Source organism: Silene latifolia, unplaced genomic scaffold, assembly GCF_048544455.1.
Source record: "Silene latifolia isolate original U9 population unplaced genomic scaffold, ASM4854445v1 chrun_scaffold_16, whole genome shotgun sequence".
Taxonomy (NCBI): domain Eukaryota; kingdom Viridiplantae; phylum Streptophyta; class Magnoliopsida; order Caryophyllales; family Caryophyllaceae; genus Silene; species Silene latifolia.
In genome coordinates, this window is record NW_027413123.1 from 7,340,889 (window position 1) to 7,412,977 (window position 72,089).

At 37.1% G+C, this 72,089-nt stretch overlaps 2 long non-coding RNA genes and 1 other non-coding gene across 3 annotated transcripts; 1 reads left to right on the forward strand and 2 right to left on the reverse strand.

Annotated features, from left to right (window-relative positions):
- Positions 1-1,003: 1,003 nt before the first annotated feature.
- LOC141637362 (small nucleolar RNA R71) lies at positions 1,004-1,110 on the reverse strand. The gene has a single exon (XR_012541746.1). It is a non-coding gene; the product is annotated as a small nucleolar RNA R71 (small nucleolar RNA).
- An 11,226-nt stretch (positions 1,111-12,336) lies between these two features.
- Positions 12,337-14,393, reverse strand: LOC141637283 (uncharacterized). The gene is made up of 3 exons (XR_012541707.1): positions 14,174-14,393; positions 13,966-14,073; positions 12,337-12,434 (listed from the first exon to the last, which is right to left on the reverse strand). It is a non-coding gene; the product is annotated as an uncharacterized LOC141637283 (long non-coding RNA).
- Positions 14,394-42,839: 28,446 nt separating this feature from the next.
- Positions 42,840-51,014, forward strand: LOC141637262 (uncharacterized). Its single transcript, XR_012541701.1, has 4 exons — positions 42,840-42,935; positions 43,181-43,246; positions 49,815-50,122; positions 50,709-51,014. It is a non-coding gene; the product is annotated as an uncharacterized LOC141637262 (long non-coding RNA).
- The last annotated feature ends 21,075 nt before the right edge of the window (positions 51,015-72,089 follow it).

A 72,089-nucleotide genomic window follows, 5' to 3' on the forward strand; every position in this document is an offset into this window, starting at 1 on the left:
TGACACCCTAGTGCTTTTAATCAATTGTTTACACCCTTATTTTATTCATCTTGCTAGTTTATTTTCATTGCTAATTTAGTTTAGTAACCTTCTACATCAACCCAATTTGTGACACCCCCTAGACACTACTAGTTACAATAGAATTCTCATTTCAATACCCGTCCCTTGGGATCCGACCTTTACTTGCCTCTTTACTAATTGTAGAGTTGTTTGTGAAGTATAAATTGTGTTTTGTATCGACCATTGACCAACGACCACATATGCTTAATTGTGAACACGAAATGGCCTCGATCAAAAATGGCGCTGTTGCCGGGGACGGTGATTAATTGATTTAAGATTTCTTTTATTGTTTTTAGTTGTGTCTTTTTCACCTTGGGGAAGTAAAACTCCTCAAGGTTTGTTCTAATTGTTTTTGAGTTGTTTGATATTTTGCATGTCTAGAAGGTTACAAAGAGATTTGTTACCTTTTGACCGTGAAATCGAAAGAACCTTGACGAATAATAGGAGACTTGTTAGGAGGAATTTGGGAGGTGTTGGTGAAGTTGTTCAACCCACTAGTGAGTTTGTCAATCCTTTCGCAATAGAAGGAGAAGAAAACCCATTAAACAATACCACACAAAATCCACCTACAATGCCTAAATTCTCGTCACACTCTATACCCACCGAGGAGGATTTACCAAATGGTACTCCTACACCACAACATCTTACCGGAAACTTTATTGCCAAGTCCGCCTTCATCCAACTAGTTGAGAGGAGCCAATTCGGGGGAATGCCTAGTGAGGACCCTCATTCTCATATGGAAACCTTTTGCGATTATTGTGAAGCTATCTCTCAAACGGGCGTGACTCAAGACCAAATAAGATGGGTCTTATTTCCTTTTTCGTTAATCGGCACCGCAAAGCAATGGTTGAAGGGCCTTGATAAGGCCACCCTTGGAATAGATTCTTGGAAGAAGCTAGCTCTAGCTTTCTACAAAAAATTCTACCCACCGGAAAAGACTAACATGCTAAGAGCTCAAATCACGGGTTTTAAGCAAAGGGATGAAGAATCTTTGTATGAAGCTTGGGAGCGGTTCAAAGGTATTTGTCGCTCATGTCCTCACCATGGACTTAGCGAATGGTTTTTAGTGCAATAATTTTGGAATGGTTTATATGAAGATTCAAGAAACATTCTCAATATGGGATCAAATGGAATGTTCACCGAAGTTGATGACAATCAAACATGGAACAAGATTGAGGAAATGGCGGTCCATAATTCACAATATAGTAGGCCTCGCAAGGCTACTAGAGGAGGAAAGTATGAAGTGGACTCCGTTACTCAATTGGGTGCTCAACTTAGTGCTCACATTGACACAATCAACTTGAAGTTTGAACAAGCTATGGCTAGACTTGAGGAAAACTCAAAATCATCAAAGCATCATGTCAATGCCATGACGGCATACTCATCAATCCCAAGCGGGATATGTGAGAATTGTGGAACCTTGGGTCATGACTCAAGTGAATGTAGGGGAACAACCGAACAAGTTAATGCTTTCCAAGCTTACAAAAGTGGTACCCCTTATTCAAATTTTTACAATGAAAACACCAAGTTCCATCCAAATCTCTCATACAAAAGCCAAAATGTTCAAAACCCTCAAACAACATACACTCCACCACCCATGAGAAATCAAAATCAAAGACCCTTTTACAATCAAAACCAAGGCTACCAAAATCAAAATCCATACAATCACCAAAATGACCAAGGTTTTGATGTCCAAAAAGCGGTCCTCCAAATGCAAAAGAATCAACAAGAATTTTTCACCCAAATGCAAAAAGATAGCCAAGCAAAAGATACCACCATCAACAACATTCTAGCTCACACCAAGATGTTGGAAACACAATTGACCCAACTAGCATCTTCAAGCTCACAAAGACAAAAGGGGCAATTACCACCTCAAAGTAATCCCCCTAGACATGAAACGGTTAGTGCCATTCACTTGAGAAGTGGTACAAGATATGAAGCACCGAAGAAGCAAGTTGAGGATGAAGTTGTGAAAGCTAGTGAGAATGAAGTTGTTGTGCAAAGTCCCAAAGAAGGGGAATCATCAAAAGAAGAAAGTTCAAAGAAAAATGAAGACAAGGCCAAAGAGAAGGAGCCCATTGTGATTAGACTTCCTTTTCCAAGTCGTCATGCCAAGCCCAAATTTGATGATCAACTTGGAAAGTTCATGGAGATTGTGAAGAACTTAGAAGTCTCAATTCCTTTCACGGAATTAATCAATCACGTTCCGGCCTATGCAAAGTACATGAAAGATATCGTCACAAAGAAGAAGTCGATCCGGAAACTTGAGACTATCGCCTTCACTAAGGTGAGTAGTGCAATACTTCAAGGGAGTTCACCTCCAAAGTTAAAGGATCCGGGAAGCTTCTCAATACCATGTACCATTGGCGACACAACGATCAACAAAGCCTTATGTGATCTAGGGGCTAGTGTGAGTGTCATGCCGTACTCGGTAAGTAAAAGGTTGGGAATGGGAGAGCTTAAATGCACCAATATCACTCTTCAAATGGCCGATAGATCGACGAAGACACCATTAGGGATATGGGAAGATGTCCCCGTGCGAATTGGGAAGTTTTTCATCCCGGTAGACTTTGTCATTGTTGATATGGAGGAAGATTCCAACATTCCAATCATCTTAGGAAGACCTTTCCTACACACCGCGGGTGCGGTGATTGATGTGAAACATGGAGAGCTCACTCTAGAAGTGGGAGATGAAAGCATAACTTTTAATCTTAACAAAACCATGAGAGCTCCTCGTTTGCATGAGCCATGTTTCATGATTGATCATTATAGCCGGAAAGATGAAAGGAAGAAATCGGAACTCCAATGGAAGAAGAAAATTGAAGATGCTCCATTCAAAGAGCAAGTGAATTGTGACAAGGAGAGCTTGCAAAGCTCATCAAAATCAACCAAGGAAGAAGAAGATGGCCTCATTGGCCAAGAGAAGAAATTGGGAGAGTTGTCTCCATCTAAGCAAGAGATTTTCAATGATCAACTCAATGAAGTTTGTGGTCTTTGGGACGACGAATTTGAAGGGATCTTTAATCCCTACATTGGGCATGCCATCGATCATGATCAACAACAAGGGCCACGGTCTATTGAGGACCTCTACCATAACTATGAACAAGCTTTTGATTACTTCTTCAAGGTGTTGAGCAACATCAACAACACCTTGAACATGCCCCCTTGACATCTCATCAAGAATGAGAGTTTGGTGGAGTCCTCCCTAAACCACCACTTATAAATATTTCTAACTCCCTAACTTACATTTCAATTTTTGTATTGCATTTTTTGTCATTTTTGGATTTTTATTTACTTTGATCAAAATAATTGTCATGAAAAGAGAGAAGTGAGGGAGGGACTAATGATTTCAATTGATGTGTAGTGCTTTACCTTAGTGTGGGGATGGCAATTGCCTAGGCTATTCATGCCTTAGTAGTGCCACCACAATGAAGAACACAAGATTTGAAAGAAAGAAAGAAAGAATGATAAGGGAATGCGTTTGTGCACGGATGGAACTGAATCCGTGTACACAAGTACCAATCCGAGCGGATTCCTGAGAATCCGCCCGTCTGAAGCAAATCCGAGCGTCCTGCTGAGAAGACGCCCGTCCTGGGCTAAGCTGAAATTGAAGAATTCTTGACTGTTGAAGAATCCGAGCGGATTACTGGAAAGACGCCCGTCTCACAGAATCCGTCCGTCTTTCGAAGAAGACGCCCGTCTTGCAACTGAAGAAAAACAAGGAAAAATCTCTGGACTAGAATCCGTCCGTCCTGCACGAAATCCGCCCGTCCCATCACAGAATAATCCGAGCGGATTCCCCAGAATCCGCCCGTCTCTAGGCGGGATTTTGAAAATTTTGAAGCTGTAGAATCCGCACGGATTGCGCCCAATCCGCACGGATTGTCCCTGCGTCTTGAAAAATCTCGACTTCTTTAAATACCACCGCACCTTCATTCATTCATTCATTCATTCATAAACACTACCCACAACATCAAAACCCTCATCCTCTCCATCTCAAAAACAAAAACCCTCAACAAAACTCACCAAAATCAAATCAAACCATCTTTATGGCTCCATGTAGATAGTGGGAAGAAGGGTCAAACCGTTATTGTTAATGGCGGCCTTGTCACGGTCCTAGCCAAGCACTTTGATCCTAATTTCAATAAGGATAGCAAGTACAAGGCAAAGGAAGGTGGCCATCTTATTGATATGTCCATCTTGATTAACAAGTTCAAGTGGGTTGCCCACAATCCCCTTGACACCAAGTATGGGTGGCTTACTAGTGAGGCTCGATCATTCACTTTACCCGCGAAGATTTGTCGTCTTAGTGTCCACCGGACCAATTATTTACTTCCCCTATCCAAGGAAGCCGAGTACATCATTCAACAACAAAAGGGTGATCATGAAACCCCCTCCTCTTCCATTGTTATACCGCCTTACCCCTTTGTGTATGAAGAGTTCAAACCGCAAGGAGTTGAAATTGGGAAAGACTATGTCACTCTTCTTATGCAAGCCATGCACAAGCAAGCTTATGAAGATCGGAAGAATGCATATTTGGCTCAATATCCTCCCCTCTTACATCTAGCTAAGCAAGGACTCCTTGATCCATCTTGTCCTTTGCCTAGTTGGGCGGATAAAGAAGCCTTGTTTCCGGGTGCATCTAGGGACGTGGTGGAAGACAATGAGGTTGTTGGAAATGGTGAAGAAATTGATGATAATATTGAGGAAGAAGCAAGTGGAGATGAAGAAAGGAATGGTGAAGATGGTGAAGATGATGATGAGCAAGTTAATGAAGAAAGTGCCAAGGAAAGTGGCAATGTGACCACTTCTCATGAGGGAAGTGATGATGATAATAGCATGATGGAAGACTAGCCTTGGAGACTCCTACTCTCCCACGGTTTGTCTATATCTCTTTGTATTCTATTTCATTTTGATCATTGTTGGTTTAGTCCTAGCAAAATCAAAGGACTCACACCTCGGTTCCATTGAGGTGTTCTTACTTTATTGTTCCCATTTTTGAAAATCCAAAATGACAATCTAGTTTCATGCATAGCATAGTGTGTGCATGAACTCCCCCATGCTTTGACATTAGCAATAGTGTCTTATTTGGTTTGGGGAAGTTAATGCATACACAACGGGAGGTAATCTAAATTATCCTCTCCATCATAACAAAACAACATGCATCATGTAGTATAGCTTAGTGTAGAATTGCATTTAGTATAGAAATCATGCATCATTTTTGCATAATTTCCATCATTTTGGCCATTGAGGACAATGCCCATATTAGTGTGGGGATGGGAATTCTAACACTTAACTTTTATTCAAAAACCATAAAAATTTAAAAATTTCATAAAAATCATAAAAATTTAAAAAAAAAAAAAAATTAAAAATCCAAAAACAAGTTCATTTCCTTTGTAGTGTAGTCATGTATATATTATTGTATATATTGTGTTTGTTCATCCTTATTCACATTGATTGACTACGCCACATCCGAGACATGAGGATATTGAAGACCGCATGGTATGATCTTTCCAATCTCCTTTTTCCTCTTTATGTTAATGACTATGTGGCTTTATTTTGATTGATGCGGTATAACAATGTGAACTTAGGATTGCATTTAGTTTATATGTCATATTAGTTGGTAAAATCATTTGCATTAGGATGTTTATATGTTAGTTGCATCATGGCATGTAGTTTGCATGTTAGAAAAATTTTGCAAAACCGCCTATTTGGGAAGCTTGACAAGTGTATATAGGCCCTAGTAGATGCTTTTTATTCTTAAGACTTTGCTTGTTAGAATACTTGTAAAACACCCTAGGATGTGTCATGCTAGTATCCTTTGACCCATGGTTTAAGGCCTAGTCAAGAGTACCTTGTGGTGTGATAACTCCTTGGCTACCGTTTATTCCAAGGTGACCCTTGAAACCATGCATACTTCTATCATTCATCCATGATTTACCACATTTTTGTCATCAAAGGGAATGGGCACAAAAAGAAATCAATTTGAGTTCAATGAAATGAAAAGTGAAAGAAAGTTTGCAAAATGCATCAATTGAAAAGAGGAGCAAAATAGAACTCCTAAAGCTTCAAATACAAGGCACCCTCGTTACTAATTGGGGTGACTTTGAAAATGTTCAAAAAGAAATGCAAAAAGTTGTCAAGTATTGAAATGCCAAAAATCAAAAGAAATGGCAAGAAAGTGTTCTCAAATGTCAAATGCCAATGAAATTGGGGGGAAAACAAAAACAAAGCAAACTCCCAAAGTGAAACTCGAATATCTATCGATCCCTTTATCCATCATATCCATTTTTGTGCATGGTAGAGAGGGGACGACCCTTCTTCTTGTCTAGGCAAGAGGGGGAATTCCGCGATCCTCCAGTGTTTCTAACACCATAGGGAGTCTACTCTTGACAAAAGCATTTAACGATTGAGGACAAAGGTACCCTAGCTTGACACCTTTTGGAGGTGATTTATTGGTATCCTTCTAGGCTTAGTAGTTTGAACAAATTGCATCTATGAAGGATTGTGTACCCTTGAATTGCTTCCCTTGTAGATAATTTCCGCCACTTAGATGAGGAAAGTGGCTATTCTTTTTGTATATGCATCCATTATGTGATTTTGTGTGCTTAATGTTTGGATGTGTCGCCATTTTGGCAAGACCCACCTTGCCTTGCAAAAAGACATCCTACCTCATGGTTGTCTTGTTGTGAGTTGAAGGGGCGGAGTGAGACCCGCTAATTGTCTCATATCGGCTATTATTATTAGGTTAGGTTAGTTTTGGTCCTAGTCTTTGTCACCTCTTTACTCGGGACGAGCAAAGGTTCGGTTTGGGGATATTTGATGTGACCATAATTGGCGCATATTTAGCCCCCGAATTACCATTGTTTCCATGCTTTTTAGTGCCTATTTGGGTCATTTCTTATCTTTAGTTCTTTGTTTTGCATATTCTTTGAGATTTTGATCCCTTGGTAGGAAAGGAGTAAGAATCTTGCATTTTCATGGCAAAACGAGGCTAAATTGATCGTATTCAATGACCAAGCATCAAGGAGAGACAAGACTAGAAGGCCTTTGTACATAGCATAGTAGAAGAGCATTGTTGAGAAAGGATCCTTGAGTCCCCAAGGAAATCCCCAAGGAATTCATGAAGAAAAGGGAAGAAAAGAAGAAGAAATAACGCTGCCATACAATCCGAACGGATTGTACACAATCCGTCCGTCCGTCCAAGCCCAATCCGAGCGTCCCTCAAAGGAATCCGCTCGGATTCCCCCTCGCCAATCCGAGCGTCTTGCCCAAGGATCCGCTCGGATTCCTCAGCCCAGATCCGGCCGTCCCGACTCCCATCCGCACGGATTTCAAGACAAAGACGTTTTCATTCTTCAAGCTACGATAAGAGAAGCCCTTCTCTCGGAGAATACCGGAGTCTCCTTGCTCAACTTAAAAAGTGTAATTACTAGTTTAGCCCTTAGTTAACCCTAATGCATCCTCCCTAATTTTCACTATAAATACCCCATTAGTCTAATTAGAGGAGCATGTTCTTCTTATCAATAATTAGTGTAGTTAATATCAATCAAATCTCTCTTCAATATTGTAATCAAGTATTAATCAAGTTTTAATCCAAGTTTTAGTTCTTTAATCTCTCTCTTGTTCTTCCTTTATTTTGGGTAATTGAAGATTATTTGGGTTATTATTGGGAGATTGACAACCTCTCAATCTAGGATTCAAGTACTTCTATTATTCTTGCTTTATTATTGGAATCATTAGTAGGTATAATCTCTTAATCCCTTTTTAATTATTGCTAATTACTTTCATTTATTCATCATGTTTCATTATGTTAGTATGATTGACAACCTTTCTAGCATGATCAATATGATAATGAGTGAGTAGTCTCTTAGCTAGGGTTTAATGGGTGATTAGGGAAACCAACATGGGGAATGATTCATGCTTAAATCAATATGCTTTCATATCTTATTTGCTTGCTTGTTTTGATCTTAATACATGCACATGTTATATTTGATGAAATGCTAAGCCTATGAATCCTTGCATTTACTATCATCTTCTATCCTTTCAACTTGACTTGTAAGACATAACCCAACTCGAGTCTTGTTAGACCATGCATGTGTTGAGTAGGAAAGATTAAGTCGACTTGTAGGTGTTGTACAATCTAATCGATTCGGCTCCGGGACCCAAACTTTCCTAGGATTGTAAGATATAACCCAACTCAATCCATCACAACAATAATTGCTTGCTTATAAATTGAGAACATGTTTGTATGATCATATCCCATGATTCCCCTATGAACCCATGACACCCTAGTGCTTTTAATCAATTGTTTACACCCTTATTTTATTCATCTTGCTAGTTTATTTTCATTGCTATTTTAGTTTAGTAACCTTCTACATCAACCCAATTTGTGACACCCCCTAGACACTACTAGTTACAATAGAATTCTCATTTCAATACCCGTCCCTTGGGATCCGACCTTTACTTGCCTCTTTACTAATTGTAGAGTTGTTTGTGAAGTATAAATTGTGTTTTGTATCGACCATTGACCAACGACCACATATGCTTAATTGTGAACACGAAATGGCCTCGATCACTTTCAATGAGACCGAGAGGAGACTTGATAGATGCTTAACTTTGACCATCCCGTAGATCGAGAGATAGGAATGGACAATAATTAACGAATTAAAACGACTAAGTTGCTAAGATCGTGAGATAACGTGATTTAGTTTGCATTAGGAATCATTAATCAAGAACGAGAGTTAGTATTAATGACACTTAGGGATTAGTAGCATTAGGCCGAGAGGTAGTTACTATTTGACATGGACCGAGAGGACTTGTTTTACCCATCCTACACGACTGTATTTCGAACTTACCAAGGATTATGTGCCATCGTAGCTATAGTGAACCGACCGTCTTGGCATTTCTTTTATCATTGTTTACCGTTCTTATTTACCTTTATTTGTTTATTTATTCTATGTTTTTAGACTTAGTTATAATTCATATCATAACTCCCCTCACTGTTACAGTTGGACTGAAATAAAAGCAACTATAATCTCCCTACCTCCCTGCGGATCGACCCTGTTACCACTAGCTTCTGTTAGTTTTAATAGGTTTTATAAATATTATTTTTGGTGCACACAACGACAGGCATCAGCTACCGCAAAGACTTGGGAGACGTCACGAAGTCGCATTAAGGCCCTTACAATCTCAAGCCGGTCACATGGGGGAAACTATGGTATGTTTGAGTCATGTGTGTTTAATGCCTATAACGTGAATCTTGTGAAGTTGTTGGAGGAATGGTGAAAGTGTTGGAACATGGTAGTATATGAAAGGTGAATTGTGAAATTGTATATGATAGATCTTGAGCTTGAAGTATGTTGAGCATGTTATATGTTTAATACATGGTTTTTAAAAAAAAGGGTAGTTGTGCACGTGTATATTTTAATAGAAAAGCATGTGTAGGATACGAATGTCGTGTATAATTTTCATGTGGGTATGATATAAGTGCATCTATGTACTGGTTTCTTGAAATATTGAGTTGTTGTTGTTGCCTTATGCATGTTCAAATTGTTTTGGTTTAGAAAATTTGATTTGTATGAAGACCGATTATGGAAGGGCTGTCGTAAAACTATCATAAGTCGAGTTCTAGGAATGATATAGCTGTAATTTCAATTGCAGGTGATAGCTTGTCTTCTTACGATTCTAAAGATAGGTCACACGCCCAGATTGACCAAGTAACGAGTGAGATATGCCTGTTTTACGAAAACTGGACGTTGCTGAGAACTGAGCCTATGCTCGACCGAGTAGTCCCTACCCGGCCGAGTATCTTTCTTACTTGACCGAGTATTCCATATTAGGCCGAGTAATATGTTTGTGATAAGTCTGTTCACCTTCTGGAGTCGTGAACTCGGCCGAGTGGTCTCATTACTCGGCCGAGCATCGTATACTCGGCCTAGTATGTCATTTACTCGACCGAGTTTGTTTTATGTGACCGAATCTTATGACCAATTCTACTACGTGATGTTAAGTTTTTTTTTACTTTGTGTTTCATAAATGCTTGGTTAAGTACCTGGGGAAGACAAGTACAGTAGCATAAAGAACTGCAAGGAATAAAGATTGAAAGATGGTTTATTTCTCAGATTCTGCCTCTTAATTGTTTTGGCTGTTATTTTATATATGGTTAAGATTTGTTAGCTAAATTTTTTTATATGTGTTAGTCTGTGTGTTAGCTTTAAATTGTCAGTGGTCTCATGCCTATACGAGTTACGGATTAAGAGAAATAAATATTTCAGTAAACATTGGTAAGAATTTTACTGCACAATGCTAATTTCGACCAACCAATTTGTAAAATTTGCCATTTTTTATGTATACATGATTTTTGAGTGATTCCAACTCTCCTAATTAGTAAACTCGTAGAAGTTTCCATATTGATAAACCTCACCTGATATGGATATGTCATTAATGGATTATGATTTTTGCAAGTTGACCTTGAAACGTGACAAATTGCTGATAACAATCTGTTTTGACCCGTCGGTTTGGGAAAATCCTTATAAATTGATTATTTGTGCATTGGACCTAATTTCAACTCTCCCTATTCCATGACTCTCTGTATTTTCTAAAAAGTCTAAAAACTCGTGTATTCGTTAAGTTGTTATTTATTGGTGATTCTGGAAGTTATAGCATGCTTTATAGTGCCTGTGAACGTGTGTCTGATGACAAGTTTCTATAAAGGTTATACTATGAATTTCGAAGTCTTAGTTTCTATGTTTTGGCAACATGTTTATGTGACATTATAAGTAGCTTAACCTATAAGCCTATGTGGAATAAGTGATGTCATTGAAAGATTGGGGGTGTCGTGTCTTATATGTCACTTATTACATAACAATGTCTGCAAATAGCATGAACATGAAACATAGTTATGATTAATTAAGTGGATTGATTGTTGCACATATTATAAATAGTAACAAGTGTGATTACGTGCAAGTAAATTGTGGTTACCTAAGCTAACGAGTTTGATTGAATCATATGTGTCACATGGTGGTTGAGTATATTATCGGCATGAATATGAGATAGAACATAATTTGTGTTGAATGAATAGTTGTAGGATGAGGTAAGCCGTATAATAGTCCAAGAATAATGTATGATGACTTTATGATGTTATTAATTATAATGTAAACTGGAATAAATATACAAATAAAAAGCTAATATGTTGAAAAGGAAGCATTGAGTTATTTATTTGCATGAAATTAGTATAGCATGTCTAGTGATATGACAATATATGGTTGACGGTACAAATAGGTGGCTTGTGTGATGACGTGAGTAGCTAAATGATAGTTAATTGATGGTATATATTGGTGTTGAAGTGTGCACATTTTTTTTTATGATCCACATGAGTTGACATGCAACATGTTATTAATCACGATGAAAATGATGATTGTCCTAGTATGTACTGTGCTTGTAAACAAGTGTGTAGTAATCCTTCGGAGATGTGTGGGTACCGAGTTTGAGCATGATGTGGAATTACGGGTTATACATGTATAATTGATTCATGTGCATATTTTAATTTATTTGCCAAGTCGTACTAATGTGGATACAAATTGTGCGTAATACCGAGAATTAACAATTTATACTATGTATGTACATCATATTGAAAGTAATAAGCATGAGTAACGATGAGATGGCTTTTGTTGTTTACATCCCTTGTGCATTCTTGATAATTGCGATGAAATTGGTAACTCTATCGGAAAGCATGATTAGTAACATGATAATAAAGTCAAGCATGTTCGGTTATTTGAACTAGTCTAACATTGATATGTAATTAAAGGATGTGTTATTGCATGTGTTTATTGTTTGAGTATATATGCATAAACAGTGATTTAGTCTCGTTCTTTTGGTATTAGTTAGCTAAGTGAGCTTTGGTTTGCATTAGGGCTTCACGAGTTGTTACTGAAATGTGATGATTTGATGATTTTCAATCTCCTAGGAACGGTTAAATATGACAGATGAGCACAAATATTGACCCTATATTGTGACACCCTCATTTTTAGCGATAAATAAACACGTAAATTCTACAGAAAAACTGACAGGATATGTTTGTAATTGGTTCAACCAGATAAAACCTGTAATTTTCAAAACTTTTCTAAACCATTCACAAACATTTCCAAAAGAAGAGTGCCAAAACCTGCAAATACTAACAAACTAATTTACATAACCATGCTAAAGTCGCGAGAGTAAAGTGATACAACCCAAAGTAAAAGAGGGAGACATATGTCCCTCCAAAATATAAACACAACCATATGTTTAAAGGTTTACTACAAAATATAACCAAACTAAGTCCAAGGTTCTTTTGCTCACTAGCTCGTCTGTGACCCCATCTAATCATCATCAACCTGTCAATCGCATTTTATACAAACACGAAAGCCACAATTCAGTGGGGAGTAACTTCGAGTCCTCCCAGCCACGAAATGTCATATTTAATGTAACATGTAATGTAACATGTAAACAACATCACAAATAATCCAGATATCAAGTATTCTAACATATGAACACTAAACTGACCAAATTAAACTATCATGTGAAACATATAACAAGCAGTAATCCAAACTTTATCAGTTGTAACCGGCTTGCATCTCACCTATTACAACTCATAAAATCACCCTAAAAGAAAGGACAATATATCAAAGACAGGCATAAGTTCTTAGTACGGTCAATAGTCACTCTGTAACTCGAGTCTATACCACGAGGTAGGGAAGGTAATCGAACCGGTATCCTGGCTCAGAGGTTCTATCAAAACATGGCCAGGACACAACACAACCCTAGCCTAAAATGCACTTGAGACCTAGACATGCGGATACACACCACCGCACCCAAGACTCACAATTTTTCTAAAACAAAGTGAGTACCCTAAGGAATCCACCAAAGGGTTGGCTAGTACTTAAGCTGACCACTTACTATCAAAATAAGTAACGAGGTCATGCCCCAACTTGGATATAATCCCACCAAGTCAGGAACACAAAGGCTATTAAGCAGTGAACATATACTTGTCAAAGACTATAAAGGCCTATCTATGACAAACACAACAACCTGCAAGAAGTATTTAATACCAATTCCATTTCCAGCAATATTAACAATATTAAAGGTTTCGGGGAATCCAAGGCCGTTTCTACAATATAAGAACCCATTCAAATCAACCAACAACACATGTGAACTAAAAACATAATAAATGGCCTAAAACAAGAATAAGGCCAATTATCCATTTTTCACAATAATTTACATCCAACCGAATTTTTACCCGCAACCCCGATCCTCCAGTGCACGGGTTAAATCGCTGGCCGACCAATCACACGATTGATCGACATCGATTGATCAAAGGGACCAAGGCTCGATTTTCGGCTTAATCACCAAAACATTGCAATTATCACTATAAAATTCATTTTAAGCTTATTCTTTACAATTTCATATCATAACCTATCCTAACATGTGCAACTACCAATATAAACATAATTATACCATCAACATTATATTTACTACTAATATGATTCATTTCAAAAGATTACCCATTTGTTACTTATACTAAATATAACATTAATAAACCCGTAACGACAAATAATGCATGAAAAACCGCGAAACAAGCAACGGGCCAACCCGGGCCAACCCAGGGCCTGCCGTGGGCCTGCCTGGGCCTGCTGGCCGCCATCCCAAACCCTCCATTTTTCCATTTTTGTTCAGTTTAAGATCGTCTGAAGCATCAATTAATCATTCCCATTTCATTTCCATACTAATAAGTGAACTTAACATACAAAAGACATGAATTTAACCTATATTTTCATGTGAAATAAACTACTCAAATAACCTTCACAAAAATCATACAAAAAGCAAAGAATGTGACATTTATTCGTCGAGTAACTCGAAATATGTTACCTTAAGCTAGAAAAAGGCAAAATAACCCTTGAGAAAACCCTAAAAACAGTAGCTACCCATCATCCTCTACTATATAGGAGTCCCCTATATCATCCTCATAATCTTCACCTATTAAAAACAACAAAAACACAATAATAATCACTAAAACCGAAATTTTGCCCAAAAATCATCTTAAATCGACATAATGAAAACTGAAATTAAAATATACTAGGATGTAGATCTTGAAAAGAGGATTCCGAAAATATAAATTTTGCGAAAATCGGACTAGAAACGAAGAAATTATGCTGAAATTACGATTGTAAGCTTATTTGTTTTTTTTTTCTTTTGTGGATTTCGGTAGAACAAAGCTCAAGAGCAAAATGAAAAAAATGAAACACTATGAAGAAAGGGGGAGGCTGGATGCCTCATGGAGGGGGTTAGGTCTATTTTTTTTTACTCGGTTTTGATTCGTTTTGACGGGAATTCAAATTATTCGTCAAACGCGATTTCCGAAAACGCTAAAGTTTTTAAACACGAGTTTACTAGAAAATTAAGTACCCCTATGCCCTATATCCTAACTCATTTACCCAACGACCGTAAGAAATAGAAAATCCCATGTTTACGACTTTTCATCGAAATAACCTTTTATTAAAGAAAATGTTCAAATATAGTTTAAATTACTTTTAAACATTTCCAAACTATCAAAAATAATTATATTACTTCAAAATAAAATAAAATTATATTTTATCGAATTATTATTATTTCAAATAAATTAATATTAAATTAAAGTTGATTTAAAATATTACTTTTGCAATAAAATAACGGTCCGAAATTACGGGGTGTTACATATATGGTGGATTGTGGTTTGTTATATCATTAAAGATGTTGGTGGTGCATCACGAAACCCCGGGGTCTGTAGTTATATGGGATGAATAAGAAACTTCGGGACGAAGTTTGTTTTTAGGGAGATGTAAGGTGATACTATGTTTTCTATGTGGTTATTTGGATTTCCATTAGTAATTACTAATTCAAACATTGCGGTAACATGTTTATTATATTGAATGATAGCTTCTGTGTGTGGTCGAACTATAGTTGTATATGTTGTTTATATGTTTTATTTAGAATTGTATAGTTGCATATGTTGTTTATGTTTTATTATGAATTGTATTATAAGGAAAGACTGTGATAATGCGTGGTTTGTGGGGTTTTATATGAGTTAGGTTACGGGGACGTAACCTTCTTTTATGAGGGATAAAATGTGACAACCCGAGCTTACTCAAGTCTATATCAGTTAGCATAGATTTTACTAGTTATGCATATGAGTTATATTATGAGTATGAGTTATATTGTGTTAATATATGTGATGTTAGGTGTGGTTGGTTGTAGTTGGTGCGAACTTCGAGGATGAAGTTCTTTTTAAGAAGGGAAGACTGTAATACTCCGTATTTTACTTGGAGTACTTGGTCGAGTACTTGGTTGGTACTAGGTCGAGTGTGTGTTACTCGGCCGAGTGCACTTGACCGAGTAAACCGGTTCAACGAGTGTGACGGTTTTCATTATGTTGTGACCAAGGGTTTTGTTTATAACTCTTAAGTCATTTCTAAAATCATTTGAACATCTCTAAAACTATTTCTAAACCTAGAGAGAGGGAGAGGAATAGGATTTGTCGAGCCCTTCATTTGATTGAAGATTTTTCACCGATTTCAACCTAATTCGATTTCCCTGTTTGTTAGTCGATCTCATTCAATTGTTTATACTGTTTTAAATTCTTCGTCTTCGAAACGTTTGAAAAGAGAGTCCTGTTTATTTGAAGTCTAGTTTATGCATATCAAGTTTCGTAGTTAAATTCCTTATGGTTTGTCCTAGGTGATTTATTTATGAACATGTCGCTGAAAAGTCCGCGAATCTGATTTGGTTGTGGAAAATAATTTGAAACCCTAATTTATATGTCGATTCAGTTTTGGGGCTTCTTCATACATCATCTTTGTAGAGTCTAGATGACAATAGGATTTGGAATTACTTAAAAATAATGTCTTAAACTCGTTTTATGAATCAATACTTTTTGTGCGACGGTTTCCGTTAGTTTTTGGAAATCAGTCTGGAAACCCCTGATAAATTTGGAATTTGAGAAAACTACGTTAGATATAATTTGTAGCTAAGACTCATGGGGTTCCAATCCAATTGGCCTTGCATCAATTAGATCTATAAGGAATTAGTTATGCATTTTATACCGAGTCTGCCATGTGCTGGAAAATCAGAAAAAGTCGTGTTTGTTCTTTAAGTTGATATTCCTATTAAGTTATGATGAGTCTATGGTATGTGCATGATTAATTGTTTGAGTAGGTGGTAATTATACATAATTATGTTATGTAAGTGATGGATATATGAAGGATCATAATTGATGGCTTGTGTGTGCTTGGATTGCGAAAAGATAGGGTTTCCCTACTCAGTTACTGTTAATTGATTTAAGACTGTGTTTTTTTGTAATTGTTGTCATCTGCTGATCATCGGAGTATGGGAGTTGTGGTGACGGTGGTGATGTGGTTGTGTTGTGAAGGTTGTGGTGTTGTGACAGCTGTGATGTTTGTGTTTGTGGTGGAGTCACTTGCGGGAGTGGCATCACACCCTAGTTCGCCCTCCGTGGAACCCGTCACGGGAGGGGATGTGCACATTAAGGGACATGGATTGTTATTTGCTCGTTGATGAGCTGGACTAGGTGGGGATGGGCTGCGGTCACCCACTGGCGGCGAAGATTACCTGTTGCGATGGGTTATCTGGCAGGGCTACACACTTTGGTGTGTAGTCGGTTGCTGTGTGAGAACGGGAGACCGGGGATGGAGGATGATCAGCCGGTTACATTGTTTGTTTTTCTTACTTTAATTATTCAGTAACTGACCTCGTGTTGTTGTTTGTAAAACCTGCGGTGATCCATTCGGGGATGGTGAGCAGATTATGACAGGTAATGCAGATGTTTAGCTATGGGACAGTCATGGGGAGTCATTACGTCAAGTCTAGTTTCCGCTATTATGAGTTTAGATGTCTTAGATTTCATTTGTTCTGAGACCTTGTACTTTTATTTTGAGTTGGTCTGAGATAATGTAATCGCTAACTCTTTATACTTTAATAGATGTGTTTGTGGATTTTTGCTTTTGATATATACTTACCTCGGGCAACCGAGATGGTAACATCCTTTCATGCTAGGGTAGCCCTTGGTAAGGTACCTTGGTATGAGGGGGTGTTACAAAGTGGTATCAGAGATGACGATTCCGGCACCTGAAACAAATGAACCCAATGAACTTAGGGAGTCTAAATAAAATGAACCCGGAGAGAGTTGTTTGGAGCTACCGCAAAGACTTGGGAGACGTCCCGAAGTCGCATTAAGACCCTTACGATCTCAAGCCGGTCACATGGGGGAAACTATTGTATGTTTGAGTCATGTGTGTTTAATGCCTATAACGTGAATCTTGTGAAGTTGTTGGAGGAATGGTGAAAGTGTTGGAACATGGTAGTATATGAAAGGTGAATTGTGAAATTGTATATGATAGATCTTGAGCTTGAAGTATGTTGAGCATGTTATATGTTTAATACATGGTTTTTTAAAAAAAAGGTAGTTGTGCACGTGTATATTTTAATAAAAAAGCATGTGTAGGATGCAAATGTCGTGTATAATTTTCATGTGGGTATGATAAAAGTGCATCTATGTACTGGTTTCTTGAAATATTGAGTTGTTGTTGTTGCCTTATGCATGTTCAAATTGTTTTGGTTTAGAAAATTTGATTTGTATGAAGACCGATTATGGAAGGGCTGTCGTAAAACTATCATAAGTCGAGTTCTAGGAATGATATAGCTGTAATTTCAATTGGAGGTAATAGCTTGTCTTCTTACGATTCTAAAGATAGGTCACACGCCCAGATTGACCAAGTAACGAGTGAGATATGACTGTTTTACGAAAACTTGACGTTGCTGAGAACTGAGCCTATACTCGACCGAGTAGTCCCTACCCGGCCGAGTATCTTTTTTACTTGACCGAGTATTCCATATTCAGCCGAGTAATATGTCTGTGATAAGTCTGTTCACCTTCTGGAGTCGTGAACTCGGCCGAGTGGTCTCATTACTCGGCCGAGCATCGTGTACTCGGCCTAGTATGTCATTTACTCGACCGAGTTTGTTTTATGTGACCGAATCTTATGACCAATTATACTACGTAATGTTAAGTTTTTTTTACTTTGTGTTTCATAAATGCTTGGTTAAGTACCTGGGAAAGACAAGTACAGTAGCATAAAGAACTGCAAGGAATAAAGATTGAAAGATGGTTTATTTCTCAGATTCTGCCTCTTAATTGTTTTGGCTGTTATTTTATATATGGTTAAGATTTGTTAACTAAATTTTTTTTATATGTGTTAGTCTGTGTGTTAGCTTTCAATTGTCAGTGGTCTCATGCCTATACGAGTTACGGATTAAGAGAAATAAATATTTTAGTAAACAGTGGTCAGAATTTTACTGCACAATGCTAATTTCGACCAATCAATTTGTAAAATTTGCCATTTTTTATGTATACATGATTTTTGAGTGATTCCAACTCTCCTAATTAGTAAACTCGTAGAAGTTTCCAGATTGATAAACCTCACCTGATATTGATATGTCATTAATGGATTATGATTTTTGCAATTTGACCTTGAAACGTGACAAATTGCTGATAACAATCTGTTTTGACCCGTCGGTTTGGGAAAATCCTTATAAATTGATTATTTGTGAATTGGATCTAATTTCAACTCTTCCTATTCCATGACTCTATGTATTTTCTAAAAAGTCTAAAAACTCGTGTATTCGTTAAGTTGTTATTTATTGGTGATTCTGGAAGTTATAGCATGCTTTATAGTGCCTGTGAACGTGTGTCTGATGACAAGTTTCTATAAAGGTTATACTATGAATTTCGAAGTCTTAGTTTCTATGTTTTGGCAACATGTTTATGTGACATTATAAGTAGTTTAACCTATAAGCCTATGTGGAACAAGTGATGACATTGAAAGATTGGGGGTGTCGTGTCTTATATGTCACTTATTACATAACAATGTCTGCAAATAGCATGAACATGAAACATAGCTATGATTAATTAAGTGGATTGATTGTTGCACATATTATAAATAGTAACAAGTGTGATTACGTGCAAGTAAATTGTGGTTACCTAAGCTAACGAGTTTGATTGAATCATATATGTCACATGGTGGTTGAGTATATTATCGGCATGAATATGAGATAGAACATAATTTGTGTTGAATGAATCGTTGTAGGATGAGGTAAGCCGTATAATAGTCCAAGAATAATGTATGATGACTTTATGATGTTATTAATTATAATGTAAACTGGAATAAATATACAAATAAAAAGCTAATATGTTGAAAAGGAAGCATTGAGTTATTTATTTGCATGAAATTAGTATAGCATGTCTAGTGATATGACAATATATGGTTGACGGTACAAATAGGTGGCTTGTGTGATGATGTGAGTAGCTAAATGATAGTTAATTGATGGTGTATATTGGTGTTGAAGTGTGCACATTTTTTTTATGATCCACATGAGTTGACATGGAACATAATATTTATCACGATGAAAATGATGATTGTCCTAGTATGTACTGTGCTTGTAAACAAGTGTGTAGTAATCCTTCGGACATGTGTGGGTACCGAGTTTGAGCATGATGTGGAATTACGGGTTATACATGTATAATTGATTCATGTGCATATTTTAATTTATTTGCCAAGTCGTACTAATGTGGATACAAATTGTGCGTAATACCGAGAATTAACAACTTATACTATGTATGTACATCATAATGAAAGTAATAAGCATGAGTAACGATAAGATGGCTTTTGTTGTTTACATTCCTTGTGTATTCTTGATAATTGCGATGAAATTGGTAACATTATCGGAAAGCATGATTAGTAACATGATAATTAAGTCAAGCATGTTCGGTTATTTGAACTAGTCTAACATTGATATGTAATTAAAGGATGTGTTATTGTATGTGTTTATTGTTTGAGTATATATGCATAAACACTGATTTAGTCCCGTTCTTGTGGTATTAGTTAGCTAAGTGAGCTTTGGTTTGCATTAGGGCTTCACGAGTTGTGACTGAAATGTGATGATTTGAAGATTTGCAATCTCCTACAAACGGTTAAATATGACAGATGAGCACAAATATTGACCCTATGTGGTGGATTGTGGTTTGTTATATCATTAAAGATGTTGGTGGTGCATCACGAAACCCCGGGGTCTGTAGTTATATGGGATGAATAAGAAACTTCGGGACGAAGTTTGTTTTTAGGGAGATGTATGGTGATACTATGTTTTCTATGTGGTAATTTGGATTTCCATTAGTAATTACTAATTCAAACATTGCGGTAACATGTTTATTATATTGAATGATAGCTTCTGTGTGTGGTCGAACTATAGTTGTATATGCTGTTTATATGTTTTATTTAGAATTGTATAGTTGCATATGTTGTTTATGTTTTATTATGAATTGTATTATAAGGAAAGACCGTGATGATGCGTGGCTTGTGGGGTTTTATATGAGTTAGGTTACGGGGACTGATGTGACCATAATTAGCGCATATTTAGCCCCCGAATTAGCCTTGTTCCCATGCTTTTTAGTGCATATTTGGGTCATTTATTGTCTTTAGTTCTTTGTTTTGCATATTCTTTGAGGTTTTGTGTCCTTGGTAGGAAAGGAGTGCAAACCTTGCATTTTCATGGCAAAATGAGACTAAATTGATTGAATTCAATGACCAAGAATCAAGGAGAGACAAGATTAGAAGGCCTTTGTACATATTTTAGGAGATGAGCAATGTTAAGGAAAGATCCTTGCATCCCCAAGGAAATCCCCAAGGATTTTACGAAGAAAAGGGAAGAAAAGAAGAAGAAGCAAAACTGAGGAGCAATCCGTGCGGATTGTCCTGAATCCGGCCGTCCCCAGCACGACAATCCGTGCGTCTTCCTTCAAAGACGCCCGGGCAGCAAGCCCAGAAGACGCCCGGATTCCCTTGAAGACGCTCGTGCCCAGCCTCACAAATCCGGCCGTCCCGTGCCTAGGACGCACGGATTCCAGTCCAGCACAAATTCGTTTCTTCAAGCTTCAAAGAAAGAAGCCCTTCCTTCGAAAAATACCGGCGTCTCCCTGCTCAATCTAAAAAGTGTAATTACTAGTTTAGCCCTTAGTTAACCCTAATGCATCCACCTAATTTCCACAATAAATACCCCATTAGTCTAATTAGAAGAGCATGTTCTTCTTATCAATTATTAGAGTAGTTAATACCCCCTCTTTAGTATTGTAATCAACAATTAATCAAGTTTTAATACAAGTTTTATTTCCTTAATCTCTCTTTTGTTCATCCTTTATTTTGGGTAATTGAAGATTATTTGAGTTATTATTAGGAGATTGACAACCTCTCAATCAAGCATCAAGTACTTCTTTTATTCTTTGCTTTATTATTGGAATCATTAATACGTATAATTCTCTTAATCCCTTTTCAATTATTGTTAATTACTTTCCTTTGTTCATCATGTTTCATTTTGTTGGTATGATTGACAACCTTGCTAGCATGATCAACATGATAATGCGTGAGTAGTGGCCTAGCTAGGGTTAATGGGTAATTAGGGGAAACCAACATGGGGAATGATTCATGCTTAAATTAATATGCTTTCATGGTTTATTTGCTTGCTTGTTTTGATATCAACTCATGCACATGTTATGTTTGACGAAATGTGAGCCTATGAATCCTTGCATTTTTTACCCATCTCCTATCTTTTCAGTGAGACTTGTAAGACATAAACCAACTCGAGTCTCATTAGACCATGCATGTTGTTGAGTAGGGAAGATTAAGTCGACTTGTAGGTGTTGTACAATCTAATCGATTCGGCTCCGGGACCCAAACTTTCCTAGGATTGTAAGATATAACCCAACTCAATCCATCACAACAATAATTGCTTGCTTATAATTTGAGAACATGTTTGTATGATCAATTCCCATGAAACCCCTATGACCCCATGACACCCTAGTGCTTTTTATCAATTGTTTACAACCCTTTCAATTCATCTTGCTTATTTACTTACATTGCTATTTAGTTTAGTGACCTTCTACATCAACCCAAATTGTGACACCCCTAAGACACCACTAGTTTCAATAGAAATCTCATCTCAATTCCCGTCCCTTGGGATCCGACCTTTACTTGCCTCTTTACTAATTGTAGAGTTGTTTGTGAAGTTATAAATTGTGTTTTGGTCTAGGTGCTTCCAACGACAATTGTTCCGAAAAATAGAATATAGCATCCGAAAATAACCGACCAGGGACGTAACCTTATTTTATGGGGGATAAAATGTGACAACCCGAGTTTACTCAAGTCTATATGAGTTAGCATAGATTTTACTAGTTATGCATATGAGTTATATTATGAGTATGAGTTATATTGTGTTAATATATGTGATGTTAGGTGTGGTTGGTTATAGTTGGTGCGAACTTCGTGGACGAAGTTCTTTTTAAGAAGGGAAGACTGTAATACTCCGTATTTTAGTTGGAGTACTCGGTCGAGTACTTGGTTGGTACTAGGTCGAGTGTGTATTACTCGGCCGAGTGCACTTGACCGAGTAAACCGGTTCAGCGAGTGTGATGGTTTTCATTATGTTGTGACCAAGAATTTTGTTTATAACTCTTAAGTCATTTCTAAAATCATTTGAACATCTATAAAACTATTTCTAAACCTAGAGAGAGGGAGAGGAATAGGATTTGTCGAGCCCTTCATTTGATTGTAGATTTTTCCCCGATTTCAACCTAATTCGATTTCCCCGTTTGTAAGTTGATCTCATTCAGTTGTTTATACTGTTTTAAATTCTTCGTCTTCGAAAAGTTTGAAAAGCGATCCTTTTTATTTGAATTCTAGTTTATGCATATCATGTTTCGTAGTTAAATTCCTTATGGTTTGTCCTAGGTGATTTATTTATGAACATGTCGCTGAAAAGTCCGCGAATCTGATTTGGTTGTGGAAAATAATTTGAAACCCTAATTTATATGTCGATTCAGTTTTGGGGTTTTTCATACATCATCTTTGTAGAGTCTAGATAACAATAGAATTTGGCATTACTTAAAAATAATGAATTAAACTCGTTTTATGAATCAATACTTTTTGTGCGACGGTTTCTGTCAGTTTTTGGAAATCAGTCTAGAAACCCTTGATAAGTTTGGAATTTGAGAAAACTACGTTAGATATAATTTGTAGCTAAGACTCATGGGGTTCCAATCCAATTGGCCTTGCATCAATTCGATCTTTAAGGAATTAGTTATGCATTTTATACCGAGTCTGCCATGTGCTGGAAAATCTGGAAAAGTCGTGTTTGTTCTTTAAGTTGATATTCCTATTAAGTTATGATGAGTCTATGGTATGTGCATGATTAATTGTTTGAGTAGGTGGTAATTATACATAATTATGTTATGTAGGTGATGGATATATGAAGGATCATAATTGATTGCTTGTGTGTGCTTGGATTGCGAAAAGGTAGGGTTTCCCTACTCAGTTACTGTTAATTGATTTAAGATTGTGTTTGTTTGTAATTGTTGTCATCTGCTGATCATCGGAGTATGGGAGTTGTGGTGACGGTGGTGATGTGGTTGTTTTTTTACGGTTGTGGTGGTGTGACAGCTGTGATGTGTGTGTTTGTGGTGGAGTCACTTGCGGGAGTGGCTTCACACCCTAGTTCGCCCTCCGTGGAACCCGTCAAGGGAGGGGACGTGCACATTAAGGGACAAGGATTGTTATTCGCTCGTTGATGAGCTGGACTAGGTGGGGATGGGCTGCGGTCACCCACTGGCGGCGAAGATTACCTGTTGCGATAGGTAATCTGGCAGGGCTATACACTTCGGTTTGTAGTCGTTTACTGTGTGAGATCGGGAGACCGGGGATGGAGGATGATCAGCCGGTTACATTGTTTGTTTGTCTTACTTTAATTATTCAGTAACTGACCCCGTGTTGTTGTTTGTAAAACTTGCGGTGATCCATTCGGGGAAGATAAGCAGATTATGACAGGTAATGCAGATGTTTAGCTATGGGACAGTCATGGGGAGTCATCACGTCAAGTCTAGTTTCCGCTGTTATGAGTTTAGATGTCTTAGATTTCATTTGTTCTGAGACCTTGTACTTTTATTTTGAGTTGGTCTAAGATAATGTAATCGCTAACTCGTTATACTTTAATAGATGTGTTTGTGGATTTTTGCTTTTGATATATACTTACCTCGCGCAACCGAAATGGTAACAGCCTTTCATGCTAGGGTAGTCCTTGGTAAGGTACCTTGGTATGAGGGGGTGTTACAGTCGCCATATTTGTCAGACCGTGTATTATTACGTGGGGTTCGAGGAAACAAAATTCGGTTGCTCTCTCAACTGCTGAAGCCGAATATATTGCTGCAGGACTGGTATGTACTCAATTATTATGGCTTAAGCAACAATTACGTGATTATGGTGTTGACGTAGGATGTATTCCTATTTTATGTGATACTACTAGTGCAATTATTATTTCAAAAAATCTGGCACAACATTCACGTACTAAACACGTTGAAATAAGACACCATTTTATTCGACACCATGTTGAGAAGAGGAACATAAAACTTGAATTTTGTAGTACGGAAAAACAATGGGCCGACATTTTGACAAAATCATTAGCTCGAGAATGATTTGAGACTTTACGGTTGGAAACTGGTTTAATCGGTGGTACCTAAGCTTTTGTACACGTTCAATTTCTTTATGACTGACTAGTTTAAGTTAAGATTGCATGACTGTGTCCGTAAATTGCGTTGCATGAATAATTTCGTTAATAGGAAAATATTTATCATAAATTCTATTTGTTATTTAGAATTTAATTATCATACAAACTTTATCTTTTATCAAGATACACCATATTTTGTTTTTTTCCTATTTGCAAAAAATTCTCACAAAAATAGTCTTACAAAATTGCACGTATTATGCTTCTTATTCCTAATATATTCAAATAATCATATTTCCATATCTTATCTTTTACCATATTCAATTGATCACCTAACATCCTATTCATACCTTAACTCTTATCACTTACCAAAATTGATTAATACTTACCTAAGACCTAGACCTAGACTCCTATATTACTCCCTCCTTGCCGTGTAAACATAATCACACCCCCACTTGCATACTTTTTCTCTTTTCAAAATATTTACCATCATCTCACCATCACCTCCTTTACTCAACCATCAACATCACAATGAATCCCAACCATGCAAGAACCCGATCATCAACCCGCCATCAACAAAGCCGCCACTTTCATAAACCATCATCACCACTACCATCTCATGATCTTAACTCTACTAGTTTCCCTTTACCTCAACCAAACCCAACTACGCCCCTGTTTTGTGGTCGGGACGACTCGATGTTCGAGGAAAAAAGACACCGCCTTTTTAAAGGGAAAAATAAGGTAGTTGTTGATGAAGGTGAAGATATTGAGGAACCCGAGGTTGTTGTAAGAAACAGTGTTGCACGAACTTTGCTCCGGGATATTTCGAAAACCGCCACAAAAGAAGGATTAAATCGTGTTCGGTTAACTCATGACGAAAGCATCCTTGTTTCTCGTGTTTTGAGGTATTCTATCCATGGAGGAAGGTATTATCCCAAATCTTGGTTGATTAATGTTCCCGCTCTTAAGTTCTTTGTCGATTTTCTTCATTTTCAAGGGTGGAGTCACATTAGTCAATTTTTGAGTCCTATTTATCCAGTTGAAGTTGTTCAATTCTTTGCTAGTGTGTCGGTTAAGAAAGGGGTCTTGCATGCGACGGTTAATGGTGTTGATGTGACGGTCTCTGCTTCGGATTTTTGCTCTGTTTTTCGGTTCTCGATGACGGAATTGAAATTATTCCGAGTCTTGGATGGTCCAATGTGGTTAGTGAAAAAGAGATGTTGGTTAAAAAGTACTTTGAAGAGGTTGGGACGGACGGTGGAAACATTGTTATTCGTCCTCTCTCGGTAAAAATTAAGTTCCTCTTGAACTTTCTTTGGAACACGGTTGTGCCGAGACGGGGAGGACGAGATAAAGTTTCGAGTTATGAGGCTGTCATTATTTACTCGTGGTTAGAGGGACAAAATGTGAATTTAGCGAGTGTTGTGTTACATCGTATCATCCAAACAAGTCTCACGGTTACCAAGGAAAAATTAAGTACAACAATCGATCTTCCACATGGGATGTGGGTGTCTCAGTTGTTAGAAGTGAGACAAGTGGTGGGACGGGATAGTTACGGTGTAAGTGCATGGGATTGGATGTGTGATCGTTTGATTAAGCTTATGGGTCTTGTCGTTGATGGACCCGAGTTACTTCTTGTCAAGGATGTTGAGAAACGTCTGAGTGATTCGCGTTTTGGGGCTATGGAGGCAAAATTGGGAAGTTTTATGACTACTTTAATGGAGAAGTTTGAGGAGCAATCCACTCACTTGGCTACGGTTTTATTACATGTTGGACCATCATGGTCTTTAGAGTCGGGTTTGGATGCTTCTCGGGTTTATGCTTGGATGGATGAGGTGGATAAAAGGTTAATGGGTTTTGAACGGGAATTGAAGGCAATTCGTGGGGAAGTGTTCCCACATGGAGATCGTCTCACTTTTCTCACGAGTCAAGGTGGAGCGTTGGTTATGCACGGAAAGGCCATGGCAAATGATCAATCGCTTACATTGGAGGCCACTAAAGCTTTGTCCTTGAAGGTGCTCAAATTTGAAAGAAGTATTCAAAGTATGTCCTAACTTATGTGGCGCTCATTTGATCGTCTTGATGCCTTGGAGCATCGTACTCGGCCCGACTACGTGAACCCATATAAAACCCGCAACATTTGATCTACCCTTGCCTTACCTTTATTAGCTCTTTCTATTTTTAGCCCTTCTTTTTCATTTTCTAGTGGTGTGTTTTGCAAACTTATAATTCGGCCCATTTTGGCATACGCTTGTGGATTATGGCCCAAGTGTCTCTTTAAACATGTGTTTCATTCGGCTCATCTGCTTTAAACATGTTTTCTTAAGTTTGTTTGTTAATTAATTCTCTAGATGCTTATAGTTATGCGTGCTAATATTATTTTCTATGACGTTTTATCTCTTGTCTCGTCTTATATTATTCTACTCATTTTTTATTTGCTCTTAACTTTTCGATGATGTCAAGAGGGGGAAAGAACGTCTATGGTAAGCATCTACCTAAGCTTGCTCCTTGTCAAGACCAATTTTCTCTTAAAGTCCTTAAAGTTTTGATTTATGTTAATCATCTTGATCTTGCGTTGATCTTTATTATTAAGATGACGGTATTGTATTGAGGGCGAACTCTTTACTTAGTCACAAATTTAGGAGGCTTGCCATCATCAAAAAGGGGGAATTTGTTGAACCATATAGTATATATGTTTATGTTTTGATGATGTCAAGGTGCTTTATAATTTATATACTTGTTGCGCGTAATCGTTTGTCTAAGTCTTTTAGATTCGATTTGTCTAATACAAATAACAAAGGAAGTTGTGATGAAAAAGTATATAAGAATCAAGCCTCAATTCAAGATCAAACGATGTGAAGATTCATTCAAGATTTATGTGAAGACGAAGATCGTCTTAAGATTATTCAAGCTTGGATGATGACGTAGCCTATACTCGTAGATCTCCTTGAAGATTAGAATAGTATAGGTGATTATCTCGTAATGATAACTAAGAATGAGTTTCTTGAATTAGTAAAGTTTTAGCTTTGCAGCTATAACATTACTAGTAAAAGAACTCAATGCTATAGCTCTCCTACTATAACATTGAGATGCCGAGTTTATTATACATGACAAATAATTTTTCAAAATTGTTTTGAAAATTGTTTAAAAGTTATTTTAAATGTTTCTATAAAAGTATTTATTTAATAAAGTCCGGTTTAGTGCAGAGTTCGGTTTTATGTTGAACGTTGACTAGTAGTCGTGTTGGGTCAACTTATGAGTTGGACCATGCTACTAATTAGGCCGGTTTCAACAAAGCCTCTCTTAAAACCTAAATTCTAACCCATATATTGAGCTAGGGTTTGCACGAGTCACGAGGCTTATGAGCCGTGACATCTCGTGTTACCTAAGGTGTATTTGGTAAAGATTTTATTCTATAATAATATCTTTACATATCTTGTATATCTTACTTAATATATTTGTTTATGATAAAAGATATTATTGATTTAGGAAATCTTATCATATCTTAGAATTTATAGTAAAGATAATATTTGAATAGATTATATTCTATATTTTGGAATATTCTTTATTATCGTTTAGGCTTTTAGGAAAGAAATAATAGAAGATATGATTTGTTAACATATCTCCTATTATTCGGCCATTAGGGTTTCTTTAAACCGAATTGCCTTGCTCTTTCCTTGCTATATATACTTTGCTCTTTACAACATTTAAAGTAGAGACCTTAAGCATAAATATTGATCTTATTTTTACAAAGCAAATCGTGTGTTTCAAATCAGAAAACCGTTTTTGTTATTTTTGAAAGGTCATGTGTTTTAAACTCGTTTACTTGTTCTTATTGTTATCGTTATAATATAATAGTGCTTAATTGATTTCTTACTCGTTCATTAACGTGAACTTTTTAGTAGAATCATTAGTGCTTTCTTATTAGCGTAAGTTAGTCACTCGAGTATTTAACGGTACTGATTGAATTACAGCTAGAGTTAGTTGTACGAGTTGGGTTAGTAAATTTGTAATCCGTAGAAAGGTGCTAAATTTATTAATCGAGAATAGTGGAAGTAGGTTTCGACTTGTGAAACTGAACCACTTCAAAAATCGTGTGTCTCCTCTCTTTCGTTCGCTTGTTTATTTCGTTTTACATTCATTAGTTGATTAGTTAAAGTTTAATCAATAAACTTTAAATAATCAATTACAATCATACAATCGATAAAGCTTTAGAAAAGTTTTAAATCCTCAATTCACCCCCCCCCCTCTTGAGTATTTCGGATCGATAGACTCTTCAAGTATAAATTGGTTATTTTATATCATCTGTGGTTTTCGAGGTGCGTCCTCGGCTGAGTGGAGTCACTTGCGGGAGTATATTCACACCCTTGATTCGCCTTCTGTGGAACCCGCCGCAGAAGGGATGCGCACATTTAGGGACATGGGTTTATCGCTCGGATGAGATGAGCGGGGCTTAGGTGGGAACGGCTACGGTCCCCCACTGGCGGTGTGGAATACTTGTTGCGATGAGTATTCTGACAGGACTACACACTTTAGTGTGTAGTCAGGTGTGTGGTGATGTGACGGAGTTTGGTTGATTGGAATAGATTGTAATGTTGTTTTATTGCGGCTGTCTATTTTGTGTAATCAGTACTGACCCTGTTTAATTGTTTTAAAAACTATGGTGATCCATTCGGGGATGGTGAGCAGTTATTGAGCAGGTATGAGTTAATGCGCATGGGATAGCTGGGTTGAGTCATCACGAGCTGTCTTAGAAGTCTTCCGCTGTGTTGAACGTTCTTTTATTTTGATTAGTTGGTTTGACATTTTGAGAACGGTTGTATTTTACATTATCAGTTTTGTTTGAACTTGTATCACGTTAAACTATTTATTAAAGTATGTTTCTTTATGGTCTAATTGATATTTATTGCCTCGGGTAACCGAGATGGTAGCACTTCCATGCCTTAAGTGGTCCTGGTAAGGCACTTGGAGTATGGGGGTGTTACATACACGGGTTGTTTGGGGTGTTTGTAACGGGTTTTTCACGGGGTAAAGGGGGGAGTTGTTCGTGGGATTACATGGGTTGGTTTTTGAGTTTTATTTAATTATTAAGACGGGTTTTACGTAATAATTCGTTTAGGAAATAATTAAATTATAATTGAATAAATTAATATAATTAATTAATTAATTAATTAATAATAATATTTATGTTGGGTCACGATTTGTGAAGAAATTATAATCGGGTTCGGATTGCTTTAATTATTTGGATCACTTGAACTGCTTATTTGGAATCGCTTGCCAGGTAGGGTTCATATGTGAATTGTGTTGGTTGATGTTATCGTAATTGTTGGAAGGGATAATTATATTGCATTGTGTTTGTTGATATTATCGTAATTGTTGGAAGGGAGAATTATATTGCGTTGTGTTGGTTGGTTGTATTTAATAATTGTGATGAGGTGATTTAACTATTATCGTTGATTGTGAATGTGCATGTGGAAATTGTGATAAGTTGTGCGATAGTCAGATGTACGTTGTTCAGGGTGTTTTTACTCAAGGGTGATGATAACATGTACGTTGTGAGGGATGGGTACTATTACATAATGGTGGTATGTTGTTAAGGGAGGGGTACCAAAGTAATGTGAGCACGTTGTTAAGGGAGGTGTGCTAAGTTATGAGAAGGAGCACGTTGTTCAGGGAGTTGTGCAATGTGAATGAAATTGAATTGCCTTTCGTATGTTGTTGTCGTTAGTATTTATTCCTACTCAACCTCGTGGTTTACCCTGTATTCGTGAACATCTGTGATGAACCATAATGGGCAGCAGATTTCACATGTACTAAAGATTAGCTGACTTGGGAGATTATGGGAATGCGTGAGGACTTGACAAGTCTACCTAGAAGTCTAGACCACATAGATTATTTAGTCACTTTATTTATTTCCGCTGCTAGTTGTATCTTATTTTATATAAAGTTTAATTTGGTGAGTTGGATACATGTAATCGCTAAGTTTTAGTTTAAAGTACTTTGGTGAGTTGGATTTTGTTATTCACTACCTCGGGAAACCGCGGTGGTAACGCTCTCATTTACTTGGGATCTCTAGCTAAAGGCTCCTGAATAAATGGGGGTGTTACAGTTGCTCTTATTTCGTTGTGTTAGTGACTCCCGCTTGTTAAACTTTAACTTGTAATAAGAAGTTTTAAAAATTTCATAATTTCCGCTTAAATTTATTAGTTATATTTTCCGTATTATCGTGGGGTGTCACATGGAATGGATAAGATTATTGTGAGGATAAGGCGAGGGGTATATAATGGTGGTTAGTATGGTATGAGTATATGTATACATGTATAGTATATCGTATTACATATTATTATTATTATTATTATTATTATTATTATTATTATTATTATTATTATTATTATTATTATTATTATTATTATTATTATTATTATTATTATTATTATTATTATTATTATTATTATTATTATTATTACAACTTATTATTATTACTATTATTATTACTATTATTATTATTATTACTATTATTATTATTATTATTATTATTATTATTATTATTATTATTATTATTATTATTATTATTATTATTATTATTATCATCATCATCATTACCATCTTATAATAATAATAATAATAATAATAATAATAATAATAATAATAATTATTATTATTATTTCATTATTCCGTCTCATTCATAACTCGTATGAATACAATATAATATTATTATTATTATTATTATTATTATTATTATATAATTATTAAATACGGAGTATTACATTTATTAAAAAAAGGTGAACATTCTTTATCTAATTAAAGGGTTTCTTCTATTGTTCTTCATTTACTTGCTTAATTAGTTGGTATATTTCCAAATCTCTATTTAATCTTTTGTAATCCATTATTGAGTTTACTAATTATTTGTCTTAATCATCATGATTAGTTTAGTTATGTGATCGCTCGTGTTATGTGTTATTGATGATGATTAGTGAGTAGTAACTTAGCAAGGATTAATGGAGGATTAAGATGTTGATTAAGAAGATAATATATGATTGTTGAGGTTAATGGTTGATTAAAGGTTCTTGTCTTAACTAGTGTACATCACATGTTTGATGAATTATGTAGGTGATTATTTGCAAGATTTGTAACTTGTTTATACACTTCTATAAGATCGAAAGCATTAGGATGTGTTAGAACTTGCACTATGTTGGTGGGTTGAACAGGTTTACGGGAGAGCTAACTCAACTTTACCGAGGTAGGGCCGTTATACTAAGTGACTCGACCCAGAATCCGACAAGAACCCAAACTTGACTAAGACACACATTTATTGATTTTCTTGGTCATTGTAACACTTCTGACCAAACCCACGGTCAAGAGAGGTCACTCACGGTAGCTCGCCAGGATGTGTACACGGCCCACAGATCAACACGAGTCCTTTCTAATGCATTTTGTCCTAACTCATGCGCATCCCGGGAACCTTCCCAAGAGGTCAGCCATCTTAAGACTACTCTCAGTCAAGCACGTTTGACTGTGTAATTCTTTTACATGGATAACAACAAAAGAATGTGCACTTTGTTGATATGAGTAGTACTTTAAATCCCTTTAAACACTGCTCATTTAAGTCTATCACTGGACCTTTTCAAGGGGGTAGTACCCCACCCGAATAACATCTTCCTTTAACATGGATTATTATACATCCCCACTTAAAGAGCGCATCGTCCTCGTTGCGCCTGGTAGCATCTGACCGTAGCCAGCCTAGAATCCTCTAGAGAAGACTTAACGGAGACCATCGTCGGATGCCCTATGAACAAACTGTCCCTCAAGTAGTGAAACATAGACTATAGCCGATGCACCACTTTCTCAAAGATCTTGCCCATCGAGCTAAGACTAGGCAACCATGCCTTGAGGTCTACAAGGGCTGCAGGAGACAATTCGCAAGGAGATCGAGTTCGGCTCAACATGCAAACCGTAGACGGTAAAGAACTGCCTGATAAGAACGGACAGGAACAATCAATAGATTGGCTAACAACATCACTACTGACACAAGTCGACATCAGTGAATTCAAGGAACAAATTTGCACTTCAGCAGGCCCTAAAGAGAGTGCCTCCCAAAGTGAAGTGTGACAACTCCTTTTATAAGCATATAGCTGAAAGATCATAGATCCATATTAGACTCTCTAATAAAATTAATTTATCTCATAAATTGATATTTAGGTGATCTATGTAACATGCATGCTAATATGAAAGCAAAAAAATGAAAGTATAAGGAAAAACAATTACCTTACATTGAATATATGGTAAAATGGGCACAAAATAGTTCTCCTTACTAGTTTGTTCTTGAGCTAAAATGATATGGATGATCCTCCTTGAAAAACCTTCAAAAAGAAAGTCTCCTTCAAGTTGCACCCAAGAACTAACCCAATAATAATAACAAGTTTATACTAGTAACTTGTTAATATTGCTCCCTTGATAAATATAAGTAATATCACTAACTTATCTTAGTAATATTATTAATGTATACTAGTTGATGAATAATTATTGTAGAGAGATAGAGAGAAAAGTTCACATGCAAGATGTAGAGTGTAAAATGAGGTAGTGTAAAAATGTGAACAAATGATGGAGTATATAGGGCAAAAGTGGCGGGTGGGTGGAGTGCTCAAGTGGACAATTTTTGTCTTATAATTTTATCTTACATCACATGCAAAATCTAGTATAAGATATATATTATGGTAGTATACAAAATAAGGTAAAATGATTACGTGAGTAATCATCCACTACACTAATTTTACACGGTCCACTTGACCATATACGGGTCCATGTTGGTTCTTATATTTGTCACACAAATCCGTGTAATTTTTATTTTAAACATCGTATCATGTTTAAATACTTCCATAATTAAATCGTCCAATTCACTCCGTAAATATACGTGTACCACTACACATATTATTTACGTACTAATATTAATCACATTAATCAATTAGTACAATTTTAGTAAATTAACAGTTAATTAACTAAAACCCATTTCCCAAAACTTATAGTTTAATTATCGCATAATTAAATAATAACTGCTGCTCCTCGAGTTCGCAACTCGAAATCTCTCTAAAAATAATCGATTAACCTCTTAGTCTATAAATCAAGGGACTAAACAAATTGTATCTCATACAATTAATTAGTTATCAATTGGGGTTCGTTCCTATAGGTGTGACCGAAAGGGGTCAGTTGATCACCGCCGTCTCACGACAATAACGTCAAACTCTAGTCAGCCAACCGTTATCGATTTACGTTAATCAACTGACGAGGATCAAATAATTAAATATCTGATGATATTCTATTAATGAGATTTATTATGTTAACGCACTATTGTGGACGACACTAACTCCAACAATCTCCCACTTGTCCGACACAAGGTGTGCGCTACAAATTCTCTCGTCCGTTTTAATCTCTCACTCAATGCAAGGTGTCTTTCAGGTCGCACTTGCACATGAACACATCGCGAGTGGTTTTCTTGATCGGGAGTGTGACTACCAGACCGGAAAAATCTCTCACAAATTACTTTCGAGCGTGGCCATGCATTTGTAGTCATTAACTCCTCGAGTGGCCTTGAGATATAGTTACCCAACGTGGGTGGACAATTCTTGTGTGCCCTATCTATCCTATTGCACAATACAGCTCACCATGACCTAGTAAATGCCCTTTTGGCCTCCTTTCACGGCACGACCTAGGACAAAAACCAAAGTCACTCGAAAACTGCACCTGCTCAGATAATAGTCTCCAGTCAAAAGAATCGACTCATTAGGACATCTTAGAGATCTCCGCCATGACCAGGCGTCTATAATAGAACTTAGGGACTCTCTAAATGGTCACTGTCCGGCAAAGTGTCACACACTCCGCCTATGTAATCGACCAGTCATCACATATGACCTTATGGTCTTGAACAACCATCAATCGACTTACAATCTAGTCACTCTGAGACGTCACCTCATTAAGTGACTAGGGACAAAATACAATGTTCATCTTATTCACTTGAATAGTGTTCAACATTTTCTCCACAACTTATTCAGATAAACAAGGTATTAAAATTTAGTCACACTAAATAAAAGGTTCATAAAAGAATGAATACGAAAACAATAAATGTGATTATCATATATATAATAAAAGATACATTATCCAATTATTACATATCCATAATCTAAAGAAAATCTGGTACTCGTCTCAATCCCATAGAGACGACATGACCATCATTCTTAGCCTTTGATAAAGGCTTGGTTAAAGGATCAGCAATATTATCATCTGTCCCAACCTTACAAATGTCAATTTCCTTCCTTTCCACATAATCTTTAATTACATGGTATTTCCTTTCACTGTGTCTAGATTTGTTACTAGACTTAGGCTCTTTGGCTTGAAAAATAGCTCCACTGTTATCACAATATAGAGTGATAGGATCTTTGGCGGAATGGACTACTCCTAGCCCCTCCATGAATTGCCTAATCCAAACAGCTTCCTTCGCAGCCTCAGACGCTGCAAGGTACTCAGCCTCTGTTGTAGAATCCGCAGTAACACTTTGCTTGAAGCTCTTCCAGCAACAGCTCCTTCATTTAGCTTAAACACATAGCTGGATTGGGATTTCATGTCATCCCGATCGATATGGAAACTTGCGTCCGTGTAACCTCTTAAACGCAACTCAGTTTCTCCTCCAAACACTAAGAACGAATCCTTAGTCCTTCTCAAGTACTTAAGGATGTTCTTTACGGCTATCTAGTGACTCTCACCAGGCTTGGCTTGATACCGACTTGTCATGCTCAAGGCATACGCAACGTCGGGGCGAGTGCAAATCATAGCATACATGATAGACCCAACAGCGGAAGCATAAGGGACGGTCTTCATGTGTTCAATTTCCTTAGGGGTAGAGGGAGACTGTGACTTGCTCAAAGTAATCCCTTGGCCCATAGGTAGAAATCCTCTCTTGGAGTCTTTCATATTGAACCGGTCAAGAACTTTGTCAATATAAGCTTCTTGACTCAATGCTAGTATCCTTTTGGACCTATCCCTAAAGATCCGGATACCTAAGATTCGTTGTGCCTCTCCCAAGTCCTTCATTTGGAAGTGTTTCCCTAGCCACTCCTTAACGGAAGTGAGTGTTGGAACATCATTCCCAATGAGCAATATGTCATCCACATATAGGACAAGGAATGCAACCTTACTCCCACAAAACTTCATGTATAAATACGGTTCTTCCACACTTCTAGTGAAACCGTACTGTTTAATGACATGATCAAAGCGATGATTACAACTCCTAGATGCTTGCTTAAGACCATAAATGGACTTCTTGAGCTTACACACCTTCTTAGGGTTAGATGTATCCACAAAACCTTCGGGTTGTATCATGTACACCTCTTCTTCTAGAATCCCATTCAAGAAGGTGGTTTTGACATCCATTTGCCAAATCTCATAATCATGAAATGCGACAACCGCTAAGATTATCCTGATGGACCTAAGCATAGCGACTGGAGCGAAGGTTTCGTTATAGTGTAAACCATGAACTTGGGTGAAACCTTTTGCCACCAATCTAGCTTTGTAAACATCCACATGTTTATCCATGTCGAGCTTAATTTTATATATCCATTTACACTGAAGAGGTCGCACTCCCTCAGGTAAATCCACCAAGTCCCATACTTGGTTCTCGTACATGGAATCCATTTCGGACCGCATGGCTTCTAGCCAAAGCGAGGAGTCGGGACTAGACATGGCCGATTTGTAGGTAGTGGGTTCATCACTTTCAAAAAGTAACAAAACACCATCCTCTTCGATGTTACCAATGTAACGGTCAGGTGGATTAGAAATCCTACTTGACTTTCTAGGAACAATTACCGTTTCAGAGGAAGAGGGAATGTTATCCTCCACGTTCTCCTCTACCTCTTTCTCGGTTTGTGGCTCTCGAACTTCTTCAAGTTAAAATTTTCTCCCACTCCGTCTCCTAGAAATAAACTCCTTTTCAAGAAAGACAGCATCACGAGCCACAAGCACTTTGTTCTCCTGTTTATTGTAGAAGTAATAGCCACGTGTTTCCCTTGGATATCCTACAAAAAGACATTTGTCAGACCTGGGTGCAAGCTTATTGTCAGACTTGATCTTAACGTACGCTTCGCAACCCCAAATACGCATGAATGACAAATGAGGGACTTTCCCTGTCCATATCTCATATGGAGTCTTATCAGCCGCTTTAGTCGGGCTTCGATTTAGTGAAAATACTGCAGACAAGAGGGCAAAACCCCAAAATGAACTAGGAAGCTCAGTTAGACTCATCATTGACCGAACCATATCAAGTGAAGTTCGGTTTATCCTTTCGGCCACACCATTTAATTGCGGTGTGCCAGGAAGATTCCATTGTGATACTATACCACAATATTTTAGGTGTGAATCAAATTCAATATTTAGATACTCACCACCACGGTCGGACCGTAGAGTCTTTATCTTTTTATCCAATTGGTTCTCTACTTCCTTTTGAAACTCTTTGAACTTGTCAAAGGCTTCACTCTTGTTCTTCATTAAGTAGACATACCCATATCTACTTAAGTCATCAGTAAAAGTAATGAAGTAGTGAAAACCTCCTCTAGCGGTGATGATTAATGGTCCACACACATCCGTGCGTATGAGAGCCAAAACCTCACTAGCTCATGTCCCTTTTCCCGCAAAAGGTGCACGAGTCATCTTGCCTTGAAGGCAAGACTCGTATGTACCATAAGATTCGAAACCAAATGGTTTGAGCACTTTTGATGAAGCAAGTCTCTTAATGCGTCTTTGGTTTATGTGGCTTAAACGACAATGCCAAAGGTAGGATTCGTATGGATCACCCTTTTTGAGCTTTTTAGTTTCCATATGATAAACGTCATTAACATCATTTAAAACATAAATGCCTCCAATTGATATGGCCTTGCCATAAACCACATCTTTTAAAGAAAAAGTACAACACTTGTTCTTAATCAGAAAACAAAAGCCTTCCGCGTCTAACGCGGAAATGGAGATGGTGTTCTTATTTAAAGTTGGTACAAAATAACACTTATTTAAATACAACTCTAAACCACTAGCTAAAGTGAGCACATACGTCCCTACGGCAACGGCGGCTACTCTAGCTCCATTGCCCATGCGGATATCCACATCACCTTTTACTAGTGCTTGCACGTCCCTTATACCCTGCAATTAGTTACAAAGGTGAGAGCCACATCCGGTATCAAGTACCCAAGTGGAAGTACAAGCATAATTAACGTCTATCACATAGAGAGAGGAAATCATACCAATAGGCGTCACACGCCCTTCCTTGAGATCCTCCAAGTATTTGGGACAACTCCTCCTATAATGCCCCTTCCCATTAAAATGGAAACATTCGGCCTCGGAGAGCTTGACACTTTTTGCCTTGGGATTTCCATTCTCAACGGCCTTCCCCTTTCCCTTGTCATTTTTCTTTGACGATTTCTTGAATTGGGACTTTTCTTTCCCTTTTCCTTACTTGACTCCAAGAGACATGTTCTTTAACTTCATGGTTAAAACATCTCCCTTTTCACTCCCACTAGCCTCCATATCCCTCTCCGCTTGGGAGAGGAGTGCATGAATTTCATGGTAACTCTTATCCATGTCATTCATGTTGTAGTTTACCCTAAAGTGGGCGAACTTGGTGGGGAGTGAGTGAAGGATACGATCCACCACAAGAGTCTTAGGAATCTTACATCCTAGACGCTCTAGGATGTCAACATATTCGACCATTTTAAGTACATGGGGACCAACCTTTTGGCCCCTCTCAAGCTTAGCTTCAAAAAAGCGTGCCGCCGCATCGTATTGACGGACTTTAGGTGTTTGTGAAAACATAGTGATCATACGAGTGAATATCTCGTAAGCATTTAAAGAAATGCATGATAGCTTGAGCTTTGGCGATATTGAGCATATCAACACATTCTTGATATCATTCAACATCCTCACATAGTCATCATAGGCGGTCCGCACCGCCGATGAAGCTCTTGCACCGGGCTCGATTGGAGGAGCATCGGTCAAGTAAGTGAGCACATTGTCGGACAACGCGGCACTTTTGATGTTGGATTCCCATTTAAGAAAGTTACTACCGTCATCTTTTAAAATACATTTGTCCATTACGGACCTTAGCCATGAATCTTTGCCTAGTGAAGTAGTCAATGGAGTTGTTGAAGTTGCCATTACGAATTAAAATGCTACAACAAAAAGGGAAAATTAACATTCATTGTTTTTAAAATTACTTGTAAAAACATGTTTAGCAAGTTTTAGCATTTATAAAATGATCTCCCATTAAATTATATAAATGATCCCAAGACCCAAATATTAAACAAAAATGAGTATCGCTTGGGCGAAACATCCCATAATTACGTAAATTCGGTAAGTCACGTTGACCAATTCTACCTCTAGAACTCTTGGTCGACGAATTTCCTCAAATTCATCTACTAGCCCCGGAACAAAAGACTGTCTTATATCCCGTTGAGTCCAACCAATTTTGGCGTGTGATAACCGCTTACCACCCTACTTACCCAAGGTAAAAAGAGAACACCCCGCTTGGGCGAGCGTGGCTCTAATGAACAAGAGATTCATAGGTGTTACTAATTGGTAAGGCTAATCTCAATTTTAGTTATGTGAGAGATCTTGTCAATTTAGTCATCATTTCCTTATAAGTGAATTAATTCGGTGAATGTAAATGACGTGAATTGACAACCACGAAAATAAAATGCATGTGAATGGCGATTTTGGCATGCGAAAATAAAACAAGTAAACATGTAAGCATATGAATACATCCTAGTATGGCCACCTAGTTAATAAAAACTAGTCTATTACATTTCGAAAACCAACTCCTTGGTCCCTTGCCTCTTCATTCCATAAGTGGCTCTTCCTTCCTTGTGGGATTTGGAACACCTTCCAAAAATAGACTCCGTCTCGTTGTAATCCGTCTTTTGGAAACGCCGGTAAAAATAACTATTACAAATGAATTAAATAGCTATTCCTATTATACATTAATTAATAAAATAAATAAAATTATTAATTAATTACAACCCGACGATACGAGATCGTATTTAATTACAAACAAATCGATATTTCCATTCATTTCGGGTAATAACGATTAAAATTAACTAGGCCATACTAGGTACAAAAAGATAAATACTTTAAATAAATGACAATCATTCATTCAACTTAAATAAATATGCTTAAAATGCTGTAAATATGATGCCAAAATCGCCCTATCTATCAATCGTTGGTATTTTATGAATCATTTAAATAAATAACAATCATTCATTTAACTTTTTAATCTCATTTAAGTCCAAACTAATTGTCCAAACTGTTTTGAACCTCAAAATTAGTCCTCACTAATTTTATGATAAATAATTAGTTTGATTTTGTGATATTTTGCTAATTTAATCGGTAAAATCATAATATTTAAGTAAAAATCCAAAATATATTGAAACAAAATATTTTAGTATTCTGGAACACTCCCAAGAAACCCAAAAAGTCAGAAAAATGCCCAAAAAATTCCGGATAAATTTTGTGAAGGAAAAGATCGATATTTATCTATTTTTAACCACAAAAACCAATAAACATCAAAACAAAGTGAAAACACACATGCAAAATCACTTTTGATATTTAAATAATATTCTTAAATGTACATAAATTTATCATGGGCAGAACCAAAAATTTCGAAATTATGATTAATTAATTTGACTTTTACCGACTTTTTACTCAAAAAATCAATAAACATGCAAAATTCCGAACCAACCTTCAACTTTTTGCATACAATCAGTAGAAAACATGCATGAACTCCTCTAAAAAATGCATGCACCAAATCAACTTTTAACTAATTTTAGTCAATTTTTCACTAAAATGCGACATTTTGACTCGGTTTTCTACCAAAAATCGTTACAAATAGCAAAATAAGTTCAAAAATCACCGAAAAATTCCACAAACCTTTTGAGATCATTAGGTATGCATGTTCCAAAAATTTCGTGCTAAAACCTCTTCTAACACAATTTTTGAGTTTTTACAAATTATCTCATAATTCATTAAAATGCTTAAAATCAACATGCAAATTACAAGCTTAAGCTCTGATACCACTTGAAAGATCATAGATCCATATTAGACTCTCTAATAAAATTAATTTATCTCATAAATTGATATTTAGGTGATCTATGTAACATGCATGCTAATATGAAAGCATAAAAATGAAAGTATAAGGAAAAACAATTTCCTTACATTGAATATATGGTAAAATTGCTACAAACTAGATCTTCTTACTAGTTTGTTCTTGAGCTAAAATGATATGGATGATCCTCCTTGAAAAACCTTCAAAAAGAAAGTCTCCTTCAAGTTGCACCCAAGAACTAACCCAATAATAATAACAAGTTTGTACTTGTAACTTGTTAATATTGCTCCCTTGATAAATATAAGTAATATCACTAACTTATCTTAGTAATATTATTAATGTATACTAGTTGATGAATAATTATTGTAGAGAGATAGAGAGAAAAGTTCACATGCAAGATGTAGAGTGTAAAATGAGGTAGTGTAAAAATGTGAACAAATGATGGAGTATATGGGGCAAAAGTGGCGGGTGGGTGGAGTGCTCAAGTGGATAATTTTTGTCTTATAATTTTATATTACATCACATGCAAAATCTAGTATAAGATATATATTATGGTAGTATACAAAACAAGGTAAAATGATTATGTGAGTAATCATCCACAACACTTATTTTACACGGTCTATTTGACCATATACGGGTCCATGTTCGTTCTTATATTTGTCATACAAATCCGTGTAATTTTTATTTTAAACATCGTATCATGTTTAAATACTTCCATAATTAAATCGTCCAATTCACTTTGTAAATATACGTGTACCACTATACATATTATTTACGTACTAATATTAATCACAATAATCAATTAGTACAAATTTAGTAAATTAACAGTTAATTAACTAAAACCCGTTTCCCAAAACTTATTATGTAATTATCGCATAATTAAATAATAACTGCTGCTCCTCGAGCTCGCAACTCGAAATCTCTCTAAAAATAATCGACTAACCTCTTAGTCTATAAATCAAGGGACTAAACAAATTGTATCTCATACAATTAATTAGTTATCAATTGGGGTTTGTTCCTATAGGTGTGACCGAAAGGGGTCAGTTGATCACCGCCGTTTCACGACAATAACGTCAAACTCTAGTCAGCCAACCGTTATCGATTTACGTTAATCAACTGACGAGGATCAAATAATTAAATATCTGATGATATTCTATTAATGAGATTTATTATGTTAACGCACTATTGTGGAGGACACTAACTCCAACAATAGCACGTGACGGAAAAGGAAAAAAAAATTATTATTTATCTCAAACAAAGAAGAGGATGAAAATTCAAAGAGTGCGAGAGAAGTTGTAATACCCCGTATTTTATTACCTTGGTCAAAGACTAGTCAACGCTAAATGGGTAAATATATTTTATAAAATTATCTTATATTTCTACAAGTTATGTTATGAGATGGAATAATAAAATAATAATATCAATAATAATACGATACATGTACATAGATAAGTATACCATGCTAACTACCCATATATAGATACCCCCCCCCCCCCTCTTTCACCTTATCCACCTTGTGATCCACATACACAATCTTACAAAATTCACATAAAAGATGAAGAAAGAGAGGAAAAGATGGAGATTTTGTCCCTCCGCTTTGAGATCGTAAGGTAAAACCATCTTAAACTTGTTCATATATTGTTTAATTAATACCGTTGACCCGCCTCGACCTTGACCCTGTAATAACTCGCCTTTTTTAGTACCTTTTATTAATTAAATATGAGATTTTATTATTTACGAATGTGATACACGATATTTAATAATTTAATTTATAAGACGGAAGTTAAAAAAAAAAAAAAAAAAAAAAAAAAGAAAAAAACATATGAAGGGTGTATGACCGGCGGGTGGTGTTGACCAAGGGGGGAGGATTTGACTTGTGTAGGCTCTACCTTAGATATTTTAAGGAGAGAAATAATAAAAATAATAATAAAGTTATATAGTAAGCTTCCTAGAAGTTTCCATCAACCACCTACCCTACCAACTATATAAACATATCTCATGTCTCACCATCTCTTTTATTCCACATAAAAAACTAAACTTATATCTTGTGAGGAAGGGTATTTTGTGAGCCAACTTTAAGACGGAGTTTTCACCTCACACTAAATTAATTGTGGTAAGTTATCTATCTAATCACTTTACATCAATTGTTTACATTTGACCAATGACCGAATTACCCGTTGCTTTGACCATACGTTGACCGTCGTGGGGGCCGTTGACCGACGGGATGACCACCGTCGGCTTTAGTCGTGTGTGGGGTGATTTTTGGGGTTATTTTTGGGTGATTGTTTTTTGCAGTTTATATCTTAATTTAATCTGCAAGAATAGTTTATAATTGTATACAATCTAATTTTTGTTTAGGTGGTGGATTTGTGGAAGAGACTTTATCAGTTTAATTGTTAATTGAATTGTAAAGAATTGCTAAAGGTAGGATATCTACTCAACCTTGCTTATTTGTTAAATTAATGAATTTATTAATTTCTTATAAGATGGATTATCGTTACATGGTTGTCGTAAGATGAATTATTATTGCATTGTTGGCATGAGACAAATTGTTATTGTATTGCTTTTATGATAATTATTCCACCATGAGTTTATTGTTACAATTGTTGTCTTCAGCATCTTATAATTATACTATTATCACTGTTGGTTGGTTTTCTATTGTTTGTTTGCTTATTGAAAGAGGATTGGTATTGTGATTGTGATTATTGGTTGGCCAGTCACAGGGATGTTGAAGTGTCGTAGACCTGTGCGATTGTGGTTAACTAGGCACAGTGGTGTCAGAGTGACCGTGAACCAAAGCGGTGAGTGGGATATGTCGATTTTGTGGCAATCAGTTGTGCCGTGAGTGACGGTTAGAGGCGCGAATTTTTTTGTTGTCTTTTGTTGCAGGTTTATTATATTTACTTATTGTTGTTTACTTATCCTACTCAATCTCGTGGTTGACCATGTATTGGTGAACACCTATGAAGAACCAAATATTGGGGAGCAGATTGATTGCCAGGTTAGCTTCTCTGATGTGTTGGATGCTTGGAGGGGGCTTGGGACGTATGACCTTCGTGAGAGCCTAGAGATCACCTAGTTATTCAGATACTAGTTATATTATTTCCGCTGCTGTTATATTAAAACATAATTTTATCATTTAATTAACTCGTTGGAACTTTTCTAATCAAACCGTTTGAGACAGTTTAATTATATCGTCTTAAAGTACTTTGGTAATTGTTTGTCTTTTATACTTACTACCTCAGGCAACTGAGATGGTAACACCTTTATTTATCTAGGAATGTCTTGCTAAATGCTCCTGAATAAATGGGGGTGTTATAAAGTGGTATCAGAACGAACATTCCTAAAGCCTAAACAAATGAATCTAATGAACTTAGGATGAGTCCAATAAAATGAATCTGGGGTAGAAACGTTTTAGGAGCCCTTTTGTTTGGTTAGGGAGACGTCCTTGATTTGGCTCTTTTCAGTTTTGAGCCGGTCACCTCGAGGAAAGTTGAGAGAGTGGGGTACGTAGCGTGGATTCTTTGCCTTAAGGTTCTAATTGTGTTCTGACGTTGCGAAAGTTACTAACTTTATTTTCAGGATGAGAGCAAAAGGTAAGAAATTTTCAGACGAATGAAAGAGACGAGGCGTGTGGCCGATTAGATGGCAAATATGGTGGATTGAATTTGTTTTGAGCATGTGTTAATTTATGGCATAATTATTCATGGAATTTTCTTAGCATATAATGGATGGCATGAATTGAAGAAATATGAATTATATGATTTGTTGCATCTTTATATGAAATTGGTTGTATATGTGTGAATTACATGCTTAGAATCACATGTCTAGAGATATGCGATATGTGTTGCCCTGAACTTATAAGCATAGAATTATGAGATTGCATGAATTAGAGACTAAGCATGTGTGACGGATAATTAATTTGGGCAAATGATAAAGGGAGGACGTGAGAGGGCCGTGGGGCTTAACGTGTCACGGTGGTTGGTCGGGCAAGGACCAGCTCGACCAATCACACATTCATTTGTATGAAAGAATTTTATCATATACCTTGTGCCCAGAAATTCTTTTGAACGAAAACTTATGTTTCTTTCTTTATTCTTAATAGAACCGAAAATGGCACCAAAGACAGATACACCCATAACTATGTCACAAGCGGAAATTTATATACTAATTGCAACAAATGAAGCTTCACCAGCTGCTTTGAAAACGAAAACTTTTATGATGGATCCTGCTAAGATGAGTGCTGCCATTGCTCGTCATAGTCCGATGAAGTATGATGGACTAGACGAACCGTCCTTATTGGGAGATTGGTGCATGAGTTTGAAAACCTCTTTGAACTATTGAACTGTCCCGAGGAGATGCAAGTGGATCAAGTTGCTCACTACTTGAAAGGAAAGGCCGAATCGTGGTGGAATCGTAACAAGGGAGTGATCAGGGAGGCTTGGAAGGAGAGTGATGAACCTTATGTTACCTGAAGGGGCTTTAAACACATAATGAGAGCTGTGTTTGTACCTGCGCATGTTCGGAGTAGGATGAGGTCAGAGTTTGATACATTTAAGATGCTGGAAGAGATGACGATAGAAGACTACCACAACAGATTCATGGAGCTAGCTGAGTATGTGTCAAACTTGAGCTATGGTGAAGATGTGTTGGCATTGATATTTGAGAAGGGGTTGACCATGCCCATAAAGAAGAGGCTTTCATTTGGGGAGCCAAGTACTATGGAGGAATTATATCAAAGAGCAAGACATGCTGAAAGAATTGCAGTTTTGGTTAAGGAGACAAATAAAGACAAGGGAGTAAAGAGAAAGGCTTAGACTACGAGTGAGGGAGCTAGAAGAAGTAAGAAGAATAATTATAACCAGACCCGATCATATTCTTCAGGAGGGGCAGTGAGTGGTGGCAGGTTCGGCCGCAGTGTAGGGACGAGTGGGGCGAGTAAACAGAGCAAGCCACAATGCTATCGATGTAGTAGATTTGGTCATAAGATCGTTGAATGTAGAACTACTGCGATAATGAATAGTGTGAATGGCGGTTTGGTGGAGGGAATTCAAATGGATACAGGACACCAAAATCTAGCTATGGAAGCAATCGTTTTAATGGGTCTTGGAATAATCAAAGGAGCTAGAATAATAACTTCTTTCAGAATTGCTTCAACAATAATCAAGGCAATGGAAACGGGTCGTACAAGAGACAAAATAATCAAACTAGTGCCGTGAAGCCGGGGGCGATGTCAGCTTGGACCGTATAGGGTGGAGGCAAGTCCATTGGTAAATTGTTCATGATGGGTAAGGAGGCTGCTGAGGGAGATGCACATGTGGTTTCGGGTACTTTTCTAACCAATTCTAAACCATCTTATGTTTTATTTGATTCGAGAGCAACCCACTCATTTATATCAAGTGACCATGTTAAAGTGTTCTAATTAGTTGACCCGGTAATAATAAAAGACGAAGTAAAAATACCTTCTGGGGAGTTAGTACCTTGCACCAAAGTATATAAAAATATAAATATTCTTATCGGGGAGGTTTTATTTTCAATGGACGTAGTAGAATTTGCTTTGGGTGGTTTTGAATTTTTTTTGGGGATGGATTGGTTGAGTAAACATAGAGCCTTTATTGACTATCACCAAAAGAAAGTATCCATGAAGGGACGAAGGGAGTAAGAGTGTCTTATAAGGGATTTGTGGTAAAACCAAAGGTGAAACTTATATTAATTACCCCGAAGTCGTGTTTGAGGAAGGGAGGATAATTAATCTTGTGTCATGTAAGGGACCTGCGTGAGGATGGAAAGGGCGCATGGGAGATCCAGTGGTAAGTGAGTTTCGGGATGTGTTTCCAGATGAAATTCCAGGTTTACCACCAAAGAGAGATGTAGATTCTAATTTTTAATTGAAACCCGGGACGGGACCTATTTCTAAGGCACCTTACAGAATGGGACCTAAAGAGTTGGAGGAACTTAATATGAGGCAGAAGAGATGGATAGAGTTGATTGGAGATTATGATATTGAGATAGTTTATCATGAAGAAAAGGCTAATGTGGTGGCTGATGCTTTAAGTAGAAAGTCTATTCATGCTTTATGCTCAGCTATGTCGCGTGTGAAAGTGCAAGGTGAGATAGAGAAAATGGGAATTTGTGTGATAAGGAAAGAGGATTCAGTTAGGGATTTAACCATTGAGCCAGAGTCGTATGCCGCAATTAGAGAAAAGCAGAAAGGCGACCCGAAGGTCGTGAGGTGGTGCGCGGCCGTGGCTGACGGGGTTGTGACACGGTTTTTTGTGCGTGAAGATGACAGTTTGAGATTTGATGGGAGGTGGTCTGCACCTGATGATGAGGAATTGAAAAGAAATATTTTGACTGAAACACATTCTACACCATATTCTGTGCCTCCTGGAGGAGATAAATTATATAAAGATTTGAAGAAAACATTGTGGTGGCCTAGGGTAAAGTGAGCATAAAAGACCACTGGGTAAAGTGCAGTCTTTAGATGTACCTAAATGGAATTGGGAAAGCATTTCTATGGACTTTATTGTTGGTTTGCCTTGGACTCAGAAGGGCAATAATATGATTTGGGTTGCACATTTTATTCCTATGAATGATACTTGGAGTAAGGCTGAGTTGGCTAAAGCTTATGTAAGAAATATTGTGAAGTAGCATGGAATTCCAAAAGATATAGTTTCTGATCGTGACTCAAGGTTTATTTTCAAATTCTCCAAGAGATGCAAGAGTGTATAGGTACAACTTTGAAGATGAGTACTGCATTTCATCTAGCAACAGACGAGCAAACTAAGAGGACTATTCAGACATTAGAGGATATGTTAAGGGTGTGTGTCATGTAGTTTGGAGGATCTTGGGAGGAGAGGTTGGATTTGATAGAGTTTTCTTATAATAACAGTTATCATACTGTCACTGATGCCGTGATTTTGGGGCCAGAGTTGATCCAACAAATGGTTGAGCAGGTACATGTGATCAGACACAAGATGAGAGCTGCACAAGATCGACAGAAGAGTTATGCTGATTTGAGGAGAAGTGATATTGAGTTTGCTGTAGGAGACAAAGTATTACTGAAAGTGTCTCCAATGAAAGGAGTGATGCATTTTGGCAAGAGAGGAAAGCGGAGTTAGAAATATATTGGGCCTTATGAGATTTTAGATAGAGTTGGTGAAGTGGCATATCGTGTAGCACTACCACCATCCTTGGCCAGAGTTCATAATACTTTTCATGTCTCACAGTTGAGGAAATATGTGAGTAATCCTACACATGTGTTAGCATGATAGGTCCATTTTATATATAGTTAACCCCTATTGTTGCTCGATTTATTTGATTATTGCACTTCTATTAGTGTATTTGTGAGCTAATTTCGTGTTCTAGGTGTTTTGCTCCTCTTGAATACATTTTGTAGGAAATGAAGCAGTTGGTAGCTTTTTGCCATCAAATTAGCATTTACCCAAGTTCACGAGGCTAATAAGTGCATGTCCTGATCATGCAAGGTCGTGTCGAGAAGTATAGGGGCATTTCGGAAAGAAATTGGAAATCCCGAGCATGAAGAAAACCAACTTATGTTGGTGTGCAAATTATGAAATATAGTCCAAGTAAAAGCCCATCATAAGAGCATACATTGGATGTCAAATGATCCATAGGATGCCTTAGACGGGCTCTTGAAGAAGCTTGCATTGGATTCCGCATTGTCATAAAGCAAGAATTTAAGACGGAAGTAAGTGGAAAATCAGAAAACACACGTCCCCGATCGGGGTGAGGTGTCCCCGATCAGGGTTGCCTCTTTCTAGCTTGTTTACGTTAGACCCTTTATTCCTATATAAAGGGTGCGGATCCGGGACCTCTCATACACTTCTGACACAACACTTCATACACCACTTTTACATGTTTTTCATACCCTTTATTTCAAGTTCTTAGTATAGTTTAGATTAGATTTCCTTTAAGCATGTCCTTTATGTTATAAACAATTTCATTTAAGCATTTCAAGTTATATACGAGTTACATTTTAAGTTATTTCCAATTGTTATCTTGTTCTTCATTCCCATGTTATATTTCCATTTTCAAGGTAATCTCATTTCTAATATTACTTTTGTTATTCATTTGTAATTTCCATTACTAGTTAGTATGTTTGTTTATCATTTTATATGTGATTGGTTTACTTTTCACTATGCAAAAGTAGTTCCTTTGTCTAGGGAGTAGGGAAGCCATGCATAAATAGTTTTTGCTGTTGTTTAATTAGGATGGTATAGTAATCGTATAATAGTTTCTATCACATGCTTTTATTGATTTGTTAGTCTTTTATTGTTGGCCACTATCATAGACTAAATTTGTTAATTCACCTTCATAAGTTATGAGGAACGAAATTAAATTAGACAAATCATGTTTTAGTAGACCGATCTAGCCATAGCGAGAGCTCGCTAGAACCTGTTCTATGTTTGACAATAAGGCCGAGAGGTGGTTGTGTTTAAGCCTACAAATTTATCGTATTATCAATTTCCTAGTTTGGCATGAGCATTTACATAATTTGCATGTGTGACCCGACTTCGCGAGGCTCTATCATTATTATTGATTTCTTTCATTGCTTTATCATTATTTTAAAAACTCAAACAAACTTTCAATCGATAACAGACCTTGATAAAATTCACTCCATAACAACTTGTTTAGCAACTCATGTCTCCTTGTGTTCGACCCTATTACTATATTCATTTGTGTCTAGGGTATTTATCTTTGTTAGGTGTGTGATAGCCTATCAAATTTCGGCGCCGTTGCCGGGGAGCACGGTTTTGTTTGCTATTTAGTTGTTGAATTTTATCTTGTTTTCTTTTGTCCAAGGGAACACTTGTTCCTTGGGATAGTTCTCACGGTTTCCTTGTAGTTTTAGTGTCTATTTTGTAGGTAATAAAGCTTGTCCTTTTATAATGAATGATGGATTCTGATTTCCAAAACTCAAAGATGAGCCTTTTCATGACTATGTTGACCGGTTATACTACTTTCACAGTGGTCTAATCTCCCTTGGACACATCCTTGATGGGGATTACTTGGGTCATCTCGGAATTGATGGCATGGATTTTGAGACTCGTGAATTGGCTCTAAACTTGCAGAATAAAAGTGTCTACTACATGGTTGGGGCAGAACTTTGGAATTTCTTGAATATCATGGCTTCCGGATGTCGAGAGTTAGCACGCCATTTCAATTTATGGCGCATCCAAAAGAAGCTCAAAGTGTTACAGGCTCGTTTGGAACAACTTTTTCAAAAGGAAGCGGGACAATGTGACATTATTACCTCTCCTTATGCTCTCTCCCAATGTGAGTCTTTTCCCCTAATAACTTTGAATTATTGGATGATGATGACGATGGTGAGACTTTCTCTTCCGAAATTCCTCTTAATGTCATTCTAATTGAAAATTTGGAGACTCATGTTGAAGAAAATTACCTTGTAGTAGATGAGACACTCACCGTGGAGGATGGTAGGCCCGTTTGTAATGTAAATGATGAGGTTTTTCCGAAGTCATTTGAAACCTTTGAAAATCTTTTCACGGAGTGTGTAGTTGACCCATTTGAGGTTGATGGAGGACTTAGTGATACTAATTTAGAGGTAAGTGGATTAAACCCCCCATTTTTGATGGGTCCAACGACCTTGAGTTTTCATACCACCAATTTGTGACCATTCATGATAGTATTTGTGCACTAACGCTTTGTTTTATAGTCTTAAGCATGATGCTCCATCTCTTGCGGACGAGTGGAGTAGTATGTGGTTCTTTTTGAAATCTCTCATATGCGCTTTAATAAGATATCCAAGTTCTTACCTTTGATCTATCATGCCTCAATCTTATCAATTGCTTACATTTGCTTTTGTATTGCTCATGCGCATGTATATGATCGATTTCTAAAGGCTTTGACATGATTTTTAGAGGACAAAGGATGGATCATATTTAAGGAGAACAAGAGTCTAGCAAGACTTTTAAATTGCACTTCTCGGGAGGCAACCCGTGTTTAATTATGTTTTTGAGACAATTTACAGTTTTTGGACAATTGTAATTTCAATTGGGTTGTAATAGTTAAAACAATAAGACATTTAGTTTGCTTTAGTTTGTAGTTGCTTGTATTTGACTTTGCTACTTGGATTGAACCTTACCCCTTTTTCAAGCTAGCTTGGGGGATGCTTGTACACGTTAGTATGCTTTCTGGCCTTCCTTTATTTCGCATGTGTCATCCCCATCTCCCATTGTTTGTTTTATTTGTCCTTCTTTGTGGTTTTTTGCGCTTAAACCCGTTTTACACATTGAGGACAATGTGTTGTTCTAGCCTGGGGAAGGGATTTAGTAGTCTTGTTTATTAATTTCATATACTTCAAAAATCCAAAAAAATTGAAAAATAAAATAAACTTTGGTGTCTTATTGTGTCCACCCTTATGTCTTATGCATAATGTCATTCCTCCTTGCATTTCCCATTGTAGCTTTTTAAGCTAATGATTCATGCTTATTGACGGGTTTTGCTTGCATGGGGATGTCTTGACATAGTGGGTGAGGGATGGATTTTGGACAAATTACGTTTGATCTTGCCATAGGTAAGCTACATATTTGGTAAGGTGGAGCCTCCAATGGCCGGTACATCTATATCCGGTCTCATGTAGTTGTGTGTATTTTCTCCTCTTGGTGTGCGTTTCATCTATACGCACAAGTATGGTTTTTTTTCCATTTCTTTTGAGTTTTGCTATCATGATTGAATTTTGGAGCCATTCACTTGTTTTCTTACATATATTGCCCAAAAATTACCCTCTTTTCTCGGTACATATAACATTGCCTACCCTTGTTGAGCTAGTGACTTGCTACTTGTGTGTGGGGTGCTCTTTTATTTGGGATATGGTTATTCTCACTATTGTGAGCATTCTTTTTACGGGATTGCTGATTTCCGTAATTTGGTGAATGGTGGTGAAAAAAAAGAAAAAGAAAAGAGATTTGGAAAAAGAAAAAAAAAAGAGATGCAAAATGAAAAAGAAGGGAAGAAAGAAGATTGTGAATAAAATGAGAAGAAAATGATGACAAAGAAGAGAAGAAATAAATATGTGTTGCCTCCATGTTTGAGATATATTGTTTTGGGAAGTAGTCTCTTATGTTGTAATGTTTAATTAGCCAATATGCCGCTTTTGGTCTAGTTCTTATCGTTTGGGAAGGGTTAATGTTTGGAATGAGCATCCTTGTACTTTTTGGTTAGTTGCTAGATCGACATTAGCTCCATATGACCAAAAACATTTGTCCACCCTCTTACCTTTTTCCCCTAGCCTTCTTATTTTTTCTTGGCTTCTTTTCGTGCCTATTTGATAATAATTAGCATTATCTTGTTAAATTGGAATGTTTACCATACTAGATTGCGAGCGCATTCTCTTGAGTCGTAGATACGAGAGTGTCACATTCACATATATTTGTCTTGTTCATCATATGAGTGTGAGTGAATCCCGTGAGGTGTCCGATGTCAATAAGATCATGCAAGAGTCAAAATGTCCATGTAAAGTCCTTTGTGCTACGCCGTCATGTAATTGTTGAATTTAACCTATACCCATGTTGTTTTAGGATTTGATTTATTGTGCATTAAAGTTACTTGACGGGAATTACATTTGGATAACATGATTGTTGCTCGTACCCTTTGTCCTTGTCATACATTATATTGTGGGCTTGCTTGAGGACAAGCAAGAGTTTATCTTCGGGGATTTTGATAGGTCCATTTTATATATAATTTAACCCGCTATTTTAGCCCGGTTTATTTGATTATTGCACTTCTATTTGTGGTTGTTGGTATGTCTGGGCGTCTCCTGGTACCTATTTGTGGTTTTTGGTATGTCTGGGCATCTCCCGGTACCGTGGTGGCTGTGGGTACGTCTGAGCGTGTCCCGGTACCGGAGTTGCAGTTGTCTGATAGCGTCTCATTCATATTATAGTCACGTTGCATACTCACACACTTTAAGTTGTGTCACACTTTATTTATTGAAACTTACGTTTGTGTGTCTGTGTAATTGTCACTTATTTCCGGGGTTGCCTGTGTCGATCCATATGATATTTCCGATCATATGGGGAGCAGATTGAGTACACGTTTTTCTTGTTGACGGGATCGGGATTTGGTCCGCGCCTTGGACTCGGAGTTGAGTAGCATAGCATAGATGACATAGATGGTAGTAGACTTGTAATCACTAAACTTGTTGTTTATAATAAATGTTTCTTGATTGTATCTCCGGTTTACCGCCTCGGGAAACCAAGATGGCAACATCTCCCAATTACCTTGGCTGGGTAAGAAGGGGGTGTTACATAAGTCATTTCCTCCCTAAACACAGGAAGCCGTCTACTACATAAAAAGACAAAAAATCCTAAATTAGGGGCTTCATGAGGATGGCGTTTCAGCTGCCTTGGAGAGGGAGAGTTCAATCTCGGCAAACCTCGCCTCCGCCACAAGGAAGTCTTCATCCTTGGCCATATCAGATATGGTCTGCATAGCCTCGGCTTGCACAACAGCTAACCTCCAGTCCCCAAAGAGAAGATCCCAAAACGCCTTCCTTATCTGGTTACGAGTATCCCCTTGCCGACTCCGAACAGTGGGAAGAGGATCCAAAACTAGCTCCCACTCAGGGTTCACAGGCTCCGAAGTCACCTCACCTTCGTCCGGTTCACCAAAAGCGCATAAAGAAGAGATAAGACCAACTCCTCTGATCCGGTCAGCCGCCTACTCCCGGGCATAGTAATCGGTCTTGACAATGACATTAGGAGAACTCCACGCCCAAAGCTTCCAACAAACCTGTGAACTCACTTATCCAAGGCATTTATAGGTAAAGTACGAGGTGTAGGTGGACCGCCTCAAGCCGCAACATGGCACAACATCATTGATGCGACAAGGCTCCTACAAACTTGCCTAAAACGCCAAGGTTGTGTGAACCCGTCATCAAAAGGGAATAAACACTCAGGTGTCTCGCTCAAACACTGAGGTGCATGGCAGACAAAGGGTCACACTGATCCAAATGCTTGCCAAGTCACAAGTAAGGTACACACTATCCCCCACACAAATATTTTCCCTTGCATTATTGATGTGACTCATATTTAAGCATATTTAGTCCCTGAATTAGCCTCGTTCCTATGCTTTTTAGTGCATAATTGGGTCACTTACTATCTTTAGTTTCCCATTTTACATATTCTTTGAGGTTTTGTTCCCTTGGTAGGAAAGGAGTGCAAACCTTGCATTTTCATGGCAAAATGGAGCTAAATTGATCAAATTCAATGACCAAGCATCAAAGGGAAGACGATACTAAAAGGCCTATGTAGATAATAAAGTAGATTGGGCAATGATTAAAGGATCCTTGCATCCCCAACAAGATCCCCGAGGATTGTTGAGGAAAGAAGAAAAGAGAAGTGCTGACCCAGGATCTGGGCGTCTCCATGCCCAGTAAAAGCGGCTCCCTGCCCACCAATCCGAGCATCCCGATGCCAAGACGCTCGTCTTGAGGGCAACAAATCCGAGCGTCTCTCCCCTTATCCGCTCGGATTCCCTTACAGAACCCACCGTGCCTATTAGGATTCATTAATTCCATTTCTATACATTTCATACAATTGTGATTATTTAGTCATAAAATAATAACTAGATCTTATGCATGCAAACTAAAAACAAGATTAGAGAAGAAATCGTCAATCTTACTTTGGGATTTCGGATCAAAAGGGCACCAACAAATTCACCTATTTGTTAGTTCTTGATCTTCTTTATAATGGATGAACAAAGGTTCAAATTAGAACCTCTCCCAAAAGCTTATACCCAAGGTGTTACTCTTAATAATTAATAATATTATGAACTAGTAATATTATTAATCTAGCTTAAAAATGACCCAAAATATTATTTTTGTCCCTCTTGTTTCGGTAAGGAGAGGGAGGAATTATAGAGTATTTTCTCTCTTAAACTTCTCTAAGTTTTTATGTGTATGGAATGAATAATAATACACTACATTATAGTGGTGTATTTAGGAAGAATAAGAGTTAAAACCCTTGGCTTCCTCTCTTGTCCAAAATCGGGTGGGGTGGGAATCACAAGGCCAATGCCTGGCCATTGCTTCTACCCACAAAATGTAGGCATGTAAGGCTATATAAAAATGTAATCATTGTGTTTGATTTAAAATAAAACACGATAAAACCCTACTACTCACCCATTATTTCGGTACACTTATATAAAATGGAGGAGTCCATTTTATTTTGTGATTTTGTCAATATGTCACATGTAACATATCACATGACATCATATATATAAAATGTATTTTTAACAATTAAAAATCATCATATTAATAAAAATATGTCATATACAAAAATCGACTTGTAATTCGTAATTACTTGTACCAAACCGGTTTATCAATTATAAATTACAACGTCTTGTATTTATAATAAAATATTCATTCAGTTTCAATTGTTTCGTAAACAATAATTTAATCTATGTAATGAAACAATTTGATTACTTAGACCGTATCTTATTTAATCGAATACAATAAGACACGTCAGTTATACTCACAAAATCGTCCGTCAATTTTAAGCAATTTAATCAACCCGTATCGACATACGATTAATTAAATAATCAATTAAGAGTGTCACCCTTTAGGTATGACCTAAGGGGATCAACTGATCACCACCGTCGCACGACAGTAATGTCAAACTCTAGTCAGCCAATCATTACCGATATGTGTGGACCAGTTGACTGTAAAATATTACTTCCCACTTGTATTCTTAAATATGAGATTTTAACATGTGATCATTATGATCGACAGTTGTGATCGCATTATTGTCGGAGGACACTTATTCCAACAGTGCCTACTGCCTAGACGCTCGGGACGAGTAGATTTCCTGGAGACTACCAAAACGGAGATGAGCATCTCCTTGGAGAGGAGCACTTCCTCAACATTTCTTAAGGGTCTTAATAGTCATTTAAGCCCTTAGTAACCTTAATCCTTGTACCTAATCTCTAGTATAAATACCTCATTGCACTACCTAGATTAGCATGTCATCTTAATAGGATCTTAATCTTATCCTAATCAACTCTCAATACTCTCTTAATCTTGTAATCAACTCTTAATTTAGCATTAATACAAATCTCATTTCTTAATCTTTCCTTAATTTTTCTATTGTTCATCATTTATTTTGGGTAATTAGAAGATTATTTGAGTTTATTTGGAGGATTGACAACCTTCCATTAATCATCAAGTAATTCTATTATTCTTTGCTTTATTATTTGGAATCATCTTTATAGGTATAATTCTCTCTTAATCCCTTTTTAATTATTGTTAATCATCTTCATTTGTTCATCATGTTTTGCCTTGCTAGTATGATTGATAACCTTGTTAGCATGTTAAACTTGATAATGAGTGAGTAGTTTCCTTAACTGGGGTTAATGGGGAACTAGGGGAAACCAACATGGGGGTTGATTCATGCTTAATCTAATATGTTTTCATAATTAATTTGCTTGCTTGTTGTGATTTCAACTTATGCACATGTTATATTTGATGAAATGCGAGCCTATGAATCCTTGCATTTTTTACCCATCACTTACCTTTTTAATGAGACTTATAAGACATAAATCAACACGAGTCTCATTAGACCATGCGTATAGTTGGATAGGAAGGATTAAGTCGACTTGTAGGTGTTGTACAATCTAATCGATTCGGCTCCGGGACCCAAACCTTCTTAGGGATTGTAAGACATTAACGAACTCGATCCCATCATAACAATAAGTGCTTGCATCTAGTTGAGAACATGTTTGTATGATCAAATCCCATGAATCCCCTATGAACCCATGACACCCTAGTACTTTTAATCAATTGTTTACAACTCATTTTAATCACTTTACTTGTTTTCATTGCTTTGCTTTTATATTATTAATTAGTTTAGTGGATCTCCTACCTCAACCCAAATTGAGACACCCTTAGACACAACCATTTGCAATCGAAAATCCTACATCAATACCCGTCCCTTGGGATCCGACCTTTACTTACCTCTTTATTAAGAGTAGAGTAGTTTGTGAAGTTATAAATATTGTTTTGGTCTAGGTAACTTTTGACGACGAGTAACAAAACCGAATCCGACCAATTATTTCCAAGGTAAGGAACTTACATAATGACAAAAGATCCTTTTAAAGGAAGAAATAAAAAGTAATCACTCAACAATCAATCACAACAACAAGAACTTCATTCTCTCCCTAGAAGTAAGACTACCTAAAGCATCTAAGAGAGAGAGCGGGACACCCCATGTCTCGACTATCCATCAAAGGATACATAACTAACTTAGGCATCGGAGAGGGCCCCCTCGGGACACCCCATGACGCTCTGTGTTTTGAATGTGCAGGCAGAGCTCAAGGCATAAAAGGATCGTCTCACCCTATATCTGAAAGAAGCGTGTTGACCTGGTGCAAGCTTTGACAATGCTGACTTGATTGTTTTTACTCGTACCAGTTTCCTTTTCTTTCTTTTTCTCCAAAACTTGTCCTCCTACCACTCCTTTATCCTTGTTCCTTACCTAAACAATATCTTCCTCAATAGCCTTCATTGGGCTTTAGCGGTTTCATGTTTAGTAGGGGGATTACCTAGAGGTTGTAGTTGCCCTTTTTGCCTTTGTGAGCTAGATGAGGACATTTGAGACATTTGGGTTTCTAACATCTTATTATGTGCCAAGATGTTGTCGATGGCAACATATTTTTCTTGACTATATTTTTACATTTTGTTAAAGAAATCTTGTTGCTTATTTTGCATTTGTAAAACCGCCTTTTGCATTTCAAAAGGTTGATCATTAGGTGTGTAATGTTGGTTTTTGTTGTAGGGAGGTTGGGAATGAAATCCTTGTTGTTGTTGGTTGAAGAAAGGCCGTTGAAAGCCTTGTTGTTGATTTTGATTCCTTAATGGTGGTGGCACATAAGCTTGTTGTAGTTGGGGATTTTGGACATTTCGCTTTTGTAAGAAATATTGGGATGAAATTTCATATACTCATTGTAGAATTTGGAATACATAGTACCATCCCTATAAGCTTGAAAAGCGTTGACTTGTTCATTTGTCCCTCCACAGTCATTTTGATCATGTCCAAAAGTACCACAACTCTCACAAAGTCCATTTGGTAACAATGGTGCCATTACCATAGCATTGACTTGTTGGGTCAGTTTGGAAGCTTTTTACACTTGAGTTATGACCTCTTTAAGCTTTAGGTTGATGGTATCTATGTGGCAACTAAATTGTGCTCCAAGGTCGACACTAAGTGATGTGACCATAATTAGCGCACATTTAGTCCCCTAATTGAGCCTATTTTGCATACTATTATAGCATTTCATGGCCATTTTATCCGTCAAAACCTTCCTATTTGCTTTTCTATCGCATTTCATGTGTTTTGTAGAAAAGAAGATAATAAGGCGGAAATTCCCGTCTTTCGTGCATATTTGGAAGCTTATTGATGACACTAGATGGACTAGTATGAAGAGGAAGCAAAGACTAAAGACCAATCTCGCAAGAATAAAATGGAAATAGGGAAGAAAAGAAGAAGAACCACTGCTGAAGAACAATCCGAGCGGATTGTCTCAAATCCGCCCGTCTCCACTAAACAATCTGAGCGTCCTGCTCTGAATCCGCTCGGATTCCTCCACCCGAATCCGCCCGGACTCTCTTGAATCCGCTCGGATTCCTTTGCCAGATTCCGCCCGTCCCGACTCCAATACACACGGACTCCTTCACAGCACGGATTGTCTTCTTGAAGCTACGAAAAGAGAAGCCCTTCTCTCAAGAAATACCGGAGTCTCCTTGCTCAACTTAAAAAGTGTAATTACTAGTTTATCCCTTAGTTAACCCTAATGCATCCACCTAATTTCCACTATAAATACCCCATTTGTAATAATCAAATCATCAAGTTTTATTAGAGATACACAAGTTTTTAGAGAAGAAAATCCTTCTTTAGATTAGATTAGGAGTAGATTAGAATAGATTACTCTTTAATCTTTCCACAAATTACACATTAATCTCTCTTTAATTATTGTTCAAGTTTGTTATTCAAGTTTATTATTGGGTAATTGAAGATTATTGGGTTTTTATTGGGAGATTGACAACCTTCCATCAATCACCAAGTTCTTCTATTATTCTTTGCTTTATTATTTGGATCATCTCAAGTTTGGTATAAATCCTTTACTCTTTACTCTTTATTGTTTATTTCCTCATTCTATTATCATGTTTATACTTGTTGTGATGATTGACACCATTAATGACATGTTTCCCATGATAATGAGTGAGTAGTTTCTTTAGCTAGGATTAGTGGGTAATTAGGGGAAACCAACATGGGATTGATTCATGCTTAATCTAATATGTTCACATGATTAAATTGCTTGCTTGTTGTGATGTCAACTTTATGCACATGTTATGTTTGATGAAATGCTAAGCCTATGAATCCTTGCATTTTTACCATCTCTTATCTATTCAACTTGACTTGTAAGATATAAACCAACTCGAGTCTTGTTAGACCATGCATAGAAGTTGAATAGGAGGAAAGTAAGTCGACTTGTAGGTGTTGTACAATATAATCGATTCGGCTCCGGGACCCAACCCTTCCTATGAACCGTAAGATATAACCCAACTTGGTTCCTCCACAACATTAATTGCTTGCAACCTTGTAAACATGTTTGTATGATCAACACCATGAATCCCCCATGACCCCATGATATCCTAGCACTTTTAATCATTTGTTTACATCCTTCCTTTCATTGCTTATTTTACTATATTGCTTGCATTAGTCTAGACACAACTACAAACCCAACCAAATTGTGACACTAGCATAAATTGAGATAGATAGACTTAGAACCCAAAGCACACCGTCCCATGGATCGACCTCGACTTACCGCTAACTAGTTGTTTGTTGAGTATTATAAATGTGTTTGATTGGATGAGTGACGACATCAACCGGATCAAAATGGCGCCGTTCTTAGGGGATGGTGCTATGTGATTAAGTTCTTACTTGTTTGTCTATTTTGATTTTGCTTTCACCTTGAGGAACTTGTTCCTCAAGGATTGTTCTTACCATTTTTGTGTAGTTTCCATTGTTTGTAGTTATCTCTTTGTCTTAAGTTATGATGACTCAAGACATGAGTTATGGAGTATGTGGTAGATCTTTTGAGTATAATTATGGGTATGGGGAGTTTGAAAAGCAAGTCAACACAAACCTACCTTACTATTTGTACAATGAAAATCCTAACCACTACCCCAATTTTTCTCACCAAAATTACCACACCCAATATCAACAACAACCCCCCACCCAATACCCATTTCACAATGAACTTCAAATACCACAATACAACCATTTTCGCACCCACCCACAACAAAGAAATGAACCCATTCAAAACATGATCCTCCAAATGATGGGAGACCAACAAAACTTCTTCAAGCAAATGCTAGAAGAGAGCCGAAAAGAAGAAGATGTTCTTAAAAACATCGCTATCCAAAGAAAGGAATTGGGGATTCAAATTGCCCAATTAAAAGAATTCCACGCAATCACTCACCACCGTTCCTTGGATATTGAGCATACATGCGAGTTTGAAGTAGTGACTTTTGACATGGAAGATGAGAAGTGGGAGGAGTCAAGTTCCTTGAGCTCTTATGACTATGAGAGTGTTGTGTTTGATGAGGAAGACATGAGGTTGAGCAAACCAAATGTTCTTAACCTTTGTGAGTATGAGGGTGTGTCCTTTAATGTGAACATTGAGGTGTTGGAAAAAGAGCTAAATGAAGCCCCCATTCATGATTTACGTGAAGATAGCAATAATGATGATGAACCTAGAGGAGGGATTCATAATATTACCTTGCTTGAGGAGCCTATCCTTGAGACATTCGAGATACCCTATCATGAAGAAGAACGTTCTTCCTTTATCCTTCATGAAGACCACTTGGCACCTATCATGGAGCCAATGATCATTGAAGAGGATATGTTAGATCTTCTTCAAAAAGCCAAAGTGTCTTACAAGAGTTATTTGGTGAAAAAGCTCAAAGAGAAAATTGCTCGTGAGGCTACTTGTGAAGATTTGGCACCCATAATCTCAACTCCCATGGTATCCGATCATCAAAGTCATGAAGATTCTCCTTCCACCTTGGAAGGATTGAAAAATCAAAATGCTATCGTCATCACCCAAATTGAAGAAGAAGTTGGTAAGTGGAAGTCCTCGGATGGAAATGAACCACACTTCATGCTTAATCTTAACAAGAATCATGGATGTATTTACTTAAAGCATTGGGAAAGCCCTAACACTAAGGAGGAGGCAAGAAAAAGAACATTCTACAAGCCTCCTTGGCCAAATTTCATTTTCAAATGGAGCAACCCATACTTATGCTTGTTTGGAGCTTGTTCACAAGCTTTTGACCTTTTGTTGAGAGCCTTGAGCTCTATGGATAAGAATTGTTACAAATTGAACTAGTTTGGTGGAGTCCTACCTCAAACCACCATTTGTAAGATATTTCTTGAACCCTTTTATTTTGTACAATAGTGTACATTTTACTTTTGCATTTAATTTCTTGCATAAGAGAGGAGAGAGAGAGAGTTATCTTACATGTTTCCTAAGCAAATTTCAGAAAAAGATAAGGAAAAAGAGAAAATCAGTGAAAAGGGGTTTATCATTTCACGAAAGAAGAAAGAAGAAGGAGAAAGAAGCAGAGACGCTCGGATCCAAGCAAATCCGCCCGTCCAGGGCCCGCGGAAAAGAAAAGTTGAAACTGAAGAAGAATCCGAGCGGATTCAAAGAAATCCGCCCGTCCCAGACAATCCGTCCGTCTTCTTCACGGGACGCCCGTCCGTATAAAATCGAAGCAAGATTTTAATCTGTGCCAGAATCCGTGCGGACTATCAAGAATCCGCCCGTCCTAATTAAAGACGTCCGTCCCATACAAAATCCGCCCGTCTTTTCCCTGCTTCCCAACCAAAGGATTTCTCTGTTCCAGAATCCGTGCGGATTCTACCAAAGACGCCCGTCTTCCCCGTCGAGAATCCGCCCGTCCCGACTGCAATCCGCTCGGATTGCACTGTTCATGCGGATAAAACGGGTTAGGTCCAACCCTATCCGTTCGGATTCCCTACTTCTTCTATATAATCACCCCCCCCCCCTTCTCCCTCATTTCCTCATCTTACCAAACCCTAAAACACTCTCTTCAATCCTCAAAATCACCTTCACATCCTCAAAAACACTCCCATCACCAACATGAGCTCCAAGGGAAAGGCCAAGAAATTGATTGAATCAATCGGGAAGAAGCGCAAGGGATCAACCTCTTCAACACCACGAGATGTGATAATGAGGTGAGGTATTGAACAACTCAAAAACTTCCAAGAAGTGATCTTCCTATCCGACGACCACTGCGAAAAATTTGTCGAGCTTCTAGGTAATAAATACGAGCCTACTCAATTTGTTGACACTAGGGTGTTGGAAATCCTTAAGATAAGGTACCCTACCGAGATGTTCTTCAATGGCCTTGGCATTGGGAACTTTTTCCATGCTCATGAAGAGACTTACCTTAGTCTCACCCTTGAGTTCTTGAGTAGCCTTCGCATTATGGCGGATGCCCGCAACAATTTCGGCATGGAGTTTAGGTTATGCAACCGAGACCATGTTCTTTCTCTTGAGGAATTTGCCTATGTTTTCGGTGTTGAAATACCCACCAACTATACCGAAAAGCCCGATAATTTTAATGTGGATTTTCTTTGGAAAGCTATCTCCGGGAGGGACTTTACCAATATAAAGCGTTGCTATACATTTGCTATCCAACATCCGGTGATTCGATTCACCGAACGCTTTGTAGCCGGATGCATCAATGGGAGGTACGAGCAAGATCGGTGTACTCTCATCGACTTAACTTTTCTTGAGTCTTATTTGAATGTTCGAGCGGTGAGGCGTTATAATTTCAATACGCCACTTGAGATACTCACTAGGTTCCATGACTTTGCTCAAGGGACATCTCAACTTAAAACCTTCGTGATGGGAAGTCTAATTACAATTTTGGCTAAACACCTTTGTCCCGGGTTCAATGCCCGAGGAACCTATATTCCTCTTGAAGGGAGGACTTTGATTGATGAGCACACCATCTTCTATAGTCACCGATGGTGCAACTACACTCAAGATGGGAGTGTGGAATGGTACACCAAGGGTTGCACTTCGATGATCCTTGAAGGATGGAAGATACCGGGCATTGACCCAAGATTGAGTCCATACTCTCCTCCACCAAGCTACCTCCTTGATATCCAAATTCTTGAAAATCCCCCTCCAAGGGAAGAGCCACGCCGTCAACCACCCCGTGGAGGGCCGGGTATATAAATGCGCCCACCTTCCTACATCCCTATCCCACCTTACCCCACTCCATATACCGAATTTCAGCCGACAATCCCCAATACCCCGGGTATTAATGATTTGATGGCACTCATGAATAGAGTGGACCTTGGGGTGCATAAAGGGAGGGAAGACAACTACTTAGCCCTCTACCCCCAATACTATAACATGGCTCAACAAGGGTATATTGACCCCAATGGTCCTAAACCCTCTTGGGCACAACCGGAACTCCTATTCCCAAATTATGGGGACCAAGCTTGGAGTCGCGGCGATGGAGGGCATTCTAGCCAAGGTGGAGGGTACTCGGGTCAAGAAGGATGTTTTGACCAAGGAGGATATTGGGGCCAAGCACCCGGACATGATCAAGCCGGAAGCTCTCATGGTTATGGCTATGACCAAAATGAGGATGACGAGTGAAAGAGGCCTACTTCACCACTACCACTTGTATGATACCCATCTCTCCCTCTCTCTTTTGCATTTACATTGCATTTAGTGTAGCTTTTACATGCATTTGTATTATATTTCATATTGCATCTACATTAGTTAGTTCATATAATATAGTTGCATTGTAATATAATTCATGTAGATAGTTGCATATAGACTAGAATTCATGCATAGTCACTAATGACCAATCCTATTCTTTTCTACACTAGAAATAGTGTTTAAATCGGTTTGGGGAGGTTTGATCATAAGTGACAATAGTTTAAAGCATGCATCATATAGGATAGTTTAGATTGCATTCACTTGTTCTATATGTCATATAGAATTGCATTTAGTTAGAGCATGCATTCATTCATATCATATCATTGCATTTGTACTTTATTTCAAAAAAAATCAAAAATCCAAAAACATGTTTTTCTTTTTATTCCTACTCCTACATGTACATTGAGGACAATGTCCAAAATAAAGTGGGGGATGGGAGTTTATATTCCAAAAATGCATAAAAATCGAAAAATTTCGAAAAATCACAAAAATATGTCTTTTAATTTCATAAAATCAAAAACTATAAAAATTTGAAAATTGAAAAATCCAAAAACATGTTCATTTCCTTTGTAGTGTAGTCATGTATATATTGTTGTATATATTGTGTTTGTCTATCCTTATTCACATTGATTGACTACGCCACATCCGAGACATGAGGATATTGAAGACCGCATGGTATGATCTTTCCAATCTCCTTTTTCCTCTTTATGTTAATGACTATGTGGCTTTATTTTGATTGATGCGGTAAAAACAATGTGAACTTAGGACCTGCATTTAGTTTATATGGCATATTAGTTGGTAGAATCATTTGCATTAGGATGTTTATAAATGCTAGTTGCATCATGGCATGTAGTTGCATGTTAGAAAAATTTTGCGAAACCGTCTACTTGGGAAGCTTGACAAGTGTATATAGGCCCTAGTAGATGCTTTTTATTCTTAAGACTTTGCTTGTTAGAATACTTGTAAAACACCCTAGGATGTGTCATGCTAGTATCCTTTGACCCATGGATTAAGGCCTAGTCAAGAGTACCTTGTGGTGTGATAACTCCTTGGCTACCGTTTATTCCAAGGTGACCCTTGAAACCATGCATACATCTATCATTCATCCATGTTCTACCATATTTTTGTCATCAAAGGGAATGGGCACAAAACAAAAAGAAATTGATTTGAGTTCAAAGAAATGAAAAGTGAAAGAAAGTTTGCAAATTGCATCAAATGAAAAGAGGAGCAAAAATAGAACTCCTATGCTTCAAATACAAGGCACCCTCGTTACTAATTGGGGTGACTTTGAAAATGTTCAAAAGAAATGCAAAGAAATGCAAAAAGTTGTCAAGTGTTGAAAATGCCAAAAATAAAAAAGAAATGGCAAAGAAAGTGTTCTCAAATGTTATATGCCACAAGAAATTGGGGGGAAAAAGAACAAAAACAAAAGCAAACTCCCAAATGAAACTCAAATTCTATCGGTCCCTTCATCCACCGTATCCATTTTTGTGCATGGTAGAGAGGGGACGACCCTTCTTCTTATCTAGGCAAGAGGGGGAATTCCGCGATCCTCCAGTGTTTCTAACACCATAGGGAGTCTACTCTTGACAAAAGCATTTAACGATTGAGGACAAAGGTACCCTAGCTTGACACAACTTGGAGGTGATTTATTGGTATCCTTCTAGGCTTAGTAGTTTGAACAAATTGCATCTATGAAGGATTATGTACCCTTGAATTGCTTCCCTTGTAGATAATTTCCGCCACTTAGATGAGGAAAGTGGCTATTCTTTTGTAGATGCATCCATTACTTGATTTTGTGTGCTTAATGATTGGATGTGTCGCCATTTTGGCAAGACCCACCTTGCCTTGCAAGAAGGCATCCTACCTCATGGTTGTCTTGTTGTGAGTTGAAGGGGCGGAGTGAGACCCGCTAATTGTCTCATATCGGTTATGTTATTAGGTTAGTTTAAATAAAGGTCTAGTTTTTGTCACCTCTTTACTCGGGACGAGTAAAGGTTCAGTTTGGGGATATTTGATGTGACCATAATTAGCGCACATTTAGTCCCCTAATTGAGCCTATTTTGCATACTATTATAGCATTTCATGGCCATTTTATCCGTCAAAACCTTCCTATTTGCTTTTCTATCGCATTTCATGTGTTTTGTAGAAAAGAAGATAATAAGGCGGAAATTCCCGTCTTTCGTGCATATTTGGAAGCTTATTGATGACACTAGATGGACTAGTATGAAGAGGAAGCAAAGACTAAAGACCAGTCTCGCAAGAATAAAATGGAAATAGGGAAGAAAAGAAGAAGAACCAATGCTGAAGAACAATCCGAGCGGATTGTCTCAAATCCGCCCGTCTCCACTAAACAATCCGAGCGTCCTGCTCTGAATCCGCTCGGATTCCTCCACCCGAAACCGCCCGGACTCTCTTGAATCCGCTCGGATTCCTTTGCCAGATTCCGCCCGTCCCGACTCCAATACGCACGGACTCCTTCACAGCACGGATTGTCTTCTTGAAGCTACGAAAAGAGAAGCCCTTCTCTCAAGAAATACCGGAGTCTCCTTGCTCAACTTAAAAAGTGTAATTACTAGTTTATCCCTTAGTTAACCCTAATGCATCCACCTAATTTCCACTATAAATACCCCATTTGTAATAATCAAATCATCAAGTTTTATTAGAGATACACAAGTTTTTAGAGAAGAAAATCCTTCTTTAGATTAGATTAGGAGTAGATTAGAATAGATTACTCTTTAATCTTTCCACAAATTACACATTAATCTCTCTTTAATTATTGTTCAAGTTTGTTATTCAAGTTTATTATTGGGTAATTGAAGATTATTGGGTTTTTATTGGGAGATTGACAACCTTCCATCAATCACCAAGTTCTTCTATTATTCTTTGCTTTATTATTTGGATCATCTCAAGTTTGGTATAAATCCTTTACTCTTTACTCTTTATTGTTTATTTCCTCATTCTATTATCATGTTTATACTTGTTGTGATGATTGACACCATTAATGACATGTTTCCCATGATAATGAGTGAGTAGTTTCTTTAGCTAGGATTAGTGGGTAATTAGGGGAAACCAACATGGGATTGATTCATGCTTAATCTAATATGTTCACATGATTAAATTGCTTGCTTGTTGTGATGTCAACTTTATGCACATGTTATGTTTGATGAAATGCTAAGCCTATGAATCCTTGCATTTTTACCATCTCTTATCTATTCAACTTGACTTGTAAGATATAAACCAACTCGAGTCTTGTTAGACCATGCATAGAAGTTGAATAGGAGGAAAGTAAGTCGACTTGTAGGTGTTGTACAATCTAATCGATTCGGCTCCGGGACCCAACCCTTCCTATGAACCGTAAGATATAACCCAACTCGGTTCCTCCACAACATTAATTGCTTGCAACCTTGTAAACATGTTTGTATGATCAACACCATGAATCCCCCATGACCCCATGATATCCTAGCACTTTTAATCATTTGTTTACATCCTTCCTTTCATTGCTTATTTTACTATATTGCTTGCATTAGTCTAGACACAACTACAAACCCAACCAAATTGTGACACTAGCATAAATTGAGATAGATAGACTTAGAACCCAAAGCACACCGTCCCATGGATCGACCTCGACTTACCGCTAACTACTGTAAGTCATCAGTGTACTATTTTGTCTTGGGTGCCAACCCCCCACCTAAAATTTTTGTTGGATTTATTAGAAGAATTTGGGCAAATTACTTCATTGATAAGGTATCATTTATGCCCAATGGCATCTTTCTTGATCGATTTCAGAATATTGGCAGTAGGGAGGCAGTTTTCAGGCAGGGACACTACCTGTTCGACAATAAGCCGCTTAATGTTTGAAATTGGCATGAAAATGTAGAGCTTACTAAGGATAATGTTAAAAATGTTCCAGTATAGGTGAAACTTCATAACCTCCCGCTGAAATTCTGGGGTAAATGTTTACCAAATATTGCGGGTTTGGTTGGGTAGTTTCAAAGATGTGACGCCTCTACTGATGAAAAAACGAGACTAGGCTTTGCTAGAGTCTTGTTAGAGGTACCCTTTAGTAAAATGTTACCTAACTATGTGAATTTCCTAGATTAAAATGGTCATGTAGTTAAAATCCCCCTGGAATGTGAATAGAAACCCATCTTGTGTTCTATCTGTGGTGGTAGTGAGCATGGAAGTGAGAGTTGTAGGAAACCCAAACCTAAAACTTCACAACCAGTACAGCCTACTCAAAAACGAGTTCCTAAGAAAACTATTATACCAGCTAAGCCTGTTCCTAAGAAAGTTGCTTAAATTGTTCAACCTGCTCCCCAACTAGTATCTCCTACAATGGTTGTTACTCCTACGGTGACAAAAACTCTAGAGGATATTAAACATAATCTTCAGGTTTCATGGAACAGGGATGGAACATATAGGCAGGTGGATACTCCTGTAAGACCTGTTGTCATTCTGAGTAGGAAAGAAGTGATACAAGCAAGTAAAGACTCAACAAATCTAAGTCAATATACATTCCTGCATGGTACAAATGGTAGCGTATTGCTCCCATCTGGGGGTAATGCATAGCTTTAGTTTTTGGAACATAGTTTCTCCATACTCATCAGATAGGCTTATTTGGTCTTGTAGAGACTAAGATAAAACCCCAGTCTCTAAACTCTGTTAAATCAAATATGTGTGATGGTTGGGCTGTGTCTACAAATACTTCTTGGCATATTAGAGGTATAGTGTGGGTTTTTTGGAAGCCAAATATTTTTCAGGTGCAGTTTCTTCAATATAGCTCCCAATTTATTCATATGAATGTTAAGGAAATCAGTTCAAATTTGCAATTCTTCTGCACTATGATTTATGTTTTTAATGATACTAATGCTATGAAACCCCTTTGTAGTGATTTAGCTAAGTTCTCTGATACAATTAATGAACCTTGGATTTTATATGGTTATTTTAATACTGATTTATCTCCTAGTGAGAGGCTGGGTGGTCAATCTAGTGTGGAGGAAACGCAAGACTTTCAGTCTTGTATTAATTGTTGTGGTTTACTGGATAGCCCTATTTCCGGGGCATATTACACTTGGAATAATAAGCATGATCCCTCTTCAAGGGTGTACTCAAGACTTGATAAAGTGCTATTAATCAGGATTGGCTCCAAACTAGGAATAACACTTATGCTCATTTTTATAATGAAATCTTATTTGATCACTCCCCCTGCATAAACCAAGATGTTATGACCAATGGTGTTGGAAGGAGGAGTTTTAAATACTTTTCAATGTGGAGCAAGGTAAATGAGTTTATCCCCTATTTGGAGCAAATGTGGGCATCTAACTGGTAGGGGACCAAAATGTTTAAGGTTGTTATGAAGCTCAAAAGTTTGAAGCAGGCTCTCAAGCTTTTAAACAAGAATTTATTTGCTGATATTGAAAATTCTACAGTACATGCTTGGAAAATTTTGGATAATGTGCAAACTAGCCTGCAAAATAACCATGTTGACTATGACCTGATTGCACAAGAAAGGGAGGCAGCAAGATTTTATATAGAATTACAAGAGACATGTGATAGTTTTCTTCTTTATAAATCCAAAGCCACATGGATCAATCAAGGAGATATTAATTTCAAATATTTTCATAGGTATCTGAAAGAAAGGAGTTCTAGAAATAAAGTTTTTAGAATTGTTCACTCATTTGGGCACATTTATACTGATAAGGATCAAATGCAGGAAGTTTTCTTACAATATTATCTACAGTTCTTGGGCACTTCTGAGACTACTATCAATGTTTGTATATCAGTTGTTCAGAATGGTGCTACTTTTACTAAGGATCATTGGGAGTTGCTGCCGACTCCTGTGACAAAGAAGGAAATTCAATAGGCTATTTTCTGCATTCCAAACCATAAGGGCCCTGGCCCTGATGGTTTCTCAAGTTCCTTTTATAAAGATGCTTGGAAAATTGTAGGTGATGAAGTTTGCTCTACTGTGCTAGATTTCTTTAAAACTGGGAACCAATTAAAATAGGTTAACCATACTTTCATCACTCTTTTGCCTAAATGTGAAATACTACAAAATGTGACCTAATTCAGGCCAATTGCATGATGCAATGTCCTATATAAGGCAATCTCTAAGGTACTATGTACAAGACTAGCTGGGATATTACCTGATATAATTATACCTAACCAAGGGGGTTTCATAAAGGGAAGAAATATCATTCAGAATTGTTGGAGTAGGTGTCCTCCACAATAGTGCGTTTACATAATAAATCTCATTAAAGGAATATCATCAGATAATTAATTATTTTATCCTGGTCAGTTGATTAAGGTAAATCGATAACGGTTGGCTGACTAGAGTTTGACGTTATTGTTGTGAGACGGCGGTCATCAATAACCCCTTTCGGTCACACCTATAGGAACGAACCCCAATTGATAACTAATTAATTGTATGAGATAAAATTTATTTAGTCCCTTGATTTATAGACTAAAAGGTTAGTCGATTATTTTTAGAGAGATTTCGAGTTGCGAACTCGAGGAGCGGCAGTTATTATTTAATTACGCGATAATTAAATAATAAATTTTGTGAGACGAGTTTTAGTTAATTAATTGTTAATTCACTAAAATTGTACTAATTGATTAATGTGATTAATATTAGAACGTATAATAATATGTGTAGCGGTACACGTATATTTACGGAGTTATTTGGACGAAATTAATTGGAAGCATTTAAACATGATACGATGTTTAAATAAAATTTACACGTATTTGTGCGACAAATATGAGAACCAAAATGGACCCGTAAATGATACATTGGACCGTGTAAATGGAGTGTAGTGGATGATCATGACCATTACACTTTGCTTGTTATTCTTCCATAATATTGTCATATGATCATATGCATGTGATAAAGATTGGACAAAAATTATAACAAGTTGATTTCCTCACTCCACTTCACTCCACCCGCCACTTTCCCCATTTATACACTCCAATGTTGTTCATTTTTTCATACATTTACTTGAACATTTGCATGTGTATAACTTCTTCTCTCTAAAATTATTATACATCATTTACTAAAGAAGTTAGTAATTAAAATATTATTATTAAGAGTGTTAGTAATATTACAAATATTATCAAGGGTAAGTATTACAAATACCTAGTTAATATTTGTAAGATTATTTGGGTGATTTGTTCTCGGGTGCAACTTGAAGGAGACTTTCTTTTTGAAAGTTTTTTCTAGGAGAATCATCCTTTTGTTTTAAGCTCAAGAACAATCAAGATAGGAGATCTTGATTGTGCCCATATTAGCATAAATATCACTGTAAGGAAATTATTTTTCCTTAATCTTTAATTATATGCTTTTATATTTGCATGCATGTTACATAGATCACTAAATGAACATATTATGAGATAATTTATTTTTAATTAAAGAGTCTAATTAGGATATATGATCTTTCAAGTGGTATCAGAGCTTAGACTTGTAATTTACATGTTGATTTTAAGCATATTAATAAATTATGAGATAATTTATAAAAACTCAAAAATTATGTTAGAAGAGGTTTTGGCACAAAATTTTTGGGGCATGCATACCTACTGATCGCAAAATATTTGTGGTAAATTTTGGTGATTTATGAAGTTATTTTGCTATTTTTAATGATTTTTGGTAGAAAACCGAGTCAAAATGCCGTATTTTAGTTAAAAATTGACTAAAAATAGTTAAATTTGGATTCGGATCATGAAATTTTTATGGTGTTTCATGCATGTTTTCTACAGATTGTATGCAAAATTTTGAAGTTTGGTTTGAAGTTTTGCATGTTTATTGATATTACGAGATAAAAGTCGATAAAAGTGAAATAAATTAATCATAATTTCGAAATATTTGTTCCTGCCCATGATAAATTTATGTACATTTAAAACTATCATCTAAAAGTTAAAAGTTAAATTTAAAATGTGATTTCACCTTGTTTTGATGTTTATTGGTTTTAGTGGTTAAAAACAGATAAATATCGATCTTTTTCTTCATATATTTTATCCGGATTTTTGGGGCAATTTTTCTGATATTTTGGTGTTCTTGGGAGTATTCCAGAATACTCAAAATTTTTGTTTCAATTTATTTGGGTAATTGTTCAATTATTTTGGTTTTATTACTTAAAAATTATGTTTTTACCAATTAAATTAGCAAAATATCACCAAATCAAACTAATTATTCATCATAAAATTAGTGAGAACTAATTTTGACGTCCAAAACAGTTTGGATAATTAGTTTGGACTTAAATGAGATTTAAGAGTTGATTATTGATTTTTACAAGTTAAAAATCGATTAAATCCACAAAACCGAGTTGGATACCAATGATTGATAGATAGGGCGATTTTGGCATCATTTTACAGCATTTTTAAGCATATTTATTTAAGTTGAATGAATGATTGTCATTTATTTAAATTATTTATCTTGTTGTACCTAGTATGGCCTAGTTTA